This window comes from Scaptodrosophila lebanonensis, unplaced genomic scaffold (genome assembly GCF_003285725.1).
Source record: "Scaptodrosophila lebanonensis strain 11010-0011.00,11010-0021.00 unplaced genomic scaffold, SlebRS2 tig00000159-arrow-arrow-pilon, whole genome shotgun sequence".
Classification (NCBI taxonomy): domain Eukaryota; kingdom Metazoa; phylum Arthropoda; class Insecta; order Diptera; family Drosophilidae; genus Scaptodrosophila; species Scaptodrosophila lebanonensis.
Window position 1 is genome coordinate 484,318 of NW_022060596.1, and position 60,948 is coordinate 545,265.

Genomic DNA, 60,948 nt, shown 5'->3' on the forward strand with positions numbered 1-60,948 from the left:
AGGTGGGTAGTCTAGGCATAGCAGCGGGACCCTTTCCCACTACATACACAATATTCTAAAATTTCTGACAATTGCTTTCATTTTTATCAGCTATACTATATAATATGGATGATGACAAGAAGGTTACAAAATTACGTTTCAATAAAAATAGTCCCTTTTAAAACTTTAAAAAGCCATTGCTAACATAATCTCTTCTGTTAGTTTTAAGATTTTAATTTTAAGCTAGCATTATATAAATAAATAAAACTTTAAAAACCGTTTCGAGTATCCTTTGTTACAGCCCTTCATCCTTCTGCAAAGTATTAAGCCGTTTTTAAACACAGAGTTTGTTGCGATTACGTCTGAACCGCAAAAGACTTGTCACTAAAAATATTTCTTGCATTAATCGTTCTATATACTTATGTATGTACGTACATATAAAATTATTAGACTATAGACGGTTTTTGATAAACTTGGTTAGCGCAGAACTGTGAAGTAAATATATATAATATATATTAATAAACATAAGCAGACTTTTTTTTATAGAATTGGAATACAACATTTTTTTTTGTTAATGCAATTTTAATCGGCATAGAAATACTATTCCGAACTTCATCAGAAGCCCGGACATTTATGGAAAATACAAGCGGAGCGGCAGACCCACTAGTAAGATCGATGAACACTGCAAGAAAATAATTCGGCGTATAGCCCTTCAGGACAAAAGATCAAAGTTCAACTACAGCTAGATAGTATATCCAACAGATAGGCTATTCAATTTTAAAACCGTTTCACACACTAATCGCCGGGTCTACTGAATCAGAGCAGTTCCAAAAAGTTATTTTTTCTGGCAAAAAATGTTTAACTTAACTTTAACCCAAAAAAGGTATTATAAATCATTATATTAATACAACAATTCTAAAACGTTATCTTCGTTCTTAATAGTTTTTTGTTAAATAATATACCCATTGCCTTGAGGTATATTTGTGCATGAAGAATACAAGAAAGTGTGCCAGTAATCCGTTATTATTAGCTGTGTTTGCAGATTCATAGGTCCTCCAACAATGTCATGGGCTTCTCATCCAATAAACTTTCTTGTCTTTTATGTGGGATTGATAGATTGATGTGAAAAACCCCGAAGTATTTATTGAAACAAGAAACAACTAATAATGTTTATTTTTTTTTTGTACAAAGAAATTCACGTTCAAAATTATAGAAAAAATAGCATGATTCAAAAAAGGAACAATTAAATAAACTCACAAAAATAGGAAAAACTAAAATTAAGGAATCTTATTCATTATTGTATTCCATTCTTCGATCAATAAACAACTTATCAAATAAATAAATGCGTGAAGATATAAAAAGTAGTTTTTTGTTGTTGCTTTTTTTTTTGCTTGAAGTAGAAATACGTAAAGTAATTAAATGTTCTTATTATTATCGCAATGGTCGCACTATATATTTATTCATTCCATAATATTTTATTGTACTTTATATTTAATGAATGGATTATGTTTTGCAAAAACTTCAAGACAATATTTGCGTCGTATAACTAAAAAAAATAAATCTTTTTAATAATTTTAATTTAAATGTTTCGTTATGGGGTGTATAATCGAACATTTATGTTTTTCGTTTACGACAATTAAAAAGCAATTTTCCGTAAGTTATTACCAAAATGAAAAATCCATATTCATACTCATACATACATACATATGTATGTTGGTTAATTGCTTATTACATGATCTTCACTTTTATCGATTTCGCATACAAATTATCGACGGCGCGATTAGCGCCGTAATACAATCGTTGGGTAGCACTGGCATCTTATTAGGTATTACTTTAACTAAAAACATATTAATTCAACAATGTCGCAAGTTGTTGGATCTATATCTTGCGTAAAATTGGTGGGATGTGCGCAGACGGGTCCGACCTCATACACAGCTGTTCGTCCTCCACGTCCTTGCGAGAATTATTCACTGAGATCGCATTATGCAACCCTTTCGTTTTCTCATCGTCAAGGCATTTCTGTATTACTACCTCGTTTGCTGAAGGCGTCTTTCTATTTTGTTGGGGTACGCTTGTACCGATAATGACCTTTTTTGTTTCTTTCGAATTGGAATTTCCCAATATCTTTTGTGGAATTATTGTTTTGCGAATAGCGGCAGGCGTGCTGAGTTTATTAATGTTAGCCTTGTTCTCCAGGCATTTTCGAATTGCCACCTCGTTTGCTGAAGGCGTCTTTCTGTTTTGTTGGGGTACACTTGCACCGATAATGACCTTTTTTGTTTCTTTGTCATGGGGAATTTCAAATACCTTTGGTGGAATTGTTCTCTTGTGATTAGTGGCAGGTGCACTGGGTTTATTAATTTTAGCCTTGTCGGCAGGGCATTTCTGTAGTACCGCCTCGTTTGCTGAAGGCTTCTTTCCGTTTTGTTGGGGTACACTTGCTTCGGTTTGGCTGGGTACGTTCATCTTTTCGTCGATCAGTACCTTTTTCGACTCTTTGGCATTGAGAGTTCCCGATTCCTCTGGTGCTACTGTTCTCTCGAGACTTGTGGTAGGCACACTGGCCACCTTGTTATTTGTAGCCCGATTAGTAGTAGCCTCATTCGGTGACGTCGGCGTGTGCTGCCCATAAATAAGCTCAGTTAATGAAGGCTCGTTCATATATGCAGTCCACTGGGAGGGGGGACCCGGGGTCTGTCCAAAATTCATAACCTGAAATTGGCCGTCCGCATCATAAAGTTTATAGCCAAGCATTTCGATCGCGATTTCCGTGAGTGTGTAGGACGGCATTGTGATTGTAATTTATATAGTAGCACACTATATGTATATAAATATAAATCTGTATTTTACATTTCCACAACCAAGAACAGCAATTAAGAAATCACTGCGGGACCAACAGCTGTTGCTGCAGCAAGCGTCAATGTCTTTTTACGGATCGCACACACTGAAATTATTCTTTTTATAATTTTAATTTAATTTAATAGCGAACAAAAAAACAACATTTTTGTTTTCATTGTCAATGATGCTAGATAATATTGATGTGTTATTTTAAGTCCGCATTTAGCTTTTTACGATCAATTAGCGATGGCCATCGATATGGAAATATCGATATAATATCGATAGTAGGATGCAAACTTTAAGTAAAATCCGATGCGATATATGTACATCGAATGCATAATTTTTTTTTTACGATATATGTATCTTACAATGTTTTCCCCGCTTTTCATGCATGTGCTTCGTGAAGCTTGTTTCACTGCTCACTTCAAATTAAGCCAAAGTAAGTCAATGTTAAGCCTTAATGTATATACTTACTTATTTATTGATACTTTTTTGTTCGTTTCTTACAGAATCATCGGAAAGGTAGCAAAAATTTGGCAATTTTTCACAGAAACTGATCTCGGATTAGGGATGTAAGTCGAAGGAAAAACATAGATGTTGATGTATCGATGTCTCTTTATGAAAAATCGATGCATAGTTGATGCATCGTAAAAAAACATCGATGTTTTTAAAAAATAACTTTCCATAGAGAATAAGCTAATATTACGGGGAAAATCAACAGAGATGTTTGAAATAAAAAAGGTTTATGTCTCAAGAGAGGCTGTCATAGTATTTAACTTAATGTTGTTAATCAATAAAGTACTCGATGAACTTGTATGGCTTACTTAAAAAAACTGATTATATACGCAGGTACACCTTTTAGGCATATTAAGTGTGTATATATTTTAATGAAAACTTCAAATAATTTTTAATAAAAATATACCTTCTTCGGTAAGCCACACAAAGAAATGTGAATAATGTTCGATGTTTGGACAAACATCGATGGTCTACGATGCAAAAAACCAACGGAAAACATCGATACATCGTGGTAAAAACATGGTCGATACTCGATACATCGATGTTTTTTTTTATATGCTTATTCCGTATCTGCTCGGTACAAATTATGCAAATTATGAAGACGTTGTTGGCGGTACTCCTTTTTGGAAAATGCTGCGCTACAGCAACAACAAACTCCAAGCATGAATGGAAGGGATTTTTTAATTTTATTTATTTGTCTGGGGACTTTTCAATAATATTTAAAGTGACATTATGTTTTGAGGAAGCTTCCTTTTCAGGAATTTTGTAGGTAATTTTGGGTTAGAACTCCTCAGCCTTTTTGTGATGCAATTATATTATTTACAATGGAGCAAACTTATCCTTTATTATCAAATTATTAAAGATATTATTTTTCTTCTATTTTTTTCTTTATTTTTGTCTTTATTGGTTTGAATATGTATATATCTTTTTTTTATCAAATTATATTCTTTTAATTTGGGAGGAATATTTTTTTATGTTGTACTAGTTTAGGTGTTTATATAGTAATGGTTGCTGGTTGATCTTCTAGTTCAAATTATGCTTTATTAGTCCTTATCTTTTTTGCAAATATCATATAGCCTATGTTAAGCGGGGATAGTGTAGCTTCCCAACAGTAAAAAGTCCTTTAAATCGATAGGAGTTTCGGATCCATTTAAATTCAAATGAACAAATAAACAAATTCAATCTTTACTCTTTATAATATTAGTATAGTATAGAGAAGTTCTGTATTGTAATGATTTTTTTTCACATCTACAACTCTGTTTGTCGATAAAATAAATAAATAAAAAAAAAAATGCTTTCGATTTGGCAATTTGTATTAGTTTAGTTACAATAAAGTATGTGTTTTAAAGCTTACACACCACATACAACACTTTTGAAGGTGAAGGGTATAGATGTGTGATCCCTTAACTATAGGATACAATGAGAAAAGTCCTTTCGTGGACATTTTTGCGTTACCTCTGCCAGCTGTCTAAAAAAAGGAATAGAAAAACACTTGTCCACATTCGTATACATCTGCAAGTATAGCTCCCGCACTTTGCGAGCCTTTGCGTCGCGACGCTTCGTTGCTTCTGTGGCACACGATTTGACTGACATCGTCAGCCTCGTCCTCGCCCTCGTCCTTGTCGTCCGTGCCGTTGCTTGTGTGTGGCAGCCAAAGGCACGCACGCACACAGCCATGAATGTTTTACACATGTGCCGGCTGGCAGGCAGCCGAGAGGCCAGGAGCCCAGTCAGTAAGACAACTTCCTGTTTTTTTTTCATTTTTTTTGTGCTTGCCTTTCGTTTCCTTTTTTCATTTTTCACTGGACGCCACGACTTACGTGCGATTACGTTATTTAGCTTTCGTTTGACTGTTTGTTATGTAGGTGTGTGCGTGTGTGTGTGTGTGCATGTGTGTGTGTGTGTGCGTGTGTGTCCCACCATTTGACTTTCACTTGCGTTGTCTGGACGCCCGCCCACTTTTTCGAGTCCAACGCCAAGCGATTGTCTGTTTGTCCGTTTGTCTGCTCGTCTGACTGCCTGTCTATTTGTTTATTTGACAACATTTTGCGCGTTCGTATGTGTTCGCGCGCGCGCGTATGTGTGTGTGTGTGTGTGTGTATTATTTATGCGCCTGTGTGTATGCTTTTAAATTTTTCATTTCGCCAAAAAAAGAACTTCAATGGATATTGAAATGCGTTGCCTTTACAGCTGCTGTTACTGCCGTGCTGTGTGAATGAGAATTGAACTTGTATTATGACAGGCCAAGCAGCGCACAACCTAATTAGAATGATGTGCTTAACCCTTTCGGCTTCTTGGGTCCAACTGTACTTTGTCTTGCAGGAGGAGGTGGAGGTGGAGGAACAGAAGGCACTAGCATTAGCAAATGACATTGAAATATTACAAAATTTAAAAACCATTATGAACAGGCAACGTGTTGACGTTGCTCCCCAAGCATAAAGCTAGCTTTATACTTACAATTGTATGTACATTTTATTTTCATATATATATTGTGAATATATATAAGTATGTATGTATGTACATATAGACGGCTATGTGCAAAGACAAAAGCTCACTCTTAGCCCATTGCCAACTCCAACTCCAGCGCCAGCCCCAGCCCCCGCAGTCGAGTTCTTAACACCGAAAATTGCGCGAATAAAAAAATAGCAACCAAAAGAAAAACATCCACTTTTCCACTTTTATTTTGCCGCTGTCGCTATCGCCGTCGTCCTCATCGTCGTCATTGCCGTCGTTCTCGGACTCGCACTCAACTGGTTCGACTCCCACTCCTACCTCCAATCCATGGCCCGGGCACTGGGCTGAAGCAGTATAGTCTTCTGCGTACTACAAATTTTCTAGTGACCATAATCAACCCCTTTTTTCTTTTTGTTTTTGTTTTCATTGTTGTTGTTGGGTTGGTATGCAAAAAAAAAAGTGTGTACGGCACAAAGAGCAAGAGGCTTGGGCTCCGAAGCGTAGGCAATTCAATAAAGGGGGACTATTGCAAGAGTATCTGTTCGCCACCTACCCGCACCTATGTGTATTATAATGTTGTTTAAAAATCAGTCGATCTTGAATGGAACTATGTTACTGCTCAATTACTATATGACTTCCGAGTGAAGTTCTTTGATGTTCTTTTTATTTTATGAACTCGTTACCCAAATAATTCTTATTGATAAGAAACTTTGAATATTTTTTGCGCATTTCCTACGTAATATCATGCCTAGTATCTATCTATGAAACATTCATGAAGCATCCAGTAGGTAATGGTTTCAAGCCGTGTGCCACAAGAAGAGCTGTATTCTTCTATAGAGGGGGTAAAGATTTCAGAAAGGTTGCCGAATAGCTTTAGACACATTGGAGCCAGAACTTCAACGACATTTCACGTTAAATAGGAATCTTCCAAACCAAATACTCCTCTCAATATCTTGGATGTTTTGCATAAAGAGTTTCATTTTCAATCAAAAATTTGCCACCCCTTGTCCTAAGAATAATTGGGCTGTTGTTTTTGACTCGCTTGAATGCAATAGTTTCGGTCACAGGGACCTGAACTTGTATAACTTTTCTTTTCACAATAGTGTATACTAAAATAACTGAGAAAGAGTAATGAATTTTGGTATAATAATAATTAATAATTTGTAATAACGGAAAAATACTATTATTCCGTTTGAAAATAGATAAGCCAAGGCTACATATAATATCTGTGATTATTTATCAATTTTTGGGGCTACTTCAATATTATATTTAAGGGCATTAAAAGAGGACATAGGTGTTTTGTAAAATATGTGGATGCCTTATGCAACAAATAATGGAAATTTGAGCTCTTTATTTGGAACACTTTCGTCAAGTTCGAAGAAGCTTGAACGCAATCTATAGTTTTAAATCATACATCTGTTACTCAATAGATAGAGGTACTGAGTTTAATTAAGTTGCCGTTACATTTCGATTTATAAAGGAATGTTATGTCCACATGGAAGGAGAAGTAATTTTGTTTCATATTTTAAGGAGCAAATATATAGTTAAAAGATCTTTATACATTCGCGATGCTTAATATTTGAAATTACTATGCAAATCGTCTTACATATGTACATATATGTATATGTATCTTGTGGTTTGTCTTGCGACATAAGCATTAAAATCCGAAACAACTTTATTTGCTATTTCCAAGGCGTCCTTGTTATAATTGCTTGAATTGCTGTTCGAGGTTTCGGAAACCAACCAAATGGTAATTAATGTAAGATGTACATATATGTATGTATATATGTAAATACCTACTTAAGATGTACAGGGTGCGCCATCTTTTATGTCGGTATGTAGATATTGAATAACTTTGTCATTAGTGAACCGATTGACTTGAGTAGACCAGTGTTGAAAACCTCAGTTCAAGAAATTGTACAGAACCAAATGAAATAAAAATATCTCATACTTGAAAATCGGTTGTTTTTTTTCAAGGATATTGAATGTTTGCATACCGACATAAAAGATGGCGCACCCTGTATATAGGTAATTCCTCTGAATATTCATAAACGAATGTTAATATTTAAATCTAATTATAAGATAACCTGTATAGCATCCCTAAATACAAGTAATAAAGGATATCTGGCAACGCCCGTTTTTAAAAGAATAGCGGCAGAAAAGAGTATGTATTCAGTCTTGAGTTCAGCAGCGTTAGAAGTCAGACGAATGACCAATAAAGTAATTTGAAAAGTGTAAAGAACAGACCATTGAAATAAGGTATATTTTTATTGAAAAGGCACTGTTGATTATAACGTGTATTGTGTACGATCTTTGTGCCAATCATTTTTCTAGAAGCAAATGCAAATTTATTTCTAAACAGGTAATTTGGTATAGCCGTAAAGAAAACATAGAACCAATTCTAACAGGACCCATGCTAACAGGACCAATTCTAACAAGGCCTATTCTAACATGGCCACTGACAGCAACGTGCAGATTTATTTTTTGCAGTCAAATTTCAGGATAGCAATAATACGAGTATATACTTGTACATTTCTTCAATGATCTATTTGGTATTATACTTCTTGGACGATTGAAATTTTGACCTGCGTATAAATAGCCAGCAGGGATGTCTACTTTTAACTTATAAAAACGCTCTATTCTTCCATGGCAGCGCTTGTGTGAAAAATGTGCCAAGAATGGCATTCTTTTGGGCTTAATCGATGTGTAGGAAAGACTCAAATTCTCTCAAATTGGTAAATCGTTGTCATTTCTGGTAGAGTATTCGCACGCTCTACGAACAACTTACTGTCTTCAACTAATTGCTGCCAACTTCTAAGTTCCATTTGGTGGCCCCGCTCTGGTGAACCGCCCAGGCACGCGCCATTTATCAAGCCATTGCATCCTTGGCGCGTCCACTTGCTCCGCCCACTGCGAGTATTTGGACCATCATGCATATTCAAATTTCTCTGGAATCACAGCAACGAAAATCAAGCCTACGCACTTAAGAGTCTCTGTCAGGCCTCAGATCCCGAGCCCGAACCCGAACTCGAGCCCGAGTCCGAAACACCAAGACCCCAATCCACTTTGAAGCATCGAAGGCGAGAGGAAAAAGTATGCGCACAGCAAAAAAGAGTGAAAGAAAAATTAAAATACGCACAAAAGTTTTGACAGCTGAATTGGCATAATGATGGGGTTAGTAACGCTCCAGGGAGGAACGATGGCATGGCCGGGGAGTGTGGGGGGGGGGGGGGGTGATGGGCTGGTCCGGCGACAGCTTACCGCATTGTCTCTGCTGCCTGTTGTGTCCTGTCTGCTGCCAGTTCCCTGCTCTGTTTTCGTCGCCATGCGCGAGCTCGCAAATGACCCGCCCCTCCTACGCCTACCCCTCCTCCTTCAGCTCCTCCTCCTCTTCCTTCTCCTGCAGCAGCAAATTGGGGGTACTTGGCGGGTTCCTTTTGCTTTTTCTGCCGCTTTTCGCCTTGGCGGCTTTTCTTTTTTTTTTTGTATGCCCTGGCTTCGATTTTTTTGTTTTTTTTTTTCTTGGCGCGTCGCTTGCCATCATCGTTAATTTTATCTACGCAAATGCAAAATAATTACTTTACTTCTTCTTTGGTTTTCCATTTGCCCGCACCCCGGACGATCCCGAGCGAAACCCTTTGGGCGCCGGCGCCGGCGCTGGCGAAGGCGACGGCTGTCGAAATTTATGTACTTTGTCCGCTTTTTTTTGTGTTTTTTTTTTTGGTGCGTATTGAAAAGTATTTTAAAATTCAACGGCAGCTGTCCTGATGTTCTTCTGTCCTTTGCCTGCTACTCCTACTGCTTCTTGCGCGTCTTGTGCGCATTTCTTTTTTTTAATTAAACAAAAGGGTTAAAAAGTTCTCGTTATGTTTTGTGTGTGTGTGTGTATGTCTGTGTGTGTGTGCAAGCAAGAAAACGAGCTCAAAAATCTATGTGAAAATCGAGGGTAAAATCAAATTTTTGCCCTCTCTTCTCCCATTTGCAGTTGCTATTTAGTTTTCATTTATTTTTAAAAGGAAAATTTTAATAACAAAGCGGACGAAGGACGACTATTTGCGAGCACTAAGCGGGGAGCGGCAAGCGGCGACTGGCAAGCGAGCACAAAGAAAATACATTAAGAACATTTTTTTTTTTTTTTTGTTTTTTCGATGGGGACTGAGCACCACCCATCACCCCTTTTAGGGCCACTTGCGCTGATGTCCGTTTGGTATTTTGTTTTCTGTTTTTTGCTTTATCGTTTGCTCTGTGCGACTCTTTGCTTTTCATTTGGCATGTGTTTATCTTCACGTCTCAGTTGTCAGATTTTCCCTAGAAATAACTTCTTTCAAGAAGGGCTAGCGGCTTTGCTGCCTAAGTGGCGACCATAGTCTCCGAAGGTTACAAATTGAAATTGAATAAATGTTTCATTACATTAATTTGCTTTGAAGCTAAGCCAGAGTGCCAGGCTACGAGGCAGGCTCTCATGCTTATAAGAACTCCTCCATCTCTAGGATGTCAAGAGATAGGAACATTAAACATACGAGTATGTAATCAAGTCCATAAAAGATATGGTTTGAAGCAATCGACCCCATAAAAAGAAATAATGTTTCATATTTTAAAATATATTATATTAATATGCCTGGCTGAAAATCTTTCAATAAAACCCCTTAAAAATCAACCAATCTCATTTTTAAAATTTTTATTTTATTTTAATTATTTTTTCGCAAACAAAGCTGTCGATGTAAAAAAATCAAAACAATAGAGAACTTCAACTAAATAAATCTAAGGAATAAAAAAGCCTATAGAACTTACAAAAATATCTAATAATAAGTCCGTATCGTTGGGGGATAAATATATCTTTTCACCTATATCGGCTTGTGATAAGTGCCGATGCAATAAATAAATAAATAATTTTAAAAACGCACCTCCCATACATAAAATATTTGCCAGATGTTTGGGAATGCTCTCAACTAGTATTGTTTCAAAATATTATTATTTTCAAAAGATAAGATAAGCATTTGGATAGGTCAGGTTGCTGGGTGTTGAAGTTCAGTTTGACGAGCGATTTAATAATCGATAATAATAATAATACTATCCTGCGAAAGTATTTTATCGTCTTCTTAAGTGAGGCAAGCCTATGAGCATTGAGTTTAGATTATTTTAGTTTTAAAGTTTTGAGTGCTAGATAGGGCAGAGGTCGCTTCAGATTTCTTGCATTAACTGCATCTATTCTCTGAAGTTGCAGGAGGAGCCCAGGCTTTATGTTTCCAGCTGCAAAGGAGCCCTCTAATTTCTAATTTCTAATACTAAAAACAGCACACTAGACGCCCACCCATGAAACTGTCGACTCTCTGTGCTAAACGGCCACGATCTCGTCTTTGAAGGACAGAGCTGTTATTGCTTTGGTATACAAGTAGTATTAGTTTGTTATTCTGCTCCAAGGAACTACATTTACATTCATTTTGTTTGAGTTCCATTTTCAAAATGTTTTTTTTTATAAAGTTATACATCAACTGAATATAAACAAATAACGATTTAGACCTCACTGGAACCTTCAAGCTTAGGTGCGAAGCTATGCTTTCAATACTTTCATTTTTGTTCAGTTTCATGTGAAAAACTGAAAAAATTAAAAACACAACCTTTAAATATAATTATATTTCGTAGTTGTCCTAGTCCTTATGCTTCCAAGTGAAGTGAATAAAGGGATAAAAAAAGAATAGAAATAGAAGTGAAACTTCATTTGTATTTATTCAGTAATCAATTTTTCCAATAATAAAATAAAATTGGGTCTTCGTTCAAATAAGATATTATAGGTTTGCTATAGGTTTGTTATATCGAGAAAAAACTCATTTGCTGTATTATTCATTTTTTAAAAACGGAATCAATGGCAAAATTAATATTTAAATCCCCCCCTAGAATCAAATTGATTTAATCGATGTTTAAAAATGGAAAAAGATCGATGCAGTCAACATCAATTATTTGCAGCTCAGCTAATAAATTTTCACAGAAAAACGAATAAAAAGAACACAAAAGGTACTAAAAAGTTTAAAGCTAACAGCTGTTGTTTCATCTTTGTGTTCGTTCGCCTGCACTTTTATCACTTTTTTTGCTTTTTCAGCTTCGTCTCTCTTCGTTACCACATGCCCTTGAAAATCTCTCATACTTTTCAAGGATCGAAAATTATAAATTCATGCTTGCCTGTTTTCCTGCCATTTGTGTACTTGAAAAACGTAGTTCCACTCGGCATTAAAAATATTTATTTAAACATCATAGCCTACCAGTAGTAGAATCCACTCCATAGATATCATCAGAATAATGGCTTTTCCAGCTACCGACCATAGTTTAAATTCTAGTGTAATATTTCCTAGCTTGGGCTCCATATTTTACCGAATAACCACACAATTTTTGAGCATCCTCAGGCCAGGCAAGCAAATAATTTGCATACAAAACACCAATTAGAGAAGTAGCCTCCGAAAAAACAAGCTTTACAAGAATGTAACTTTAACTAATTATAGTACCTATTAGTTATGATTAAATTAGAACTAGAAATGCATGTATACTTTTAAAGTTCGACAAACATGTGTGCATATTATTTGCCTGTCGGACCACACCTTTAGTTACGCATAAGTGAATGATTTCCTGCGGTCAGAGCTGAAGATGAATAGATTTCGCCAGTAATGGCAGACAAATTGCGATATATTTTGGGCAATCAAGTGAGAGCCCTATTAAATAACTTCGATTAACTTAAGGAAGCGGCTCTGTTATGACATCTAGTGCTAGAATTGGGAGCATCTTATTGCTCATTCACTGCATGCGACTCTGAACAGTACTGTCCATAATGTAAGCCAGCGAGCTCTCCCTTTTTCCCGCCTGGCTGTGCAACTATCAACAAGTCTGTCTTTCAACTGCCATTGGTACTGGCACTGCCCCCAGCCCCCTGCCGCACGTTCCTCTTGCACATACAATTTAAACTCACATGTAGCCGAATTTATTTCTATTCAATTTGATAATAACTTAAATGTGCGTAGCTCTCACAGGGACCGAAACCGAAACTGAAACTGAAGCCAAGGTGGAGGTGGTGGTGGAGGTCGAGGTCGCCCGTGGGGCAGCAGCTGCTGTGGCAGCCACAGTGGAGCATTTAGAGTGGACCCAATGTATTAACGGCTGCTGCTGCTGCTGCTGCTGCTTTTGCTGATGTCTTCTTCAGCCGTATTCCACGCACTTTTACTTTCACTTTGCCACCCCACCGCATCCTTCCCTTCCCATACCCTTGAACAGCAACTGCAAGAAAAGTGAAACTCATTTTCCCCTTTAACCGGCCAGCATCGTCCTGTGTACATTTTTTCACTTTGCTCCTGCAACGCCTGCCAAAAATACGGAGGCAGTGGAAAAAAGTAAAAAAAAAATAAAAGCGAAAAAATAAGCAGAGGCAAAAGAAGAAAATACCCCCTTGAGTTTATAACTTAAAAATTCAAAGCACGAACAAAGTTCTAATTTAAACACCGAAAAAAAAGCACACAGGGAACGAGAAAACATGTCGAAAAAATTGGACATAAAGTACAGCAGCGCAGTAGTGGGTGAGCCGAGAGTGGGCGGGCAAGCGAGTAAATAAAAAGAAAGCCGACCGAGAGGCAAAGGGTCGGACCATGGCCAGATGGACGGACGACTCTTCGGCACAAGTGAAAGGGGTGGCGGTGGCAATGTGGCCATGGTTGCTTGCGAAAAAAATGCGTAAAAAGCGGCGCGCAAAAGAGTCGAAGAATACAAAGAATATGTGAAAGGCAGGCAAAGCCAAGTGGGTGGCATTGGGTGCCTAAGTAGATGGAATCAAAATCAGGGCCAGCCTCACAGGAAGCTGCACTAGTCGCCGTGCCAATGAGCCCAGAAACCTAACTCCTGGGCCAAGCACAAGCAGAGCGCACTTGCCTTTTCAGCTGCCTCTGTGTCTGACTTCAAATCTAACAGCCCCCCAAAAAGAATGAACCAATCTAAGTGCTCTGCAGTATTGAATACCCTACACCAGTTCTAGAATGCGATCATTAATACAATTTGGATTCTGAGGCATCTTGGGGAACAAAACTTTACTGGAAATAAATAGTTCCTCCAAACAAAATTTTAGTAAAATATTAAAATTAATGCAAGCAACATTTATCCAGAAGTGTCCAAAAAATGTCCAACCTCAAACTATTTAATTTAAAGCATTAGCAGCTCAATGACTCTTTTAGTAAACTATAAATTAAATAAAACTGAATTTTTTAAAAAGAATTTGTTAAACATTTCAAAAGAAAAACTTTCTCCAGCACTTCTAGAACTAGCCCTTTCAATTAATAAAGCGTACAGAAAATAATAATTGTTTATCATACCGATCGAATTGCTCTTCCGACATGTCTCTTTTATTTAAGATCAAGCTCCCATTTCCGTTAGGCATTGGTTCCTTTTTTCCGCTTTTTCAGTTCTGCATTTGAAAAAGCTTTGGCTGAACAAACGCATACATTTATAAAAAGGGTATACAAAAATGGCAATTCCGCAGTCTTATGACAACTGCAAAGAAACATATTGCGCCACTAAAAAAAATAATAACGAACAGTCTCCACTTGAATTGGAATAAAAAGTCCTGGCATTATAAAGCCATTCTGCACCTATGGCTCACAGTAATTGGGACGTCATCTAAAATCCTCAGACTAGATCTCCTTAGTATATTCGCAGCGAATGCATCCAAAATGATCCAAACATTCCGACAGTAAAAACTGAATGTTATTTCTGGCAAACTAAACGCAGTTCATGCGAGCCAACTCGCCCAATCACTAGTTCACGAAGCAACGCACTCAAGATCCAGGAATAATGACCTACCAGCTGAGCACCTGATCTAAGGCCCCTCATATTCGTCCAACTGTGGAATAGTTTAAAGGATTTTTTTTTTTTAAATTGGAAAACTTTTTATGTCTCACACAAAAAGAATAGGTACAATAAATAATAATACTAAAAAGTATGTAAATAGTTCTTTGTTTAGTGTTTTTTAAACTTATTTGTTCAAATAGTTTTTTGCAAGGCCATCATTTTTTTATTTCAATGTTGTTCTATTTAGCTTAAACAACTAGTAATTGGCATTCCAAAATCATTTGGAGCCATTGAAATGTTAAGCTATAAAAATGTGTCAAGAAATGCCAGAAGACTTCTCAAACGCACAAACAATGTCTCTCAGCTAACTTAACCTTTAACGCTTTTATATAGTGTATAAAAAGTTGTGTGACTTACGAAATGTGTCCAAAGGAACCTCGAGCTACTTGCACCGTAGTACAGCGCATCCTGTGGGAGTCAACTGGCACTAAGTATCAGTTAGAGCGGGTTCATGATTCATGCCCCAAGGCTGCAGCCTAAAAGCAGGCAACACTATTTTCAATGTGCAAAGTGCAAAGTTTCTAAAGCGTCTAAAGCATTGTTACACTACCACGAGTGTATGAAAAAACCCATGCGAACCCACGCTACAACGATCTTTGAATGTAAGTTAGCTGCGTTATGTGCTTGATTTGGCAAGGACTCATTACTTTGCCATTATTAACATTGCGTATATAAAAGCCATATTTCCATATTCATTCATTTGCTGGCCTGTTCTAACCTGTTCCTTCGTTTTTTCCTCGACGCGGAGTTTATGCAAAGTTGGCAGCGGCAGCTTCTCATTATTTTTTATTTATTTTTTCCCTCTATTCTTGGCACTCTTGGCACACAGCATCTTTTTTCTAATTTATATAAATGTCAATTTTCATTTACTGGCCCACGGCCCACGGCCAACAACCCTTGCCCTTATATACTCGTACTGTTCAGTGCGTAATCTGGGCATCGCCGCACTTTCCAACAACCATTTGCTTTTCTTTGCCATTTTTTATTCGGCCTTGCTTTGCTTTTTGCGCGGCAAGGAAAGGGTAAAAAGAAGAAGGAGAGCAAACTTTAGAATTTCTTGCCTCCTTGCTCAGGGTTGGGGCTATATTTATGGCGCGTGTACTGGACACAATTATGCTTAATTGGATCTTGCAGGCTTTAGCAGTTCTTTGCGTTCAGCCGAAATTCAAGTGGAACAGAAAGTATGACGATCTCTGCTGTGCAAGCTCTACTGTACAATAGATTAGTACTTTGTATTAACAAAAATTAAAGATTAATTATCTCTTAATTCAGCTGCAATGAAAGTTTGTTTGCTATTATTAGGGAAATAATATATTTATTTATTATATTTATTATATTTATAATGGATATGATATATTTATTATGGAAATAACATATTTTTTTTATTTCAGAAGTGAGTATAAATTGATCATTATTTGGATAAATCTATAAGGAACTTGGTTTCTTTTCAAGCTTATTGGTATTGTTGGATTGACTGATAAGTTATATTTATTCACAGTTTATACATACACTCGTATTTATTGTTAAATGCGATTGAAGTTGGAACCTTAATTAGAAAACTCTGTCTTGTTTTAAGTTTTCCCAGCATTCCCAGCCACCATCCATGGTGGGCCCACATTATCCATAATTTAGAATAGCTTAGAATTAAGAATATTGTCTTGAAAGCTTTACCATTACCTAAAAAAATGGCACACAGCGTGCGTTAAACTTCTTAAAACAATTTATTAATGTTTATTATAAAATATATGAATTATAATACAATAACGTCTATTAATGCCTCCGACCTGTTGGGGGAATTTTATTTGCCATTTGGCCAGCTATGCTCCGAATCACAGAGACATTATAGACCTAACAGGCTAAAAAAAATAGTAATTGCAATCCAATACATTCAAGCCGAATTGTTTATCGACTAGAGGACTCGCCTAAAGAACGATAAATTTGTTGCTCTTTTAAATAAGAACACAATATGTATATAATTCGGTGTAAGAATCCATATTTTCTACATTAATAACAAGGAAATTTAACTTTTTTTAATATTTGCTTGCTATTTAATTTAAACCTATATTTGTATTTTTAAATATTTTTGCTTAAATAAACATACGAACGAAGATTTTCTGAAAACTATCGTTGACTATCGATATTTCTGCACCTCTACTTAGGTGTTTCGAATGAATCTGTTTCTTATCTAAAAATAATATCAGTTCAGTTGCAATTAAAAGCCACCCCCATGCCGTTTGAAAAGTAATTATTATTCTTTTAAGCGCTTTAAGCTGTCCTTATATGCAGAACATGACTAACTGCCGTATGCGCATCATTAGCCATTGACACAAAATGTTGCGAGCATTCTGAAAACTAATTGCCACACACGAGAGCTCGTGCATTTAAATTTAATAGTGCAGAGAGACAAAGGGCGCGGGCTTACAAGAAGAGCAACAGAATAGCAACAACAATGACAATCAAAGTGCGAAATGTTGGACAAAGTTTTGATGCCTCAAATAAAACAACAACATTGGTAGCTAAAAGAACAACAACAATGTATGTGTACATTTACGTCACTTAAGCTGCCGTTTAGTAGCGGACCACTACACATCCACACACACACACACACACACACACACACACACACAGAGGGCTGTCACATGTACGGCAACATAAATGAAGTTATTTTGATAATCAAAACTGAAAAGCGAAAGTTTTGTTAGTCTGTCCATAGGTGGTGGGGCGAGAGGGTTGTAGATGTTGCCGCGAGGTAACAACTGAAGAGACATACAAACACATCTACATATGTACATACATACATACAATATACAAAACATTTGTAGTTTTGCCCAAAAACTAGCAAAAGCGTTCAGCATGTTAGGGGGGAGAGGGAAGTGACATTAGGGGGCGCGTTGTAAGGGTTGCTGATGTTGATGATGCTGCCACTGCCACTGCCACCGCCACCGCTGCTGCCCATTGTTGTAGTCATTTTGCATTTTACAGCGTACACTAGCAACAACAACAACAACAACAGCAACAGCAACAGCAACAACAACGACGCGTCTGTGGCTCAACTCTTGCCAAAATGTAAGTTAGCACAATTGTGCTGCATACTTTCAGGCGTGTGCCAAAACGAGACGCCCTCTACACATGGATGTGTGTGTGTGTGTGTGTGTGTGTGTGCACCGTCCGAGCTGCCGTCGCTCCTGCTGTCCGAACAGTGTACATATACACAATATATAAGCCTACACACACACACACACACACACACGAGTACACGTGCAAAACTTTCAGTTTTCAAGGCAGCAAACATAACGCACCACCTTCACACACACACACACGCAAACAGATTCACTGTCACACACACACACACACACTTGCATGAACTAATTTACCTACGCCAGCAGTTTCTGTTGTGCGTAGTATGTGAACACCTCACACACACACACACAAACACACACACATATGCAAATTTCTCATGCTTTATTTGGGGGTTGCGGGTTACGGGTTGTCGGATTCAGAGTCGGAGTCGGAGTCAGTGTCGGGTGGTTGGTTGGTGGGGACTTGGACAAGGGCACATATTGGATCATGGGACGGACGCTGCTTCGTCATTGTCGTTGTCGTTATTGCCGCTGCCATCGCCATTTCCAACAGCGTCGTCGTTAGGCTGCTTCTGCCATTGTTGGACTTATGTGTTCCTTTACGCCTAGTCCCGCCCGCCTGCCCATCACAGAGACATACACTCGTACACGCACAGCCACGCATAAAGACACACACGACTGACACCCCTTCAGCACCTGGCATTGTCAATGCTTGGACGGTGGTTGTGGCGGTGGCGGTGGCGGTGTCGGTGGCTGCCAGCCACTGTCCGTTAAGTGAAAAAAGCGCCAACCGCCGCCGCATGCTGCACACATTTTAATCTTTAATTTATGGCTTATTCAAAACTAATGACACTGAAAGCCTCCACGTTGACTCTGTGGCTCGTCCGCTCAAGTAGTGGGCAGAAGAAGTGGACTGGCAGTGTGGCTGGACAGCTCTCCTGTCAAAGGATTGCATTGGCCTTAGATTCTGAGAAGAAAACTGACTACAGCCAGTTAGCACAATTCTACGTTATCTCGTTGAATCTCGGAAGCTGATTTAATCAGAAAAATTTCATAGGAACTCGTAGTTATGTAGATATGTGATTTCTTAATAAGCAAGCAGCTTGCATTTAAAAATAAATTAGAAGGGAAACTTAGTGGGTATAATGGAGTAATTTAATTTTATTTTATTTTTTTTTTTTTTAGATTTGTAAGGGAAGCCTTTATAATTACTCAACAATGATTGATGGCTGATGTAATGTGAAAAGAATTGCTAGCAAACGGTTATAGCTGTCCATTATCGAAGAAATGACACATCTATAATTAGGTAGAATATTAATAGAAAATCCTCTGAAAACGACTAGAAACCCCGCTAGAAAATCCGCTATAAATAGCTAGAAAGTCCACTAAAAAAGGGCTAGTAAACTCACTATAACTAGTTTCACGTATAAGCCCAGCTAAAAATGGTAAAAACATAAAAGATACTGTGCTCACTTGGTATGTAGTTTGTCCTAGGTCCGAGAAAGGACAGGCAGGTGATTTTTTTGCACCTCCCACTCTTCCCCTATTAGTGATTTTTTCACAGTTCCCGTAATTCTTGGAATAGTTGAAAACTAAATTAGTTTAGTTTCATTTTAAAAGATCAATTGTAAGGCAAGTTATAGCCATAAATGTAATCTCTATTGAAACTGTGCATAAATATATGTACAAGTATGCTAGAAAATATAGAAAACCGCTACAAATAGATAGAAAATGAATGGAAAGTGATGATTGCGTGTGTATTTTACAATAAGGATTGGTTTCGTCACAGAAAAGGTTGGCTATCCAGCATTAAAGACCCTCACAAAAGAAGTTGCACTTCAAAAACTAAAACGCCAGCTTATTTGTGGATCTTATGGGTATAAACATATTCTTCATTTTTTTTTCAGCTTCTAGTAATAATTCCCGTAATACTAAGATCTATGAACTTAACTATTCATAACTTAATAATAATAATAATAATAATGATTAATAATTATTTCAATTTTAATTAATCTTTTATATATAATTGTTTTTATACACTATGGTGATAAATAATTGGTAATGAGTTTGCTTTTTGGAACCTAATCTCGCTAAGCGGTGCCATTGATCATAGATTTTGGTTTCAGTTTTAAATACTAACAACTATGTACTAAGAACTATTCAAAAAGTTATTGAATGATATGTAGAACTATTTTTACAATTATCCTCGACCCTAAGTGTGTCCTATAGATGCATAAATAGACAAATCTTGTATTCGCCCTTAATTTTAAACTAATTTTCCATCTTGAGGATATATACTACTATGAATGTGATTGCTATCGCTTAACACCATCTGCATCGATGAGGATGTAATTACCGACTTTCGAATTTTTCAACGCTGTGCACGATTAATTGCTACATTAATTTAGTTTTTTTTTTTTCAATGCTACCCGTGCTACTACTATTTAGTATAGTTTGATGTTATTTGTGAGTGCAGGCCTATCCATTGATTTAGCCAGCTAGAGTCCAGTTTCATTCCTCAACTTAATCACTATCCATCACTGACCATTGTAGCTTCACATACTTGTATAGATGTACATATGTATGCACTAACTTGGTCTCATTAGCGATGCCTGGCAACCCTTAAATAGCATAGATGTGTGCTATGTGTGAGTGTGTGTGAATGGGTGTAGGTATGTATGTATATGTGTGTCTCAAATTGTTTGCCATTTGTAAGCGCTGTATGTTTTAGACTGATGTTGTAGTTGTTGTTGGTGTTGTTTTAAAATTAAAATGAATGCCCGCAAGCAATAACTACAACAAGCAGTCAACCACCCAGCCACCTATCCACACACTCATTCCCCCACAGCAGCCCCATCCACCTCTTCAATCGCTCACACCCATGCATATACTATAGAGGACGCCCGCTGCTGTCCAAGACAAGCCAACATCATTATGCGCGGCAGTGTGCGTACAAGTATATGCGTCTATGTGTGTATGTTAATGTGCATGTGTGAGTGTGTGTGTGTGTGTGTGTGTGTACGAAATAATCTCGTAAATTACGCAAAAAAGGAAACACGCCGACAGGAAGACACAACAACAACAGCAACAACAACTGCTCGTAGCTACGAATAGAGCCGAAGTTATGGCCGAAGTCCCGGCCAAAGACAGTGGTTGGCTGCCAGACGCACGATGTGTCCTGGACGACACTGGGCAAGGGGCTTGGAGAGGGGGTGTGGCGGTGGACATGTGTGCTGTGTGGCTCAACTGCCGTCCAGCAAGTGTGTGTGTGTGTGTGTGTTTATGGGTCTGTTCACTCCTGGCCATGCGAAACTAGCAACCACCGATTGAAAAACAGCCCACGGGTTGCTTAAGAAATATTTAAGAAGAATATCAACTTTTCAATATGGAACTATAGTATACATATACTTATTAAGAAGCCTTACAGTAAAATGTTGCACACATGTCGATTACTATGTATGTACAAGATTATTAATTTTTATACCCTGTACCCGTAGGGTAAAAAGGGTATATTAGGTTTGTGCAAAGTATGTAACATGCAGAAGAAAGCATCTCCGACCCCATAAAGTATATATATTCTTGATCAGCATGACGAGAGAAATCGATCTAGACATGTCCGTCCGTCCGTCCGTCTGTCCGTCTGTCCGTCCGTCCGTCTGTCCGTCCGTCTGGATGAACGCAAGGATCTCAGAAACTATAAAAGCTAGAATAACCAAAGTTGGCATCCAGATTCTCCTAGGTCCGAGAAAGGACGAGTTTATTTTATTTTTTTTAATTTTCCCCCCCTTCCCCCGCTACAGAATTTCGTCAATAGCGTCCACATTTCAAATGCTACCTAAACCAAACTTTGCACACATAATTTATACATAATTGTCTACTGTTGTTCAAAATTCAATTCGGTCAATTCTAAGAGAAGTTATTAGCAAAACAAATTCTCGCCAGTACAACCCCCCCAAACTGCAGCAACAAGTTCGCTCTTCTTCTTCCTCTTCTTGCTGCTGCTTTGGGCGCATATAACTCAGTGACGGAAGTTTACCTGGGTACAGGGTATTACACTGTCGGGCTTGCTCGACTGTAGCGTTCTCTTGTTATTATTAAATATACTTGTATACGTTCAAGAAAGTCCACAAAAGGCTAGAAAACGCACTACAAATAGTTAGAAGCCCAGCTTGAAATGGGTGGAATATCCACATATATAGTTTTAAATAGCTATAAAATGGATAGAAAACCCGCCAAAAGAGCAACAAGATAATGGCTAGCAAATTCACTAACAACTAATAGAATTACCGCCAGAAAATGGCTACAAAAACCGCTATAAATAGTCTTAAAAACCGCTAACAAATAAATAGATAGCCCGCGTCACCGATAGTTGCCCATCCAGCATTCAAGAGGCCTAGAAAACACAGTTCTATTTCCATTAAAAATATTGCTGAAATCTTCCGAAATCTTGCTGTACATTTATGTGCTATCGGTTTCGTCACAGAAAATGTTGCCGATCCAGTATTCCAGGCCTTAAACATGAGAAATTTCACTTCAAAAACTGACAGGTGGAGCCAAATTTATTCGTAGGAGTGTTCGAATATAGAGTATGAGACATTCTATTTCTGGCTATTAGACTTTATTTCAGTTTATTTAACAATTATTAACAACAATTAAATAAACGATCAATTCTTTTTGTAGCTCTACTAAAAAGCTTAATTAGCTAGATTAGCCGCCGTCATCTTGTTTGTTAATTTAATATTAGTTTAAGCTACGAAAAGATTGTTTTTTTTTTTTGATCTGCTAATTGTATCTGCTCTATAAAGCTTAGTGCGGGTTTTATAAGAGCGCAAATAGATTCTCCTGTAGGTGTTGAAATATTATCCATAGAATTTTAAACAGGTGGTAGATTGATAGGTAATTAAGCTGAGACTCGTTTTAATCCTCAGAAAAAAAAACCGATCATTGAATTTGTACTGCTGTAGGCACACGAGACATACACAGACACGCACAAACACGCATAGACACGCATAAATATTCTGCGCATATGTACAGAGTATTTCAAAAGCGGGAATTTAGCTTCTCCACTTGTTTATTTAACAGTATGTTTCGAATTATCGGAATAATCATAAAGTTATTCTTCAATAGGATAATTCAGCCTGGCGCATTGAAGCGGCCTATTCCTGGTTTTCATTGACTTGGGTGTCACACCAGCAGATAGCGTTTTTATTTTTGTTTTCCCGCTGCTAAATAGTTTTGATAATTCATATTTTTCCAGACCTAGCTCAGCGCTAAGTACGATTCAAAATGCATATTATTAAGTCTACCATGAAACGACATTTCCAACTTCGAAGTCTTGGTCACCTCCAGCCTTTGGAATTCCTGTAAAATGCGGAATTCTATAAGCAACCCACGCACACATAGGATAGTGCATTGTAAAATCCGTTCGTACCCCACACCTTCCCGCACTCCCCCGCCCATTTAAGAGCTAGTCGAGAAAAGCGCCAAGCTAACCAACACACCATGTCCTGTCCATTCGCAGCACTTGCGTCTCTACGCACAATGCTCGACGTCTGTTTGTTGTTGCCTCTATTGCTGGGCGAGCGTGTATGTGTGTGTGTGTGCGCCGTTAGTCCTTTTGGTTACACACACACACACACACACACACATACACGAACGGGCAAACAAACGCACAAACAGCTCGCACTGGTCCACTTATGATGATTTTAAATTTTCGAAAGCGACTTGAAAATGAAAATTGGGCAAGGAAACTTGCCAAAGCCAACCAAGCACACACACATACACACACCCACTTGTACTTGTGTGTGTGTGTGTGTGTGTGAGTTTCTTATAGTTGGGAGCTGTGGGGGAGTTGGCGACTACCAACACAACAAACGGCCGCCTGTCATACATTTAAAACAGACGGGGCAGGATGCTGAGAACTGTGGCTCTTGAACCGGTACTCCAATCGAAAGAACGCATCCAATTGTTTCCTTTTACATACTTGTAGATTTAAAATATTGAGATCAATCCTATTTTCTCCAGTATGTGAGTAAATAGTAGTAAAGGCCATTTACCTTGGTAGTAATCATTATTTTAAGCAGATACCCGTACAGTTATTTATCACAAAAAAGTTCTATGCTTATTATTTGCGACAGAAAACTCGTTCTTTAAAAGTTATTTTGAGTTATTTTGAAACACGATCTTCGTCGCATTTCTCTCCCACTTGCGGGCTTAACTCTCCGAAAGATTACTCATATCTGAATATCAGGTTGAGGGATGTGCGTTTAAAAATGAATCAGTCAGAAGAAACAGTTAGATATATACCTAAAAAAAAAAAAATATATATATATATATATATATATATATATATATATATATATATATACGATTAAAAAGAAAAGCTTTGACAGAAACTTAAGATCCCCACTTGCGGGCTTAGTTACATAGTAGTTCAAATATATTCATACGATTAAAAAAAGGCTTTGACAGTGAACTTAAGACCTTAAGGGATATTTTGAAATACATTTTTGCGGATTTTTGCGGGTTACACTTTCCAAAAGATTTCTTCGTCGCATTTGTCCCCCACTTGGAGGTTTAATTATCCAAAATATACATGCATCTGAATCTCAGGTTGTAGGATGTGGGATTAAAAATTATGCCATTGGATTAGTCCAGACAAATAGTTGGATATACACTTAAAATATATATTTATATATATAAGATTCAAAAGAAAGGCTTTGGCAGTAAAGGGGTTTTTGAAATATAATCTTCGTCGCATTTGTCCCCCACTTGGAGGTTTAATTATCCAAAAGATAAATGCATCTAAATATCAGATTGTAGGATGTGGGATTAAAAATTATGCGATTGGATTAGTCCAAACAAATAGTTGGCATCACATTCTGGAAATTCAGAAATCTAGTTCGGCAAAATCTCACATCGCTATGGCTCATGGCTGATTGCTGGGCGGTTTTCGGCTCGGGCGGGGGTAGACAGGATGCCGAATGTGCTGCCTGTTTGTTACGTATGCATATTTTGTAAATTTGTTGATGGTGGGGTTGGGGGTGGGAGGGGCGGACTGGCTGGCTTGCTTGCTTGCTTGTATGGCACTGTCAGTCAGACGTGCTGTACAAATGAGCTTGAGCAAGGACTTAAGATGTATGTGTGCCATGCATGTACGCATATGTGTGTGTGTGTGTGGGTGTTTGTGCCGATGTGTGGGCGTTTATGTGTGTGAGCCTGCGGGCTTACAAACGAATGCTGCGGACGTCGTGTGGACGCTGTGGACGATGGCGGCCAATGCCGGCGGCAGCAGCGGCATTGACTTGAATGTCCATGTAGACATTTTGCAATTTTGAAATACATGCGCAGTTACATACACACACACGCACACACACGTACACCACACCCACCCAAACACACACACCAACAGGCAGGCCTTTAACATTTTCTAAGATTCAAATTTCGTAAATTATCCCTTTGCAAGTGAATGTGTAAGTGTGCGAGTGGACGCAGCTTTGTTGTTGTTGTTGTTGCTGTTGCTGTTGTACCTTGGGAATGAGATGCTTCATGTTGCGGCCATTATGAAACTACACGCACGCATTGAATAAATGTGTGGGTGGGAGCCTGTGTGTGTATGTGTGTGTGTGTGGACCAAAGGCAAATTACAGCGGTAGCGACAACAACAAGTAGCAGCAGCAGCAGCAGCCTGCGTAATTTCCGCTTGGCAAGTGCCCGTCGGCGGGGGTGAACAAGGAGCAGGATCTGGAGCTAGAGCTGGAGCTAGAGTGGGGGTGCAATTTCGTCTAAAAACGTAAAGTTCAAAATTGTTCATGGCCTATGCCGAGGCGCAATCAAAATTTTGCAACGCCAGCTTTTATGATTTCAGAGCGAACTCAAAACTACACATATTCATCAATGATTTCAATTCAAATTAAAATCTTGGGCACACGCGTCAACGCCTGTCAATGTGCCCGAAAGATGGAAGCTTCCGATTTGCAGATACCTTGCTAGGTTTTTGTTTATCTTTACATTTCATGGCAACTTTACACACTTTTTACAAAAATTAAATCCATTCAAATACGTTTTTTTTTTTCATCAAATGCAATTCGAAGAAGCTTTATTATATTTTATTACTTGATGTCATCTATAAAAACACCAGCGAAGTGCTTAAATCAATTCAGTTCAATTGAAAGGTATACGCAGCAATATTTTTGAACAATTTCGACTAGCCCGATCCTCATATATGCATAAAGTATTATACAAAGTAGAGAATGCCCTTATCTTGGTACTTTTAGAAAGAAGCAATTGAAACAAATGATCAAACTTATTGTACAGTATCTCTACGACAATTTCAAATTTCTATTTTATAGTAATTTGAAAATAATGTAAATAATTTGTATCTTCTATAGCTACATAGATTGTTGTACTCCTCTTTTATGTACAACTGGATTATGCTGCCACATTAGGTAGCAGTACATCTGGTAAAAAAAATAAAGTATAAATTTTATTGATTTAAAAAAAACACTAAAACATTATATTATTTAAAGCGCAGCATTCAATTCGATTCCAATAATGAACGTTTAAAGAGACATGGATCTTGTAAAATGTGAAAAATATAATAGTTTTAGGTTGAATTGAGTGTTGGTTCCATCGCATCTTCAGGAATCTCAAGGTCAGCACCTCTAATGAGTAGTTGCGAAGGTCATAAAGAATCTCAAGATACTTGTATGTTGTAAATGGATCTTACTATTCACATGGACAGGCAGACGGGTCGACATAGCTATAGCCGAATCAGAATTCGAATAGCATTATGGAGATTGCCAGAACTTCTGTTATCTTAGCCAAACACTACACTGATCTGTATACCATATAATGTTTTGGATACGAGACATATTTATAAATAAGAGGATACCATTTACCCATTTTCCCCCTTTGATTGACTCTATTCCCTCCTAAAAAAGATCATCGAACTATAAGTAGAATATAGTATATACATATGTATATATAGAGATTAACGATGAAAGAAGACAATATGCATGATACATAAAATTGTTTTCTTTTGTTGATAACCTATTTTGTTAGCAATTCAGAGAGTCCGGAATTTGGACCAAGAAACGGTAATACCGATGAGTTGGACGCCTCTACATGTGTGTGTGTGTGTAAGTGCGTTTGCATGTGTTTATGCGTACGGTGTGTGTGTGTGTGTGTGTGTGCTTAGCGTTCGAAATTAATTTATTTAAATGAAGCCAAGCACGCAGGAAGGAGGGGCGACAGGAAGGCGAACGAAGCAGTAGGCAGAGGCACATACAGATTGTAAATTCCATTTGATGGCCAAATGCAAACAGGACGCTGGCAGGAAGAACTGGAAGAAGCAGCAGCAGCCGTCAATGTCGACGATTCTGTCGCGGCGAATGAAAGTTGGCGTCGTTGTCAAAAACGCTCGCGCATTTGGTTGGTTGCCCTGGAAACTTCGGGCCCATCGCCATGTCCAAGTCCTGGCCCATGGCCGTGCATGTGTGAGTGTGTTTGTGGTGGTGTGAGTGTGTGTGTGTGTGTGTGTGTGTGTGAGTGAGTGGGGTGGGGGCATGTATGTAGTTACCATGCGGTTAAAAAGGTATCTCGAAGATACTAAATACTTTATGCATGAATGTGCCAAATAGATTTACGAGAAACGAGAAGCCAGCAGCGGTCGCAGCATCCGCCAGCAACAGCATCAGCGGCAGCATCAGCGGCAGCATCAGCGGCAGCATCAGCGGCAGCATAAGCGGCAGCGCCAGCGACGTCACAAACAGCGGCAGAAGCGGCAGCAACTGTGGCCAGTTGTGGTCGTGTAGGTGCGTGTGTGCATGTGTGCTTCATGGTGGTTGTTTGCAGATGAGATGGAGATGGAGGTGGGTTGGTCATATGTGGGTGTGGGTGTGTGTGTGTGTGTGTGTGTGCCTGTATGTGTATGCGTCGATATTAAATTTAAATTGGCGCTTGGATATTTTAGAGACGACGACGATGGCGACGACGACGACGGCGACGGTCACGATAGCTTGCAATTAAGCTTTATGTCTGCCTTTGCCTCTGTGTATGTGTATGTGTGTACTTGTGTGTGTTTATGCGAAATTATATGCACACAGAGACACATACATATGCATGTATGTATGCCTGGACATGGTTAGTTACTCATGTCTGTGTGTCTGTGTGTTTGTGTGCAGCCTTTATGTGAAGCCTTAAATATTAATAACAGTTACAATTTTTAATGATTAAAAGTTGGCGCGTATGTGTGCGCACACACTCCGCTCTGTGTCTGTGCGTGTGTGTGTGTGTGAGTGTGCTTATCTCTGTGCCTAACAAAAGTACAGTTATACAAATGGCAGTCAAGTTCTGGCAGCTATTCAACTGCGTCAACAATTTATTCATATATACTCGTATAGCCAACGCCAGTCGTGAATTATTTGCTGCCTACTTTTGGGGATGAGAGCCAGAAGGCGTCCTCCACAAACTCTCGGGTCAGTAATACCCGAATCTAACAGAAAGAGTTAATCCTTCTTTGGTATACATACACAATTATAAGAGTATTAATATTTTGGAATTCAAAGGCAATGATTCATCAAACCGACTCATGTAATACTCGTCGTCATTCAATTTTTTTTATTGATTTGGGATAGAGTTTGATTGACTTTCTTTATCTTAAATTGCTTCTCCTTTATTAATTGAGCATGCATTTAGAAATTTAATTCTTAAATTTCTTAAGTAGTACTGTAATATTGCTGACAATTCACTTGTTATCCTTATGCTTTTAGTTTTTATACTCTGTACCCAAATGATGAAAAGGCTTAGATTTTTAACATAAATAAAGAAGCATCAAAGGACCAAAATGAATGCAATTCTTTCCTGTTTTTTCAATCCACATTTTTTAACCCTGAATAAAGTAATTACCGAAGAAATTTTTACAACAGTACCATATTTCAGAAATCTAGAACATGCCCTGCATCCACATTTGAAAACTTAAAATTAATTAAATACAATTATAAACACGAAACATCTATTGACGTACATTTTCAATTGCATCGGGTTTGTGTCTATGCTTTTGTGTTCAGTGCGGTGTTAAGCCAAGGTAGCAGCAACAAAATAAGTTTAAATAAATAATAGCGGAGTAGTGTAGTTGGAAAAAAAAATCATAAGCTTCCCCTCTCTCGGACTTGGAAGAACAAGTACATAAATTAATGTCTGAGTGTCGATATCTTTTATAGGCCGATCCTTATTAAATATTTACAATATCTGCATACTGATCATGGAAAATATGCTCTATATCGTTTTGGGAAAGTGGGCGAAACCACACCTCCCCATATAAGAGAAAGCTGCAATTGGTAATTAATTTTGAATTATTTTACATTCTTGTCGCGGTATAAAAATACTAATGCTGTAAAGGTAAACCTTATTATCTGCGATTTTAAAGCCAAGTGACTATTTTCAGTGATTCCTGGTAACACATTATGGCATTATAAATAAATCTTTAATAGCTGAAAAAAAACGGCGAAACACAAAAGTCACAAGCACGTTGGGGAAATTTTATCGAATATCTTCTGCACCCGCAAGTGGTCTAACACATAGCAGAATAAAATAATGATGTAATAAAAACATTTTGAAAGAAAATAAAATGTTCTGGAGCTAATGAACATAATAGAGCATAAATAAGTATGCAATTCGAGAGTAGGACAGAGATAATGGAATATCATTAATAATAATAATAAATAAAAGAGTAATATCATAAAGAAGTGACTTGAAACTGTGTAGACAGCAGAAGTATTTTAAATAAAATGTTGAGTTCTATTCAATAATAATTTGGTATCCAGACATTTATTCTTTTTGGAAAACTAAGAATGCTCAGTTAGTAATTTGCAGAAGTTCAGGTGAAATGAAATGCTTTACAAACCATTCATTATTTTGAATTTAAAAAAGAACAAAAACGAAATTAAAAATGTTTTGTAGACAAGTGTTGTGAGGAAGTTATGATGAATTTATCCAATTTGTCCAACTTTAATCTTTTTTTGTGAACAGTCATAAAGCAGATAAGGGTAACAGTTTGAAAATATGTTCGCCAAAAGTCGCTGCTCAGTAATTGACATACAGACATGAGTTTTTCATGCTCACGACGATAGAATACTTATCGAGAATAGACGCAAAAATTCAGTTTGCCGCTCTTTTTATGATGGGTTGAGCTTAAAAGTTAAAAAAAAAATTAGCATAAGAGGTGCATTTTAAGGGGTTAAAACTTAACTTTACATTAGATGTGGTATTTGCAGTTGTACGTTCCAAAAAGATGCAGGAATAATGGACCAACAAAAAATGTAAATTATACTTCCGGCTTAAATGTATAACGCGTGCCCTTTTTCCCTCTGTTTGGCGTTGCAACAACCACATGTTGCTCGCTTGCTGCAAATATTCACAAGAAAACGAAAATAAACAAGAGTTGTGAAAAGCAAACGAGAACAAAAAGAGGAGAAGAGGAGAACCAGCGCTGAACTTGACGTTCCGGCCAGGACACCAAAAATTAGAACAAGCTGAATTAGAACAGTCAAGGCGAACCGCAGGGATGCACACAAGAAACACACACACACACACTAACTACGAATGTACACACACACATACAAGTATATAAAGTGGAACGGGGAGAGCCGCCCATGTGTTGCAGCGATGTGTCGGCATCTCGAGCATTTTGCAACGTGTTGCACATGCCGCTGCATTCCGATTCTGTTGGAAAGCGTGCAACCAAACGAGACGCCGCTGGTCCAGACAGACACAGATTGCAGATTGCGGACCTCAGACAGCAGACTGCAGACAGCAGACAGCACGGATTAGCCACGCACAGCGCGGGGTGCCTCAAAGAGCACAGTGGGCCCAAGCTAGATAAACACTGGAGACATTAAATCAATAATCAACTTCTTCTAGATCCACTTTATTTGTAAATCAACTAAACATCGAAAGAGGACGAATCTCTTTAAAACCCAAAAAGAGGAAACAAGTCCAGTGGAGTTATATACAGCTACATTCTCAGGCATTAGTTTTATTTACAAATTCTTGGAATAATTTTCTGCAATTTTCTAAATTAATTTCTCAATATAGTAAGAAGTCTTTACACATTTTAATGCCGAGTTGCCTACTTTATAGTATGTTCGATGAAAAAATATTCCTGAATCACAATCTGGATGGTATACCACAAGGATTCAATGACATAGAGTGTACAATTGTGGAAGACGGACAAAAGTACTTCTCAATCAGAACTTCTATAAAATGATCCGAAAAGGAAAAGCGTCTAAAGACATAATTATTGGCGTTTTAAGAGGCCAGTATTTGCTAGTGATGCATTTAAACTATAAATAATTTATTTAATAAAATAGTTAACGAGTGCAGTTTTAATTACATTAGACACATACATATATGTGAATTCTGGAGTAGCTCAAGAAGAAGAGTCCTTTTAGCCAAGCCTCAGTACTTTACTTTATAATCATTAGAATTATGTATTGGAATAAGGTATGAATGAATTTCTACATTTTTTTTAATTATAAACATACAAGTATATTACATCTTATTTACGTCTATTAAATCTTAAAAATATAGTCATTCAAGAGATGGGAATGACAATATTATCTCGAAGAATTATTCAAATTATTCTGATTCTGATATGAAATAATGTCTTATCAGTCAGATAACTTAGTTTAAATTAGTAATTCAACAGGAAATGTAGCTTTATATATATTTCAATTAATGTTAAAATATTATAAAAATACTCTTAAATTACTTTAAAAAAAAAAAAAAATTTATTAACTGTAGTTAATAAAATACCAAATATAAATATATCACCTACGTAGAAGTATACGTATATACATATATTTATGCACAGTTTCAATAGAGATTGCATTTATGGCTATAACCTTCCTTACAATTGATCCTTTACAAGTAAAATGAAACTAAACTAATTAAGTTTTCAACTATTCTAAGAATTGCGGGCGCTATGAAAAAATCATTAATAGGGGACGAGTGGGAGGTGCAAAAAAAAAATCACCAGTCTGTCCTTTCTCGGACCTAGGACAAACTACATACCAAGTGAGCAGAGCATCTTTTAAGTTTTTACCTGGAAAATTTGCTAATGTTCGGTCAAAAGAAAGCGGATGGCCTAAATTTGGTCCAAACTTTGGACGTGAATTGCAGGATGTAAGGAGAACTAGTTTTTTTTTTCTGGAATTTCGAGGTAGTTTTAGAATCACTTTTCTTTAATAGCCATAATCATCAGTGCACATAATGTAGATTTGCGGAAAACATTTAATATACATATACTATTAGCCAAAACAAAATATAAGGACAAAAAAAATAGAAGGAATAACCAAAACAGAACATGAGACAACGGATTGTTAACTACCCTTCGGCTTGGCCAATTCGATGAGCCGTGGAGTGGCCTTGGCCTTGAGTGCTGCCGGGGAAATGGCGAAAGGATTTTCGCGTATGTGAGTGTTCTCGAACTCCCTCGGCTCAGCCAGTTCCTTGATGCGTGACGATGCCTTGTACTTGAGCGCATTCGGCGATATGCTGAACGGATCATCAGCGACCTCAATAGTAGCTGCATTACGATCGTGGGTCTGTAATGGCTGCGACATCTCCTTAATACGTGCACTAGCTGTATGAATGGGATTGGATGAATGCTTTCAGTTATTCTTCTGATTTCAGTTAATGCGCCTACAAGTATACCTTTATATTGGAGGGCGTTACGGGAGACCTTTTCGGGCTCCTCTTTAATGTGAACGTTTTCACGTATGAGGGGCTTGGCAATTCTTTGGATGCGCTCAGTCGGCTTGTAGAATTTCATTTGTTTCGTGAACTCCCATGGAGCCTTAGTGTCCTCGATACGCTTCCTGGGACGTGACAGCTTCTTGAGCCGACGTGGATTAACTTCACCCACCTTGCGGTCCTGTAAGGGGTAGTACGGGTTATAGGGGTTTGTTATTCGAAGAAAGTACCAGATAGTTACGTCGCTAACTGTTCAACTTACCGGCTCGGGAGGCTCGGGAACTTCCCTAGGCTTGGCCATCGTATTAAAATATTTTGCTTTAATAGCTTTCTGCTTCTTGTCCAGTTTCTGGCGTTTGGGACTGAAAAGTAAGTTGGCAATAATAAGGGTAAATATATAAAATTGACTCTACTCCCGAACTTACGGCCTCTGCATCGGCTGTTTATTGTTCAAGCGACTGTACAACGATAGATAACTAGAGCGAAGCCAGCGATTCAAAATGATCTCAGCTATCTTGTCCCCCTTTACTAGAGCATCTTCCCTTCGAACTTGCAGGCGTCTATTTTAGTGAGACGAATGCGATGTAGTGCCCAGGCTTTGAAGATATGATTAGCTTACCTGACAAGTGGCAGAGCTAGTTGTTCGGTGCGTGTGTACATTGGTGGATCGGCGTGGACTATTTCAATGGTCTTTTGAAATCGGCAGGGGCATTTGGGAACAAACTGACACATGCGACGAGTCGGTAACGCCAGCTCCATAAGGCGCTTGCGTTTTTCGAACATGCTGTTGTGCCGCGAGAACAGCATGTGAGTTTCTTTGCTGATGTCCTTGAGAAAGCACTCGGCATCGTACGGTATGGGATCATGAACGTGACAGCAATCAGGACGCACGTTATCACCGAGCTTGAGACATGTTGTGACCTCTGGACTGAAGTCACATTTGAAGCGTTTTATCGTCATTCGGGGTTTTTTATTTATGTACAGCTGCAAATAAGTACTTGCTGTATTAAAATTTTTTTTTTTTTACTAAAAATTTTTTTTACGTAGGATTTTTTTTTTTTATTATTTATTGAAAGCATGAAGTTTAAAAAGGAAATAAGATTTACAAATATTGATAGTTCCCTACAAGCTATCTGAGTTGTGCAAAGGCATAAGTTCCATACTCCAAAGGATATACATAAATTGGACAACAATGTTGACCTCTTTCCCAGCTTAATTATGCATACGGTTTTTTGGCACACTGTGCAATTGTGGATGAGTACTCGGGGGAGAGTTTGAACACTTGAAATAAGTTGGAGCTTCAGCCCACTTTTGGCACAGTTTATTCCAACAACAAACTGCATACAAATGCACAGAGATCGAAAGAGAGTGCGATGGAGAGGGAGTGAGAGATGGAGTGAGAGAGGGGAGAGACGTGCATGCACAGTCATTTGTTTCCAGCCGTGTTCCTTGCTCACTTTGCTGCTGCCGTTGTTGTTGCTGTTGTTGTGTTTGCTGCCACCCCATTGCGTTGACGCTGCAGTTGGCGTCGCAGTCTCATTGCCATTTTGTGCCGTTGCTTTGGCGCGCATATTGCATTTGTACATACATGCATACATAGATACATACATACACGTGTACGTGTAAGTATGTGTGAGCGTGGCTGCTGCTGTTGCCGTTGCCGTTGCATTGTTTGCATTTCAAATTGAATTCCTTTAAAATTCGATTCATGTGTGCGTGTGTGTGTGTGTAGTGTGCTGGCATTTTTGTGTGCGCCATGCATCTGCTGTTTTTTTTTTCTGTCTTTCTTTTGGTATTGTTGTTGTTGCTGTCGTACATTTTCAATTATGATTGAGCAGCATTTGTTGTCGTTTTGTTGTTTTGGTTTGGCTTAGTTATTTTTTTTTCAACTCTCTTGCTTTTCACCCTAATTGAAAATTGTCGCTTCGTGTTGTTTGCGACTGCTGTTGCTGTTGCTACTGGCTGGCTGGCTGGCTTAATTTTCATCTTCAACTGCAACTTCAACTCCTGCGTTCTTGTGGTTTTGCTGATGCTGCACGTTCAAGCCATACACATACATATGCATACATACATACATACGTGTACGTGTATATATACATGCATACATAAAGGCAGTTAGCAACATGACTAACTTATAGGAGAAGAACCGACCACCCATTGTATTACCAATAACAATACCAACTAACGGGCTCAAATAAAAATAAAAATAAAAATAGAACAAAAATCGAAGCAAATCTTTGGAAATATGCAAATGCCTAAAAACAATCGCCAGAAGTGTTAAACAAATACCCACAAGACACACAACACACACAGAAAGTAAACCAAACGAAATAAAGCTCTAACACCCAAAAATACATACATACGCACATGTATGTATGTATGTATGTATGTATGTATGTACATACATACCAACAAATATACATATTTACATACCTATTTACATGTGCATATGTGTGCCTACATAAGGCATCTCGCACAATGTAATTGACAATTGTCGTGTGAAGAGCAAATAGTTGAGATACATACATACATACCATATGTATTTAAAAATCCACAGTGGTTAAAAGCCTATTTGTAATAGTTCGCCCTTGTGGTAAGACAGTCAAGTCGTTACATAAATATAAACTACATCCTACATACATATGTACTTCCTATTGAACTTACAAAATAGATCAAAAACATTATGCAGCAAATATTCAATACATATACAAATGAAATTAAGTTCAATATTTTCAAATATCTGCAAACACTTGTTTCCGGTTCGTATAAAATTTGTCGCAACCGGTTTGCTTTAGTTTTCCGAATGAAGCACCTTTCCCCCGCACGTAACAACTGGAGTTTAATTATAATTTGTAATGATTGTAATAATTTGATCTTCCCGCCCAATCAATTTTTATACATTCATCAAACAAATTTTAATTAATTCGATTATTTTCAGCAGCATTTAATTAATATTAGATATTGATCTAATTTATTTAACGTAATTTTACTATTTATAAGCACTATGTGGATATTTATGAATATGTTAATAGGTATAAAATGAGTTAAGTAGAAGCAACAATAGGAAGGAATAAATAGGAAATTGAATTAATTTGAATTACTTTAATTAATAATGAGTATCAAACATTATTCAATGTGCCGTTTTCCATTGGCTTTAATCATAGCTGGTACAAATATTGCTGTCTTTAGGAAGCATCAGAAACTATATGCTAATGGGAAGATGTTTGCACTGACCTTTTCCCAGTTGATTAAGTTTGAAGTATAACTATACTACACGAAGTATATAAAGTCTTCAGTAGGTCCTAAGCAGCTTTCCAGATAAATTATCAATGACAATTTCTGGGTGTATAAATAAACATTCATATGTAACACATACTGCCTGATCAAAATCTTTCTCTTCTCGTTCTTCTCTTATTAATAGCTTTAATTCAAAACGAATCATGGCTCGTGCAAAATTACGAATACAATATCAAAAGGAACGAAGTGGCACATATTACAGATATTGAAGCACACATCTACAAGTAGGAATATACAGCGGTACCTAGCAGTTCTCTGAACTAGTACAGGCGTAGAGACTTTTTCTAAATTCACATAAACTGGTTTCATTTCTGATAGGGCTTACACTGAAAGAATTGAGACAGCTACATATTTCGAAAAGAGCACATTTATAATGGATCCAATGATATAAAAGCATATCCGCTCGTAAATCATGAAAATGTTTGCTCTTAAAAATGCTACTTAAAAATGTCTAGAGTATGGCACAGTTATTGCTGTTATTATTCTGTGCGGAAAAGTTACATGTATGGGTATGAAAGTAACATTTAAATGCACAATTTAAATCTAATTTGATTAGTGGATTTGTTTTATTGATTTTTTAAAATTATATTTTATTTATGTATATATTTTATATATGTTCACTGTTAAAAGTGGCAATGCATATGTAGTATGAGAAGTGGGCTTAGATTTTGTGGTAAGTATTTGTGGCTTTTAAATATTTTGATATGAGATAAGTGTTTTGTAATAATTGGTTTGTCATTACGGTGATGGGGTTAATGCTTGGGAGAATAGATAATCTATGTGGCAGGACTGTGCAACGCGTTTAGTAGCGTGTTTAGATAGAGATTTGTCTATATATTGTGTATGTGTTAGTGAGGTATATCCAAAGCGAATTCTATTCAGTTATATTTGCTCTGTTCTTGATAGGAGGTTTTACGAATTGTTATTGCATATGGCAAGGACAAATAAATGATTGACGTTGCTTTTCTGGTACGGAGGGGATGTTTGGTTGAATCGAGTCGGTTGTTTTAGAGTTAGATTATTTTTAAGAGCTAAGGTTATGTCGGAGGAATCGTAGTTTGGTGTAAATTTCACTAAAAATACTTAACGAAAATAAATGTGTGTTGAGGAAGCTGATGCAGGGTGTAGGGAAAATTAATTTTTCGTTACAAAAGTCGACTGAAGGAACTAGTTCAACTGCAACTTTCCGAGCTACAGGGTAAGAATATATACAAAGTTAGCATTCAAGCGCCGGTAAAGTCAACAGCGACAGCTCGAAGCTGGCTTTTGCGGAAAGCAAACAGTCAGAGTCACAGCCACGACAAAAACAACAACAAAAACCATAGGAACAGCAACAGCGAGAACAACAACAGCAAGCCGAAAACCACAACAAACGCGTAGACGAGCCGGCCCGCAACTTTAGCGATCATGGCCAGTAGGCAGAGTCAGAGTCAAAGCCAAAGCGAGCGCTTGGCGGCTGGAGTGCGTGACTCATTGGAAATTGTAGTGAATGGCGACTGGTGCCCGGAGAGCGGTATGTAGCGGGCAGAGAGCGACAAAGCTGTTGGCGCCATGCAGAAATGCAGAAACAGCGCTGTTCACATTACATAAGCATGGGGGTCAGCTTAAAGCGTCTCTGCGAAGAGTATCATACTATGTGTTGTTGTTCTTCTTATTCTCTGAAGTCGCTCGATCATTGAAAAGTAACGGCGCTGCAAATGACAGCTGTATGGGGCGCAATTAAAAAGTCATTAACTGTCACGCACAAAGGATTCAGAATTGGGCTCAGGCTCGGACAAGTTACGACCGGACTGTGATTGACGTTGACGCTGAAGCTGAAGCTGACGTTGGCAGTGGCACTGGCACTGGGTCTGGGACTGGAACTGGCACGCAAGGTTTCCACTCGTTGCGCTCGCCGCACACTCACACACCTTGTAATTAGAGACGCCTTAGTTCGGTTCTCCCTACCTGTACCTGTACCTGCCCTCACCTAGTCATGAGAGTGCAACAGTTGCGTGCCATAAACGCGCCATAAAAATGGCCTAATCCCTACCTACATACGTATGTACATACATACATACATACATACATACATACATACATACTTGTAGATGCTGCATGTCGTGCGGCTCTTAAGCCGTCTCTTGCAGCTCAGCTGAACTACAAAGATTGAGCTTTTTGCGCAGGCGCACACAGCGCTTTAGTTATGCCATTAGAGTGTCTATCGGTTCTCGATCCTCTGCTCTCCGTCGGCTCAACGAGTTCCTCCTCCATTCTCCATTCCCTCGCGACACTTTGAAACCCATTTCTCTCATACACAACATATGTACATTTTATTTTTTCTCAAGTGCTTTTATTATTATTACTGTTGTTGTTGTTGTAACTGCTACGTGCCGTCGCACTTCACCTTAACTATGCATATGTGTGTGTGTGCTCCTTGGATTCCTTTTTGCGCTACTCTTCACTCACATATTTTTCAGCTTGCGGACCATTTTGTGCCCACACTCTGCTATCGTCGCCATCGCCATCGTCGTCGTTTCTTTATTGTTTTATTGTCAGTTTAGGGATTTGACAATTTGTTTGCTGATTTTTTATGACAATCATGTATGTAAATTTGGCTTTGCCTTTGCCAGCTCAGCAGCAACACAACGCAACGCGCCGCGTCTCGACTCGCCTCGCCTCGCATGGCCACGTCTCGCCTTGCCACGCAACTCTTCCTCTTTGAACCGCTCAAGACCCACAGCTGTATCTCTTTAGCATCTTTGTATCTGTATCCGAGCTGCTGTGCTGAAGCGCCATTAGCTCGTTGCCTTCGTCGTTGTCCGCTTACGAGATTTTTAAATACTTTGGGACCATTTTGCAAGCATTGACAGCCATCCAGTCAACCAACCAACCAACTAACCAACAAACCTCTCCATCTCGGTGTCTGTCTCTCCTTCCGCTCGGTTGGTTCGCCTGAAACCCTTCTCGTTGCTATATTTAGTATGTTGTCTTTTTTTTATGTCCCACATAAAAGTTTAGTTTATTAATTTTTGAGCGTTGACAACTTTTATGAGACCACTGACGGTCCTAAAAAAAAAAGAAAAAAAAAAAACTAGGCTAGTAGTGTACTACCATGCATACTATGTTTGTACATACATATGTGCATACATACATATGTATGTACATAGCTCTGTATAACCGCTGAATAATGCGCCGTGCATTCTTAGCAAGCATCCAGCTACTCATAGTTTACAAGCCCCATTAATCGTCTGAAAGACTTTGGCAATTGTAAAATCACAAGTTATACAGCTGTTTAGTAAATAACTTTCTTGTTACATACGAGTACAATGACGTAGAATGTACAAGCGTATGGGTATATTATTTTCCTAAATCTATAAAAATGCAATTAGTAATTAGAAATAGTTTATTGGTTGCGGTCTTTTTATTTATAACGCAAAGTAAATTGTTAAGTTAATGCAGGTATAGTATGCCCTTGCTATTGTATAATTTGTGGATCCTAAACCTCTAAAGCCTACATATGTTATACATACATATGTATATTTATTTATGTATGTACATTTGTATGCCAAATTCCAAAGGGTACAAAAGTAAGCGTATGGAAACTTTAACGCTTCCTGTAGGCGCTCTATGAGTCGAGTTCCAATAGGCTCGCCGACCTTGAATTGCGCTTTCGCGCACACATGTTAATGGTTGTGCATTTGGGGCTCACATGGGTTAAAATAAGATAGGCACATTGTCCACCGGCTGCCATAACCTCAAATAAATTGGCACACACACACACACACAGGCATAGACGACAGAATGCACGGGTATGAAAAATGTCGCCTTCAAGCTACTACTTTCAAGGCAAAACTCTTTACAATGTGCCACAAAAACAAAGCAGCGCTGTTGCTGCTGCATCATCGCAAAGAAATGGCCAACAGCTCAAGCAACGACAACGGCGTCAGGCAAAACGCACACTCTTTTTTTTTATATATTTTATATAAAAAAATAAATAAATAAATAATAAAAAAGCAAAAGCAAAAACAAATGCAGCCGCAGAGAGAGAGACAACAGCAAAGTCGGCAGCAGCAGCGCAAACACAAAACCCTGTACATAGCCGATATACAAACACACACGCAATGACGGCAGCGACGACGCGAGCAGCAACCACTGGGCTGCGTTTGTGTGCGTACGCGTCGCAGCCACCGCTTCTACTTCTGCTGCTGCGCTGCTGCGTTGGCCGCCGCGCGGACAACTTTTCAATGCCGCATGCACGTCGGTCATTTGTATTTGGAACGCCGTAGCAGAAAGAAGGACACGAGCGAATAAGCGACGAGCAAGCGCAGCGTGTGAACGGAGCGGCTATTTTAGCTTTTAGCGCCCTTTTTTGTTTAATTTTTTTTAATAAAAACGGCAAACAAATACCGACAACATTTTGGCAAAATTTTTCGGCAAACAAACCATACAACAAAAAACTATTTCGGACTTAAAATCAAAAAAAAATTAAAAGTTTTAACGTGTCGTCTATTGTTTTCTATTGCGTTCGTAAACAATTTTTTTCTGTTGCTATACCCACTACATTGTACATAAATATGTGCATACATATACACGTCAAGAAGTGATCTTTAGTGTGCACAAAGCAAAAAGCAAAATACAAAAAAATTAAAACAGCAATTCACCGGCAAACAAAATATTAACACAAAACAAAATTCAAAATTGCAAAAAGTGCTAACGAATAAGAAACAAACACACGAAAAAGTTAAAGCTCGGCAGATCTTCGGTTCGGTTTTTATTTTATAAATTATTATCATTCTGCTTCTGTTTGTTTTGTGTTCTTCGGTACGGCGGCGTAAAAGAAAGCAGCGCAAGAAATTTGACAAAGCGGCGAACGCTTCGCCAGCCGCAGCAGTAACAAAATATCGACAACCACACGCACATAACGAATAAAACTACGCGATTCGGAGAGCAACTGCAGTTGCAGTCGCAGGCCGAAAACATAAATTGCACAAAGCGAAGGCGCAGATAAGTAAGCAAACATGCGATAGAAGACGGCATATATACATACATACATATGTATGTATATTATAACAATATGTACATATTTCCGATCTGCGGGTGTGTGTGATTGTGTGAATGCGTGTAATATTTTGGCAAACTCTTAAAAACTCATAACTTACTATAAACAAACATATGTACATACATATCTACATATGAGTTGTTATTTCTTTTGTTGTACAAACATTTAAACAAATGCTCAAATGCAGCCTTTGTGTGAGCAAGAATTTGTGAGAAAACAAGCTCAAAATATTTCTCATTTTTTGTTTAGTGAAAAAACAATGATATTTGACGGCTTCAAGTTTTATTCCAAAATCATCAACAAATGTAATCATTAGATACCGCTTTAAAGTTGATACCGAACTCTTAATATATACATAAAGAACTTGCTACAGTCCTAGATTTAGCATATTAATTGCAACTAATTTTTTTTTCGCCAACTACATAATATATGTATTGTATGTATGAATGTACATGCTATATGTACATACATATGTACATTGTTTTGTGCGGCCCTGTGCAATTTGACGGCGAAGTAATGTCGCGGTCGACAACGCAGCGACAGCATACTTGCGCATTGAGCTCAGTCGCCGTTTATTTGTGCGCCGCTTAAGAGACGAGAGCTTAGGAGCCGGCAATTTGTTGAGGTTCTTTTTGGATTTTATAAGCGACTACGTTGTTCAATAATTAATAAAAAGTAATAAGAAGCGAATGAAAAACAATAAATTGTAAGAAAAATACGAACAAATTTAGACATAGCGTGCAAATAGAACATTGAGAAAAATATGAAAAAAAAAAACAACCGTTATGCCAAAAGAGTGCATGTGGATGTGAGAGAGTGTGTGTTAAAAAGTAAAAGCGTGAACTATTTTCTGCAATTTTTGTGTATTTTAAACGAATTAGATTTAATTAATAATCGAAATTAATGCACATTTTTACAGTTCAAATACGTAAACACTAAATGGCCAAGCGATGATAAACGAAAAACAGCAATAACTAATAAATGTACATACATACATGCGTACACACAACAAGGACGCCAGGACAGCGAAAGGAACGAATAAATTGAAATCGCGGCGAGCTACGCACGCATCATTGTGCGCACACGTGCGTTAATAAGACACACGCGCAAATAACGCACACATATAAGTCCATATATACATATATATTTTTAAAATCAGTTGCCATGCGCTTGCGGATTTAACAAACCAAACTGGATAACCAGAGCGCGCCAAAACATAAATAAAAGTATAAACGACCGGGAGACCCATGAGCAGCAGCAGAGCAACGTGCCAGACTTATGTTGACATATGTAGCGGTTTATGGCGAGCATAAAAAGTGAAATGCCGCCACTGCATGCGGCAGAAGCGCTTGCGTCGAGCAGTGCCACTGATAGCGGCGGTGGCGGTGGTTCTGGCGGCAGCGCGCCACCCACCCCAAACAGCAATGCGACGGCAAATGCCACAATAAGCGCCGCCGCTGACTCCAGCGATAATCAGCCGAGCACGCCGCAGCCACCACAACAGCAACAGTCTTCACAACCACCACTAGGCAGCAGCAGCAACAACAGCGGCACCACACTTAGTAATGAACCACAGCAGCAGCAGCAGACCTCGGGCATTACCCATCAGCCGTATGCCACGCATCACATGTACGCTGGGGGTGGTTTAAACTCCGCTCAGCAGCAGCAAATGTACGGAGGTGCTGCTTATGGCGCCGCCGATATGCAACAACAAGGTTATGCGAGCAGCTACATCAACAGCTACGAGCAATTCTACCAGCAACAACAACAGCAACAAGGTGCCGATTACGGCAGCGGTTATGCGGACTACGGCAAACATACGCAACCATCGAGTGTACGGTATCATCCTTATCTACAGACACCCACCTCAGGTCCCCTCGGCTCGGCTGCGGGCCCCGGCAGCGTTGTGACCAATGGCGATAATGCTGTTTCCGTGGGTGGGGCAACTGTCTCAAGCGCTCCAGCCGCCGTCTCCACCACCACGGCCATGAGTCCGCGCGTTGTTAGCTCCACCAGTCCCACATCCACTTCATCACACATGCAGCTTAGCACCGCCCAAACACCGAGCTCACCTGGCGGGGGCTGCAAGCTGCAATGCAAGAAATGCGGCATTTTAACCACCAATGAATCGGAGCTGCAGGAGCACATCGCCAATGTGCATGGCGAATCGCCGTACGGTAGCAGCGGGTATGCCAGTTCGCCCTACATCAAAGAGGAGATGCCCACGCCGCAGCCACCGCCAGTAGCTGGCGGCAATCCAGGCGACATTTTAGATCTGGACTCTCAAAAGATGGTTTATCCACCATTACCGGGGAGCATGCAGCATCAGCAATTACTCCAGCAGCAGCATGAGGCAGGCGTGGGTGTATTACCGGATCCACTGCACTCTATGCAGTCGATGCAACAGCGTGCCCTGCACAGCTGGGAGCAGCAACAGGCGCCACAACAGCAGGAGGGTTTGCCACCCTATATGCAGCAACAACAGCATATTAGCGCCGGTGGTGGTGCAGCCGATAAGTCACCGTATTACTCACCCAAGCAGTCGCCCTACCATCAGGCCAGCGGCACGCTTATTAAGCAGGAGTACGGCATAATAAAGTCCGAGTACCCGGACTCGCAGCACTATGTGGACAAATCATTTGATCCCACAGCGGGTGGCCCGGAATTGTGCGCAGCTACGGCGGCACAGCAACAACAACAACTGTTGCCAGTGGCCACCAGTCCGGCGGAGTTTCCGTCTACAACTACGGGCGGTCCTCAGGATGCGACAAGCGCACAACAGCAGCAATCCTATCGTGGCTTTGAGCCACCCAGCTCGTCGTCTGTGCTGCCGGCGAACAGTTTGACCGCCAAGGCAGCTACCTGGAAATCGAATGAAGCCCGTCGTCCCAAGACGTATAATTGCACGGCATGCAACAAGTGGTTCACTAGTTCCGGTCATCTTAAGCGCCACTATAACACAACGTTGCACAAGAACGCCGTCAAGTCCAGCGGTCTTCCGGATCCGGCATCGATGCCCATTTCGGCACACCATCATCCATCGCGTGATCCCGGCGGCAAATCGAGCCGACGCAGCAATGCTGCTGCAGCAGCCGCAGCAGCTGCGGCGTCTCAACAGCAACCACCAGCTCCCGTACAACCGCCCGAACCACCCAGAAGTCCGCCCGACTATGGTGGCCATGGTGCGACGGGCGTGCAGGTGGGGGCAGCCATGTCGCAGTATTCGGCTTCGCCGTCGCCCACCGCTCAGCAGCAGGCGGCTGGTCAAGCCAATGGGCTGGTTACCGGTGGTTATGGTCAAACCAACGGTGGCTATCATCCGCAGCAGCAGCAGCATCATCATCATGCCGCATATATGCAGCAGCAGCAACAACAACAAGTGCAATCGACGACAAACGCTTCACCACAGCATGCTTCCAATCAGCAGCAGCAAAATACCGTTATGAACGGTCACCCAAACGGGCTAGCAGGTCCCTCCGCCCCAACCAACAACAACAACAACGCACAAATGCCGTCCTCCCAAATGAGGGGCCTGCTGAACACAACAATAACAACACCAACAACAGTTATAAAGAGCGAACTAATGGAGGACAGCAACAACAGCAGCAACAGCTCACCAATGGCCATGGAGGAGGAAATGGCAGCGGACGCGGCAGCACTGGCGCAACAACTGGGGGGACACCACCAGCCACTGCAGGTGCTGCCAACTCCGGCAACCTCGTCGGCTCCATTATTGGTGGGAGCGGAGTCGGAGGAGTCCTATCTGCCCCAGCTGGCAGTAGCGGAGGAACAGCAGCATCAGCGGCATTACCACAACAGCACGCCCAGCAGCACGCACAGCAACAGGGTGCACTCACCCCTTACTACTTGCCCGCCGGGCTACCAGGGGCAGGGGTCGGTGCCGGAGCCACAAATGGCTTTCTCGCGCACCCCACCGCCGCAGCTGCTCCATATGGCAATGCCGCCGCATATGGGAATGGACTACAGCATGCTACCTTTGGATATCAGCACGCAGCTGCAGCCGCCGCCCAACAGCAGTATGTGCAGCAGCACCAGCACGGCTACTACCACCACCAGTATGGACATGGGGTGCACCACTATGCTGCCGCCGCTGGGGCTGGGGCACCACCACTACCACCACCCCCCGGGGCACCACCCGGCACACCAGGGCCTGGCACCTCATCAGCAGCTGCAGCATCAGCTGCTGTTGGCAGCAGCAGCGGCCTCATCGGCGCCACAACAAGCGGGAACGGAGCTGGCGGGGGCGGACCCACAATCGGGGGAACCACAGTCGGTGGAGCAACAGCAGGAGGAAGCGGCTCTGGCAGCCTTGGGAGCACTGCAACCGGCAACGGACTCGCCGCACAATACGCTGCACAGCAGTACCAGCATCAGTACCACCACCAGCACCACCACCACGCCGCCGCCGCAGCAGCAGCAGCAGCCGCACATCACCACCATCACCACAGCGCCGCAGCTGCTGCCGCTGCAGCTGCAGCCGCCGCCGCCGCACATCACCAGCACCATGCCATCCTTCCAGCAGCTGCAACAGGCGTCGGCGCTGGCGCCGTTGGAGCACACAATGAGCTATCACACTATTATTGGTAACTCGGGCACGGGTAGTGCCTCAACGGTTGACTTCGCCAGTCTCGATGCGTTTGGCCAGCAAATGGGTGCACCACCGCAAATGATAGCCACCAGCGATGGCCAGATACTGCAATTAATGCCCGCCTCGCTCTTCTCCTCGCAGCTATATACAACAGCTGCCATGCGTGATCCGTATGCGCCACTTTCGCCCTACACTGTAGCCGCTCAGCGTTCTCCACAAGAGGGGGATCTGCCGCCGGTACACACCCTCACAGCGCTCCAAGCCCAGCAGCAAGAATCACAGACGCCATCAACGACGCTCACAGTGCTGGCTACCATGCCCTATTCGCCTACCGTTTCTTCATCCACCACCACTCCAGCTCTGGAGGAATACGAGATGGCTCTGCTAGCACAGCAGCAACAGCAGCAGCAACAACAACAACAGCAACAACGTGAGCTGCAAACCATATCCGAGCATGAGGAGTTGCAGCAGATGCATCATCAACCATCAGTGCAGCTGCAGATGCAATCCCAACAACAATCCCAGCAGCCATTGCAGCTCAGTTTGCCCGACAGCAGTCCCCAACTGGCATCCCAGGCGACCCCGAATCCTAAGAAGCGACGAACTACCACGGCATCAAGCAACAGCAAACGTCGACGCACAACCTCGGCCGGCTCCACATCGCCACACTCGACAACGTTGCCCTCCGGACGCATCAAGTGCCTGGAGTGCGACAAGGAGTTCACCAAGAACTGCTACCTGACGCAGCACAACAAAAGCTTCCACTCCGGTGAGTACCCATTCCGGTGTCAGAAGTGCGGAAAGCGCTTTCAGTCCGAGGAGGTGTACACCACCCATCTCGGCCGCCACAAGACCCAGGACAAGCCGCACAAGTGCGAGATCTGTCCCAAGCAGTTCCATCACAAGACTGATCTGCGTCGCCATGTCGAGGCTATACACACGGGTCTCAAACAGCACATGTGCGACATTTGCGAGAAGGGTTTCTGTCGCAAGGATCACCTGCGTAAGCACCTCGAGACCCACACCCGGCCACGTGTCGTGGGCAAGAAGTCAGCCGCTGCAGCTGCAGCCGCGGCCGCAGCTGCCACAGTCACATCCTCGTTGTCAGCGAAAGTTGGCAGCGTCAAGGAGGCCTTTGCCAATTTGGCGGCCAACAAGACGCTGCCAACTCCGCAGACGCCTGCACTGAAACGAACCATCGACGATGTGGCTCCTGACGATGATAGCTTGCTAGATGATGATGATGAGGATGAGCACGACGAACTGCTAGACGATGAGGTGGGGGCTGATCATGATGGGGGAAATGCTGGTGCGACGCTGCACATGCCACTCTCGCATATGCAGCTGCCACAACAGCAGCAGCAACAACAACAACAACTGCTTCATGACCGCAGCGAGCTTATTAAGGGCGGTTTCCCGATGAAAAGCGAATTTATTCAGATTAAGCATGAGTACGATGACGAGATGGAATATCAGATGATAGAGAAGAATATCGCCTTATATTGATATATACACTATAGTAGTAAAGGGGTGTCGCCTCAGTGGGTGGTAAGGAGCTGTGTGTGTGGGCGCCTGGGGATCGAGAGCGAGCGCACCGCCAGGTTTTGAAATGCTCGCGCTTTGACAATCGATTCGATTCTTTGCATAATTGAAAGTTTTAAACAACCTCTTATTGCCAATATTTGAGAGAGAGGGACAGAGGGAGGGGGGAGAGAGAGATTTGCCATAGTTTGCCACATTTTATTGTTTAGCATGCACCCCAAAGCTACAGCATTTCAAAACATACCCGCACATCCCCCAATCAACACCCACAACACCCGCCCACCCTGCTGAAAGCTGTAATTAGTTTGCCATATTTTCACAATTGATATAAATAAAGACAAACAAATTCCTAATTGTTATTTTATGTAGCCCTGTAGCAGCAAATTATTTAAATTTATGTTAAAAGATTGTATTTTATGTCTATCTATCTATTAATTTTACTGAGCGATTTTAAATTAATGTTAAACGATTGAAAGATGACAAAAATGCCAGCATTACCTCCCCACAGATTGCTTCAAGATTGTGGGAAAAACGCTTGCAAGTCTGCTAACAAAATAACAACACCAACAACAACAAATGTTTTTGAAATAGATCAGGTACTCGTGAATCCATATATGGTTGCTATATAGACAACAATCTACTATATATAACCTATATATGCATCTGCTGAGTGGCAAATCCCATTGCTTTTTTTTTTTTTTTAATGCATCATTAATTATTTTATTAACAGACGGGCAAGCGAGTTTACAATTTTTAGTCATTTTTTTTTTTGCATACGCAATTGTAATTTGTTTAATTTTTTATTGTTTTTAGTTCGTTTTTCGTTTGTTTTGTAATCAACACAAATGCCATATACATATGTAAACTAAAGCAGCAACTAAATGCCAATTGATATATTTTTATAAATACCACACATATATACATACTATATATAGTATATATATATGTACATATATATATATATACTTAAATAGAGTGATGAAGCCAAATTGTCAGCAACAACCACAAATAAACAAAATGAGAAATCAGGGATATTATTTTACCATACTATATACATGCATATACATATGCTTAAAGACATACATATATATATATATATATATATATATATAAATACGTTTATATTTATTTAATTTTAATTTATGTTCCCGTAAGTCGCTAAATAAAAGCTGTAATTATTTAAATGTATGCATGTAATTTTTTTTTATTGTTACAAATATTCCCTACGCTGTACTGTACGCCTTGCAAGTATTTTATTTTTAAATGAGAATGGAATGCGAAGAAGAATACATCAAATCATGTAAAATTATTCTTTATGTTTTGTACTTATTTTTTTTGTACCTAATTTTAAACAAACAAAAAAAAATTAAATACTCCCAAATATGTGCGAATCAAAAACCGTCTGCAACAAACTGCGCTCTGTAAGCAAATCATATAGGTATGCATATATATGTATTTATATATGTATGTAGTATATGTATATATATACATATATGTGTACTTTTTTTTGTTTTATTTGTTTAGATTTAAATCCATTTGTTAAAAATTATTATTGTGAATAGGGGAGCTTTATTTCAAAATTTCCCCCTGCAATTGGAGCAGACTTAGCGCAACAAATTTTTTTTCTTACTATTTAATGCATATCATAAAGAGAAAATTCAAACACATAAACACACAGAAAGAAGAAGAGGAACGCACAAAAAAATCAAATAAATTATTGAAATTGTTTCAAACCATACATTTCATGTTTGCTTTAATTATTTGCATTTTATGTTTGTATTTTATATTTCAATTGATTTTTTACAGATTCTTTCTTGATTTTCTCACCCAAAGGTTGAAGGCGACAAAAACGATTTTTTAAGCCCAATATTCTTAAAGTCAGTGCCGCCAAAATGTAAGCGGACCCTATATTTATAGGCATTATCTGTTAAGCTTGCTTCAAGGCAGCGAACACCATATTTTAAAGTGTGGACATAGTTGGCCCACATGGGGAGTCTTAATGCAAACAGGAATTCTAGAGAACTCTTGATTTTGGAGTTGGATCTATTTATAAATTTTTTGAAATTCTAACCAAATGAGTCAATATTTCTACATATAACTGGAGCGAAATTTAATTAAATTGCTAACTATTTTATAAAAAAAAATTGCTCAAAGATCAATTCAGACTTGATACACATATGGCTGAGATCGCTCATTAATTTATATTTGCGTTTAATTTGAATGTTGACAGCTTTTTGGTTGGGTTGTAGCTAAAATTTTTGGTAAGATACAGATGTAAGTGTTATTTATTTATTTATTTTATTTTTCAAGCACGTGCATCTTAGAAGTTGCTTCCTAGCTTGGAATACGAGCATTTCATGGAAAAGTAGCGAACGAATTGTTATTTTTTTCTTTCTTGTTTTGTGCTTTAATTGTTTTTGTAAAAATATATTATGTTGTTACTTTGTAAATTTGTTGTTGTTAGTTCCAAGGAAATGCTGTGCGTGTCTTCGCAATCCCGAACCCCTGTCTGAGCATACTTTTGCGACGTTTTTTGAAGAATTTGGCAGCCCTTTTGGACATGAAACGCAGGGTTACAACTGTTCATAAGCTTAGCTTATATGATACTATATACATATACCTATTATTCATTCTATTCATTTGATGGAGCAGATTAGAAGTGAAGGCATTTACGAATGCTCAGCAACTCGGGCTAAAAATTAAAGCTTCACCCTAAAATGGAAATCGTGTTTAGCAAAGTTGTCTGTTTGGTTTTATTAAAGACCTCAGACCTTGTCATCTGCTGTGCCCAAGGGCTAACAGGGTGTACTTACTTAGTTCTAGGAAATAAATGTCCAACCAAAAAAAAGCTAAGTAGAAAATAGAAAAAATGTCGATGCAAAACAGTCTTCAACTGTAAATCCCAAGAGGCTAAAAATGATAATATAAGACTACTTGTATCCTAATCCCAAGAGGCTAAGAATTATAATACAAGAGTATGTGTGTATATATAATTGAACTCTTCTGGCATTTGTTCTTTTAAGTTAAGTTGGTCCGAAATGATTTTAGGATTCGCTGAAAAGTTCAAAGCTACACTTTTCAATGGAACTATTGGTCTGAAAATTCTTTGTAGATGTGTGAAAATTGTATTCACCAACTGTCCTTTTTAAATACCTATTTGGATATTAATATAACATCTTGATGGAAGTCTGTTGTATTTCTTGATGATGTGTTGAAATCAATTGTTTTACTTTTATAATACATACTTTGATTTGGAATAGAAATTGAGAATTAAAGATGTTGTCTCCACATATTTCAAGGACACATCCTGCACAAATGTACATACATACATATACGAGGAGTATATACAATTATTGGTGTGTGTGCGAGTAAATGACAGAATGCATAGAAGCGTGTAAATTTAAATGGGCTTATATTTTCGCTGCAATCCGGGGATTTGGCTGAAAGCATTAGTGGCTCTTCAGCTCGATTCTATGTTTGTATGTACATACATATGTACACACATATATACACGTACAATTATACATACATAGATAACTCTTGCTGTGCACATTATGGAGACAATAATGTGTCCAACACGCACAACAACAAATCTTGCATACAAACGTACGTGTATGTACATATATCTGTATCTGCCAAATGCTTATAAAAATGAAGCGAAGACAGAGCAGAACATGTGTGCGGGTTATGTTTGCCGAGACTGTGTGTGTGTGTGCCAGCAGGAACGGAGCAGTAAATAGCCAAACAAAGAATAAAATAAATGTGGAAGACCAACAAATTGTACACGAAACCAAAAGTGCGCGCTCTCCATGCCACGCTATGCTGCGAGTATCTCAAAGATACGAAAAGACAGTGAGAAGCAGTCGTTGCGCATGCGCAACAACAGCTACAGCGGCAGAAGCGGCAGAATCAGCAGCAGCAGCGTCAGCGGCTATGTCATCATAACACAACAGCGTTGTGATGTTGTTGTTATTGTTGTCTACGTTGTTGTATCTGTATCTGTGAATTTCTACTTACTTTACTTGCCTTAACGCGTTTGTTCTTGTTGTACGTTGTTTTTTCTTACTTGGTTTGTTTGTTGAACATAAAACTGGTTTCCTGTACATGCATACGCACACACACACACACACCAACATACATACATTTATATGCAACAACAACAACAACTCGGACACCACTACAATAACAATCTGTAATTTTAATTTTCGGCAGTTTTTTTTTCGGCAAAGCCGAGATTTCAATCGGCGTCGTCGTCGCTGTTGCCGCTGCTTCTACGCGCTCTCTGCTATACACACATACTCGTATATACATACATACATATATGTATGTATGTAGATATGTACATACAAAATATAGCCAGCGATGGCATCGACGTTATACCCAGGTAGAAGTTGTACAAGTATACCTTTGTATTGTTTGCTGTCGCTCTTGGTTGGGTGTGCGTGCAAATGTGTATCTTGTAGATACCCCTAAAGACAGTAGACAGCAGAAGATGGCGCGCAGGCGCACACATCCAGTCAACATCACATGGCTCTAACTGCCGTACGCTTTGTTCATATGTATGTATGTATGTACGTATATATATATATATATGTGTGTGTGTGTAATCCTTGAAACTCTGCTTTTCTGTTTCAACGTCGATTTCATCGTCGTCGTCGTCGTTGTCGACTTTCGAGATATTTTGTGTTTCAATGTTAGCTGTTACCATGATTCATAGTTGTTGCTGTTGTTGTTGCACAAACACACATACATACAAACAGCTCATGTATCTGCCGCTCCTTTTATACAGACATACATACATATATCTGTACATACATATCTATATACACACACACAATTTTCGCTTCTTTTTGTTTTTGCTTCAAAATTTTCAAAGAAATGCTCGGCGATGCCAGGTTGTGCCCATATGTACTACATACATACATACATACATATGTACATATGTACATTTGTAGGCTTGTGAGTATGTTTCACATTTGGCAAAAAGTATATACAGCATAGTATATGTATGTATATACATAGGTATTTGAATCCTTAGCATTCATTAATAGAAAATTAGTCTGACAGATGGTTTTCTTTTACACTCTAAGATAAAGTTGCAGACAAAATCTTAGAGAGAAACAGATTTATGATAAAGATCGGATACTTTCAAGATTATGCATAAGAAGAATTTCAGTTCATTCGCTCTTGCCTGTGATGCAATAGTCGAAAGAGTGCTTAGCTATGTATATGCCCCATCTGTATAATAAGTCTCTGTCTACACTAATGGGCATAAGTACTTTGCTAAGCTCTCCAATCATTTCAAATAATGATTGTGCATGGTTTTCGTTTCATAAGCTACGAGTTTGAAAATAAAAAATTTTATATATGGTTTTATTCCATATAGCACGATTTATTTTCATGTAATCAATGTCTTCTTTTAACAATGTCTTCTTTTAAAAAGGCGTGTAACCCTTTTTTAGGAACCAATCTACCGTGTAAAAACAGAATTATGTGTATATGTTAATACAGTTTTCCGTACTTATAAGTTCAAGATCCTAGACAATGTATCGATACTTTGGCGAGCTACCTGCATTCAAAAATCTTCAAAATAAGTATATCCATATACTTGTAGTACAAACCAATCCTAATTTAATGTGAAGTCGTTCCACTTGTAGTTGAATTTCTACTTACTTGCATGTATGTAGAATTACTTAAGAGTTGCTCCGATACTTTTTCAAGGCTGCACATGAATAAGCATCGATACATATGTATGAAAACGTTTTAAATCAGTTCCAGTGGCTATTTTGCGCTGTTTCGTAATATTATAGGTATGTTTGAACAGATTAAGCCGTATATCCAAATTCATAAAAGACTGTGTTTATTTGTAGTCCATACTGGGTCAACAATTTGTAAGATCTGGAAAAAGTTGCCAAAAGGGGTGCGATCTACCATTTGACTGGGGGCTGTAGACTCTTAATTCAGTTCAACTATGTAGTTTATAGAATCTATAGCTATTAAAATGAATGGGATTGAGGGCGCTTAGGGTTTAAAATGAAAGATTAGGATTTGTTGGGGCAGTACGGACAGGTTTATGTTTATCATCCCGTTAAGCATCGAGATATTTTTTTTTGGCGATTTGAAAACTATGGGAATACTTATGATAACAATTGTATTGCCGTCCGCTTTTGTAGATCTTCCTTTTCAGCGCGAATCCCCCCTCTCTCTGTTTATTGCTTTCTTATTTTTTGTATTTTTATTTTTGGCTTTGTCATGTCTGGCTGTTTTGTGCACTTTTTGGTAAGTGTGTGTATGTGTGTGTGTGTGTGTGTGTGCCTTGCGTCTTCTTTGTTAGGATCTGTTCTTTGTTTGCATTTACCCGCCATAGCATACATAAATGAAAATACGAGTATCTATGTGTGTGCGTATGTATGTAGGTACATTTATGTAAGCATGTTTGTGTGAATATACATAACTGTTCTTTTGTTTGCTATTTGATTTTCTCAGGCTCTGGCTCTGTCTCTGGCTCTCGATTCTTTGCCAAATGGCGTGCAAAACAAGTGCCAAGTGTTCAGCAGCTGCTGTTGTGGTTCGAGATCTTATTTACTTGAGAATTCGAGCCATCATCGCATTCGGTCTTATGCAGGAAGTGCGTGTGCGTGTGCTGGTGTGTGTGTGTGTGTGTGTGGGGGGGGGGGAATGTTGGGGGGAGAGAGAAGAGGGCTCTCTAATGAAATTTTGAGTTTATAAAAATGTTCGCACTACCAAATTATTTTTAACTAATTTGTCCATCAAGCTTGACACGCGCTTCAACGAGCCTCCACCCCTGCCACCCCCCTCCCCCCCCACTCTTTCGCATCAGTATGCTGTCTTTTCTAGCTGTCTGTATGGCTTTCTATCCATTTTTAACCCATGTTTGCACACACATTAGACAAAATTAGCACATTTTCTGATGCTTTGACAAAAAACTGAAAAAGGTTACATTAGACGTGTCAAAAAGTGCGTGCCCAACAGCAATAGCAGCAGCAGCAGCAGCATCAAAAACAATTCGACCCAACCCCGTTTGCCAACCCTCCCCACCCCCCACCACTGCGGGCACTCTGAACGGCATGACATCTAACACAAAAACTCAATCAAATTAGCCCGAGAAAGTAAAATTCGACAGAGCCATGTCAAGCCGTACAGAATTTTCCACGAAATTATAAATTTTCTTTCATTTGACTTTCTTTTTCCAATTTCTTTCTGGTATTCTGCTTCTTAATTACCAATCATTTGACATAAGGATATACATACATATTGTATGTACATACATCTATCTATGTATATCTAGAGAGAGAGAGAGAGAGAGAGAGAGAGAGAGAGAGAGAGAGATAGAGATGATTATACAAAGGAGGCAAATGATATTAACCACTTCTTCTTAGTTCGCTTCGTTTACCTTCTATTATTATTTTTTTTTAGTTTTGTAAATCTTTGGAGGCTTTGATATGTGGGAAACAACCCTCAGAAAGCATTAGATATTTGATTTCATCAACACATTCTAAGCTATGAAGAGCAGTCGAAAGAACAATAACAACAACAACAACCGCAGTTGTAGGACAGTATGGCGGTCGCATCGCATCTGCTGTTGCTGCCCTTGCCGCTTGGCCAAGTTGTCTGTTAAGACTTCGAGATGCTGCTGCTGCTGCTGCTGCTGCCATGGGATATTGAAAAATACGAGTAATTGAGAAAAACGCACACACACACATATGTGACATAGCAAATTATAATGTCAAACCATTAGCGGAATCCGTGGAGTGCTTGGCTTGGCTCTAGGCTCTTGGTTCTTGGCTGATTTTCCGCTAATTTGCATCAATCTTCATTAAGTGAGACATCAACCGGAAAAGAACGGGCCATGTGTCGGCGTTGGCAGGGATAATGAGATGCGACTTCGTGGCCGATAGGCTGGAAAAGAAGTGCAACCTAGACAGTGCGTCAAAAGCTGGTCTAGAATTATGAAAGCTTCATTCATCCAATGTCCATTGGATATGAACTTCTGATGGTATTCCTTAAACAGCTTTCTTTTTGAGCCAAAAATATAGATTATTGAATGATTGAATAAATAAATAGACTTAGAAATACTTGCAATCTAAAAATCATGCTAAAAAATCGGTCGTTATTGATTAATTCATCTTACTTATTATCATTAGTTATGATAGAAAACATCATAAGCTGGAGAGGCGATATTTGATTAAAAGCCGACCACAGCACAGATCTTCAAATTATCTCAATCAAGAAAGCAATCAAGCAACATTATTCCATAGAATCGCTTACACTATTCAGGCTTTTCAGCAAATGATGGAATATTTTGTTCCCTTAGTGGAATATTTTATGATGTAGGCATTCAATTTCTTATTTATTTATTTATTTATTTTCATCGACAAACAAAGCAGTCGATGTACACACATAAAATTAATTTGTTTCATATTTGTTTATAATAATTACATCAAAGTCTGGCGTTTCTATTTGCAATAAATTGGAAATTAATTGCAATTTTTATCTTTTCGGTTTTCAATTTGTTTTTTCGCGAATAAAAACGTTTAGTTTTATAGAAATTTTCAAACCGATACATTTATAATTCGAATACTATATACAACTTGTAGTTGCCTGTTTATTACAAATGTGTACTTGAGGGTAGTCCTGAAATCGACAGAGACTCCTTGTTAGATTGATAACAACAATCCAATGAGCTGAGACACAAGAGACAGTTCTTGCTTGTCCTTTTTCTGTCAGTCGACAACCGCTTTATCCATCCCATCTCTATAGTTAAAGTAGTTCCTGTGGAACCGCATTGGAAACAAAAAACTGAATTGCATTCAGAAATGGGATTTCAATCGCTTTAGACCATCTCTATAGTTAAAGTAGTTCCAGTGGAACCGCATTGAAAGCAAAAAACTGAATCGGAATTGCAATCAGAAATGCGATTTCATTTGATGCACTATAGAATCCTTCATGCATCAACAAAAATATCTCTAGCAGGATCAATTTAATGACAAATGTTTTCGATTTATCAGAATGAAATGAAAGGGAAATCTTAGAACAGTTTATTGGTGTGCTTAGCTCAGTTCTTTCGATGCGATCTCTAACTGAACTGCACTGTTAAGGCGCGCTGCAAGGCTTAAGTAGCAAAACAAAAGACTTAGGCAACGAACTTTCAGTTAACGAATGAAATGGCAAATGCTTTTTACTTCATTATGTTCGCACATACAAATGCGTATGTGTGTGTGTGTGTGTGTGTGTGCGTGTACTTATGCGCATGCCACATAAGCTATGAGACAAATTTCAATCTGTAGGGGCAGCACGAACGGGAACGTCGCACAGCTGCGTCAAGGCAACAAGGCAGCGGCAACTTCGTATAATTTTTTGTTTTTAAGTTTAATTTTTTTCTTCCACAGCAAATTCGTTGCTACAGCTGTGTGTGTTAGTGTGTTTTATTTTTTTTCTTTTTTGTATTATTTTATGCGCGTGTGTGTGTCCTAATTCCAATTCAACAGAAATGTTTGTCCCAGCAATACACAAAACAAGAAGAAACACAAAAATGGTAAAACAAAATAAATCTTAGATGAGCAAACCGCAACCGAAACCGAAACGAAAGACGAAACCGATCTGATCCGAGCCAAGCCGAGCCAAACTGAATTCAACTGAAGCTCAAGTTAAAGCCACATGAGTCTGTGAGTGGAGTTGAGCCTTAGAAATCGTCGCACATGCGAACGAGTTTAAATTTTAGGCAACAGCTACTTCTTCTGTTGTTGTTGTCTTTTTTTTTTTGTTGCGGCGCTTTATCCGATTTTGAGCTTATGTATAGTATATGTGTGCGACTGCTTGTTTTTTATGACGAGTTTCCGCTAATTGCTGATGCGCTGCAGATTAACTGAAGCAACAGCTACAGCCAGATTAAGCGTTCACTGCATGGCGATGACGCTGAAACAAAAAGTAAAACCAAAACAGAACGAAGCCCAAAAGATGAAATTAAAAGAAGACCAACGAGCGTCTCGTACTCCCCCAACTAGAGACGATTTTAATTATAAAAGCAGCAACGGGAACCAACTCCGTATAATTTCACACGCTATTCCCCGATCGCTGGGCGTTGGCAGCTACAAAGGAGCGCCCGCCAGCTTACAAGCTCCAACATAATGTCAAAAGCGGCATCTTAAGCAGGATGGCTTTACGGCAGCCCGCAGTCAGCATAGTACAAATTTTATATTCAACTTGAGGGAGTAGAAATATAACAAAAAAAAATAGTTCAAAAAGTAAAACAGAAAATTCCAATCCAATTACTGCTTTGTGAGAAAGTCTGGAAGAATTGTGTTTAATACGAATTGTTTAATCAGGATTCCCCGCCTTGCATCATCAGCGTATCATTCAATTCAATTATTGCTTACAATCAGCTTCAATTTGTTATGAAAAAATATCTACAAAATTGCATTCAATTGTTGAAAAACCACTCAAGCTTTTCTTTAATCAGAAATATATATTTTTCAAGCAAACGAGCTGGGTAGGGACCAGGCAACCAGGCAGAATATCGCTGGGTAATCAAATGAAATGCCTTTGAAAATTATAACAGGCTCCAACACCAATTCGCAAATGGAAATCAATTAAATAATTATAGCCAATCTGCCTTAGATTTGATTATATTGTTTCCTCAAACTTGTATCGAGAAATTTCTAAATTTTCCATGCAATTATTTCTTATTCTCAGTTCTCAATTCAGCGCCCAAATATGTAATATTAAATTAAAACAAAACAACTGAAGACAGTTATAGGAGTATACACACTATATATATAATTTCATGAGCAACAAGGATTTGTTTGGCTCGGAGTCTAAGGAGGGGCAGCTGCCCATCTTACCTCCCCTTCGCTACAGCTATGGTAAAGGGAAAGATAATATTGTATAATAATATTAAATGCATTATAAAAGTGTCCTAAAGTCTTCAACAGGAAGACATTTTTGAAGGGAAATCGCTAATTTACTTAAAGCAAATTGGTTATTTTTCGTGTTTTACTTTGTAATGAATGAAGATAAGTTATAGCTTTTAAATCATGATAAAATTGATAATTTGTGAACACTGATCACTAATCAGAGCTCAAGAACACCAAATAAGCAACATACTAAAAGTAACAACATGACTTTTGTCAGTGCAGTGTGGCCTGTTTTTTCTTTAAAATGGGCTGCAGTCCAACTAGTGGCGAAAGCACCAGCGCATGTTTTGCTAATATTACAGCTTCATTTACCTTCAGCAAATGTGTTTAGATCTAAAATTGGTTGACCATTTTCATCTTTTGTAATCCAACGTCAAATTCGGACTAGTAATCTATTCAGAAGTAAACAGTGAATATTGATGATATTTCAATAATTTTGCTTGTGAGTTGGCTGTGCATTTTCGATTTCGTTTGAAAAACTTGTGGACATTACAAATGAAAACAAGAGAGAATGCCACAGTCGAGCAAGCCCGATAATAAAATACTCATGCGCTTATTGTAGAAGCAAAAAAAAAGAAGAAGAAGAAGAGCAAGTTCTGCAGTTCGTGGGCGTAATGCAGGAGTGAAATTGTTTTGCTGATAACTTGGCTATGCATTTACCGATTTGGATGAAACTTTAAACGAAAGTAGAGAAATGTTTATTAATTATATGTACGAAGCATGATCAATGCAAGTTTAGCCGTTTCCGAATTCCAGGCGTTCATCCAGACGGACAGACAAATATGTCTTGATTAATTTACCTTATCATGCTGATTAAGTATATATGTATATATGTATATATATATGCATGTATGTAAGTATATACTTTATGCTCCCTTTTGCCTGTTAAACTCTTTGTTCAAATGCTATTTACATATTAATCCTTTTTACCCCTCGGGTGCGGGATATAAAAAAATCACCAAGAGCATAAATAAACATAATTTTTTATTTAAAAAAAATATGTATAGGCTGTCTACTTGTATCTAGCTGTGTGTCTGTTTAGAGGCCTCCATATGTTGCGATCTTTGGCTTGACTATTTTCTAGTATGTACCTCGTAAGGAAGATAGGATATATTATTATATTTAAAGTGGTTTTTACAGGAATTGGCGAAATATAATGGCAAACTTCTCAATTCCTCAGCCATTTTGTAATGCTAGCGGACGCATATACAGTATTATATATACACACATATTAAGTATATACCGATTGTAATTGTGCACTAATTTTTGGAATTAGCAAGCGCATGAAAATTAATTTATTTATTGTATTTATTTTCCATCTGACTGTTAGTTTTATAAAAATTTAATTAAACAGACCTAGCTGCACTGCACTAGTCTGCCATATTAGAGGTTAATTAGTTAAAAGAGGCAATTCAGAATAACTGTGTTCAGCTGGTGGGGTATTGATATCATTCAATAGATGAATTTAATTGAATTGTATAAATTACTTGTCGTTGTGAAACTAATCTTTCTCAAATAATATTAAGAAAAATAAAATACCTAGTAATGAAATTGAAGATCCAATAGTTAAAACAGCACTGTTCGCACAAAATCGGAATCTTTGTGAGTAGTGGACCATTTTTTTGGGCGAAAATAGAAAATGAAATTGTGTGAGTAGAAGAATAATTTCGCCACTAAGCGTTTTATGTGCTCATCAAGGGGTTTTTATGTTCATATACATACACAGGCACAGACACACAACTACATGCGCAACAATAGCCGCTAAAGACAGCAGTCGCATGAAAATTAGAAATAAAGAGGCGTATCGCTGTGGCCATGGCCCTTGCCTCGAAACTGATCTCGGTTCATCGTGGTGGTTCACTGGCTGTTGTTGTTGTTGTTGTTGCCGCTGTTGTTGTAGTCAAGCGCTTAGATTGTGGGCCAAAAACAAAAAAAAAAAAAAAAACAGAAAAAATCCAAAAATTATACGAATTATAAGAATTACGCCGAAATTGAGGAGAGAGCGAGAGACATCTAAGATTCGAGATTATGGCATTGCCTTAGCCTAAGCTAATAATTCTGGCACACACGCCCATACATATGTACATATGTATGTATGTACATCTACACACACACACACACACAAACAGAAATACAGAGTAAAGCAGATGTGTGCATATAAGTATAATGAGTTATAATTGGATTAAAGATTTATACATACTTGTATACAACTTTTACATTCGCCTTTGTTTTTTGTTTGCCTTCCCTTCCCTCCAACTCGCCCTCGTTCTTGATTTTGTTGTCGTCTATTTTTATTATTATTATTTTTTTCTGTCATTGTTGTTGCTCGTATCTGTGTCATTTGAATAGCCGAAGAGCCGGCCCGATTTATGAATCTCGGACTGACGTTGAGTAATTAGCGGGTGTCGGTGTCGGTGTCGGTAGCGGCGTCTGCGTCAGCGTCTCTCTCTCTCTCTCTGGAGCCCGATGGGGAAGGGGTGGGGGTGGGGGTGGAGTGCTTAGTAATTGCATGAAGCGCAAAAATAATCTCTAACATTTGTTTTCATATCTCTGTATATTTGCAGCAACCAACAACAACAAAAAGCAATCAATGGCGAATGCCTGGCAAACAACGAGTGCCCGGCATTCGAACGCTCAACGACGGCTCAAAATTTAAAGTAAATTGCATATTTCGGACAGACCGTTTGAACGTAAGCGTTATTGTACTCTCGTATACGTATACCCATGCATGTGTACTATATAGTATAATGGAGATGAGCTAGTACGAGAATCACAAATTGATTTCGTGTGAACATTTCAAATAATAATAACAAATTAATATGAATGTGTTGCAATCTAGAGATATGTATGTATGTATGAATTTTGTTTGCACTTTTAAAATAATGCCACGATAGCCCCAAGCGGTTGTATTTAAATTTAGAGCGCAGAATGGATATTTGGAAACATATGAAAATGCACAGAAACTAGTCTTATATTGTACTTAAAGCAACCTAAACTTCATTCCAATGTCTTGCACAGTAAAAATAA

General features: G+C 39.0%; 2 protein-coding genes across 2 annotated transcripts; one reads left to right on the plus strand and one right to left on the minus strand.

Moving 5' to 3' along the window:
• Window positions 1-32,018: 32,018 nt before the first annotated feature.
• Window positions 32,019-33,502, minus strand: LOC115629612. The gene is made up of 5 exons (XM_030526108.1): window positions 33,118-33,502; window positions 32,924-33,058; window positions 32,761-32,860; window positions 32,460-32,679; window positions 32,019-32,388 (listed from the first exon to the last, which is right to left on the minus strand). Exons 1-5 carry the CDS (start codon window positions 33,456-33,458, stop codon window positions 32,126-32,128), a joined length of 1,059 nt encoding a protein of 352 aa, XP_030381968.1. The 5' UTR covers window positions 33,459-33,502; the 3' UTR covers window positions 32,019-32,125.
• An 8,576-nt stretch (window positions 33,503-42,078) lies between these two features.
• LOC115629600 (AT-rich interactive domain-containing protein 1B) lies at window positions 42,079-60,598 on the plus strand. The gene is made up of 2 exons (XM_030526092.1): window positions 42,079-46,214; window positions 60,486-60,598. The coding sequence occupies exons 1-2, from the start codon at window positions 42,137-42,139 to the stop codon at window positions 60,575-60,577; spliced, it is 4,170 nt and encodes a 1,389-aa protein (XP_030381952.1). The 5' UTR covers window positions 42,079-42,136; the 3' UTR covers window positions 60,578-60,598.
• Window positions 60,599-60,948: the final 350 nt, after the last annotated feature.

What these genes read in the sequence shown, in the direction of transcription:
- LOC115629612 (XM_030526108.1), bottom strand. Translation starts at nt 33,458, where the DNA reads ATGACGATAAAACGCTTCAAATGTGACTTCAGTCCAGAGGTCACAACA. An exon ending in AAACAGCCGATGCAGAGGCC is followed by an intron (nt 32,861 to 32,923) that starts GTAAGTTCGGGA and finishes CTTACTTTTCAG; the next exon opens with TCCCAAACGCCAGAAACTGG. An exon ending in TAACGCCCTCCAATATAAAG is followed by an intron (nt 32,389 to 32,459) that starts GTATACTTGTAG and finishes CCATTCATACAG; the next exon opens with CTAGTGCACGTATTAAGGAG.
- LOC115629600 (XM_030526092.1), top strand. Translation starts at nt 42,137, where the DNA reads ATGGCGAGCATAAAAAGTGAAATGCCGCCACTGCATGCGGCAGAAGCG. An exon ending in CAACAAAAGCTTCCACTCCG is followed by an intron (nt 46,215 to 60,485) that starts GTGAGTACCCAT and finishes GTATATTTGCAG; the next exon opens with CAACCAACAACAACAAAAAG.